We start from the raw sequence: 70,865 nt of genomic DNA on the forward strand, positions 1-70,865 counted from the left end.
CCGTGAAAGGAGGTCGACCCCCTGCGAAGCCGAGAGGTACTAAAGGTACACGTTGTATTCATGTTGGTATTTATGTTGTACTCATGTTGTATGCATATTGGTATTTATATACATTTTATTACTCATGTTGGTATTTATGGTGTACTAAAGGTACACGTGGCCGCAGGAGAGGTAGGGCGGTGGCTGCCACGCCTTCTGAGGTGGAGGCTACACGGTCTTCGCCACCACCCCAAGCTGATTCACCTGAGCACAGGACTTCTAGGGTGGATTCGTATGAGGTGGAGGCTACACGGTCTGCGGTTCACGAGCCTCGGGTCGACGAGCCTCAGGTCGACGAGCCTCGGCTCGACGAGCCTCAGGTCGACGAGCCTTCGACCCACAAGACTCGTGTCCTAGAGGCTTCGTTCCAGGCGACTACGGAGCAAAGCAGGGATGAGGGTATGTCCCTAGAGACCCAGTGGGATACCTAGGTTGAGCCAAGTGGCCATGATGTTAGCGACTAGGAGCTGGGTGAGGGGGCTACCGTCTACCAGCGTGGTAGTTCGGGGCTCCCTCTCGTGCCGGCGACCCGCGAGCAGAGGTGGTCGATTAAGACAAATGGGGACAAGTAAGTTAATTTACTCTTATTTAACCTTTTGCCTTCACGTTTTCTCAAGTATCTAATGTTTTGGCTTTAATTTGTCATACCGTAGGGGTTGGATTGTTGCCAAGGGTGTCCGCAAGCCCAACAACGTCCTTGGTGTGCTTTGCCGTCAAAACTTCCGAGGGTTTGTTACGTTGCCCGGTCGTGAGCGAGAGGTAGGAATGACCTCGGAGCACTACTTGGGTGCCCCAACCCCGCCGGAGGTGGAGATTGACGGTGTTTTGTGCCACACGAGGGTCGACATGGTGATCCGACAGTTTTGGGTAATTTCTCCTTCACACAATTATAGATCAACCATAGCTAGTTATTGTACTAATCGGTGTTGTCTCGTTTGAAGACCTACTATAGGTGTGAGGAGGGATACGAGGAGGACGCGACAAAGGTTATCGAAACCGAATGTCGCCGCCTACTTCAAAACTTTTGGAACGAGGCTCGGGTGCAGGCTGTTCGAGACTACTATGCCACGCGGCGTATTAGGAAGGACAAGGCGAAGTGCCATGATTCTAAGATGGAGAAGGATCATTACATGAAGGTAATCACATATTATTAAGGCTTTGTAGTTAGTTTCCTTGATTTGGTTCTTACGCGCTCAAATTTCTCTTTATTAACTTAGGTGCCCCCGAGATGGTGTGTGGATAAGATGGATTGTTGGGAGGCCTTGGTGGATTAGTGGTGCTCCGAAACGTGGAAGGCCAGCCACAACAACGCCAAGGAGAGGCGTGGCAAAATGGTTGGTGTGCCACACCATCAAGGGGGCGTCAACTTAATCCAATTTGGCGAGAACTGGGTATGTGGTTTGCTTCATGCCTCATGCAATTCATTCTTAATGCTATCTTGACCCCTTTACTAATACAATTTTCCACTCTCTCTCTCTCTCTCTTTTAGGCGCGTCACAATAAAAAGGAGGTGCCACAGATGTACGACCTATATGCGATGGCCCATACTGCCTCGTACAAGAAGGTCAAGGCATTCTGTGAGTCTGACCTCGAGCATCCAGAAAACTTCACCAACATCTCCTCCCACCACAAGCTCGTGAAGTACAGAGATCACGGGAAGGCGAGGAAAGGAGAGGACTTTAACCCGAGCGAGGGGCCTATTGATCCAGAGCTGGTGATGATAGCTGGCAACGGGAGGCCCCATGGCTCGATCGCCATTGGAGACGGCCTTATACGTTGTCCTAGCACTCCCCGGCAGATAAAGGCACGCCAACGAGCTCCTGTCCGGAGATAACACCTCATCCACGGCCAATCGAGCTCGCCATCGAGGTTAGTTTAATGGACTCAACCATCTTTCCGCATTGTGTTGTGCGTTGGAACCAATATGACTACAATGCTAACAATGAGTTGTGTTGCAGGCTGCTATTCTGAAAGAGAGAGAGGCAATGCAGGCGGTTATGGCGGAGAAGGATAAGGAGATGAGGGAGCTGGAGGAGAGGACGACTGCATTGGTGGAGGCGGAGAGGGCACGGAATGATGCGTCTAACAGGGCCATATACGAGCTCTTCATGGTAAGTTTCTTCTTCATATTATTTCAAATCTTGCATTTTAATGTCCGTTTCATTAATAACTAAAAAGTTTGACTTGTCGAAACCAAATGTACAGTCTATGTGCGAGAAGACCTGCCAAGTCCCTGCGGCGATGCCAGTCATTAACATGGCGGGGACGGTGAGTTTCATTTCAGTGCAGTGATCTTAAGAGTGTCCTCATGCTAACGACACATTGCAAACGATGTTTGGTGCAGAATATCTATCGAAACGCATCGCACGACCCTTCTATAGTGGAGCCTTCTCCAGGGCAGCCTTCTCCAGGTGAAACAAGCCACAACCACCGTGCTTCACCGTCGTGATGACGATAATGGTATGTTATTTCTAGTGTTTTAATAAAATTGACATATACTTAGCTAATTATCCTCGAAATGACATAATTAGCTCCAAAATGACATATACTTAGCTAATTATCCTCCAAAATGACATATTTAACCCAAGTTAGCTCCGAAACGACATATAGTTAGCTAGGCTTCCACCTAAATGACATAATTAGCTTAGTTAGCTCCAAAATGACCTATTTAATAAAAAATGATCTATACTTAGCTAAGTTCTCTCCTAAATGACATAATAAGGCTAACTTAGCTCCAAGATGACATATTCCCCCTAACTTAGGTATTAAATGGCCTATAATTAGCTTAGCTAGATCCAAAATGGCTTAATAAGCATAGTTTGCTCCGGAATGACATATTTTACCCAAGTTAGCTCCGAAATGACATATAGTTAGCAAGGCTTCCACCTAAATGACATAATTAGCTTAGTTAGCTCCAAAATGGTCTATTTAATAAAACATGACCTATCCTTAGCTAATTATCCTTGAAATAACATAATTAGCTCCAAAAAGGCATTCTTAGCTAATTATCCTCCAAAATGACATATTTAACCCAAGTTAGCTCCGTAACGACATATAGTTAGCTAGGCTTCCACCTAAATGACATAATTAGCTTAGTGAACTCAAAAATGACCTATTTAATACAAAATGACCTATACTTAGCTAAGTTCTCTCCTAAATGACATAATAAGGCTAACTTAGCTCCAAGATGACCTATTCCCCCTAACTTAGGTATTAAATGGCCTATAATTAGCTTAGCTAGATCCAAAATGGCTTAATAAGCATAGTTTGCTCCCGGAATGACATATTTTACCCAAGTTAGCTCCGAAATGACCTATAGTTAGTTAGGCTTCCACCTAAATGACATAATTAGCTTAGTTAGCTCCAAAATGGTCTATTTAATAAAACATGACCTATACTTAGCTAATTAACCTTGAAATGACATAATTAGCTAATTTAGCCCGAAGAAGGGGACAAGAGGAGAAGACAGAGGAAAAATGAAAAGAAGGAAGAAGAAGAAGAAGAGAAGAAGAAGAAGATAAAAAGGAGAAGGAGAAGGAGGAAGAAGAAGGAGAAGGAGGAGAGAAGCTCCTTCTCCTTCTTCTTCTCCTTCTTCTCCTTCTTCTTGTCCTTCTTCTTTTCTTCTTATTCTCCTCTTCCTTCTCCTTCTTCTCGTCCTTCTTGTCCTTCTTCTTGTCCTTCTTCTTTTCTTCTTCTTCTCCTCTTCCTTCTCCTTTTCCTTCTCATTCTCCTCCTCCTCCTCCTTCTTCTTTTACTTCTTCTTCTCTTCTTGCTTCTTCTCTTTCTCTTCTTCTACGTAGCTTAGACTCATCCAAGAGAGACTAAATTGGTTAATTATCCTACCAAATGATATAATTAGCTTAGTTAGGTGAAAACATCATAAGAACCTTGGTTAGCTCATTAAAATGACCAATTTAGCTAAAAAATGAAATAATAAGCTCAAAATGGCATAAGAACCTTGGTTAGCTCGTGAATATTATATACTTAGCTTGGCTTCCACCTAAATGATATAATTAGCCAATTTAGCTCCAATATGGCTTAATAAGCATAGTTAGCTCCTAAATGACATACTTAACCCAAGTTAGCTCCGAAACGACCTATAGTTAGCTAGGCTTCCACCTAAATGACATAATTAGCTTAGTTAGCTCCAAAATGACCTATTTAATAAAAAATGACCTATAGTTAGCTAAGTTCTCTCGTAAATGACATAATAAGGCTTATGTAGCTCCAAGATGACCTATTCCCCCTAACTTAGGTATTAAATGGCCTATAATTAGCTTAGCTAGATCCCAAATGGCTTAATAAGCATAGTTTGCTCCGGAATGACCTATTTTACCCAAGCTAGCTCCGAAATGACCTATAATTAGCTAAGCTTCCACCTAAATGACATAATTAGCTTAGTTAGCTCCAAAATGGTCTATTTAATAAAACATGACCTATACTTAGCTAATTATCCTCAAAATGACATAATTAGCTCCAAAAAGGCATAATTAGCTAATTTAGCCCGAAGAAGGGGACAAGAGGAGAAGAAAGAGGAAAAATAAAAAGAAGGAAGAACAAGAAGAAGAGAAGAAGAAGAAGAGAAGAAGAAGGAGAAGGAGAAGGAGTAAGAAGAAGGAGAAGAAGGACAAGGAGGAGAGAAGCTCCTTCTCCTTCTTCTCCTCCTTCTTCTCCTTCTTCTTGTCCTTCTTATTTTCTTCTTCTTCTCCTCTTCCTTCTCCTTCTCCTCCTTCTCCTCCTCCTCCTTCTTCTTTTACTTCTGCTTCTCTTCTTGATACTTCTCTTTCTCTTCTTCTACGTAGCTTAGACTCATCCAACAAAGACTAATTTGGCTAATTATCCTACAAAATGACATAATTAGCTTAGTTAGGTGAAAACATCATAAGAACCTTGGTTAGCTCATTAAAATGTCAAATTTAGCTAAAAAATAAATAATAAGCTCAAAATTGCATAAGAACCTTGGTTAGCTCATGAATATTATATACTTAGCTTGGCTTCCACCTAAATGATATAATTAGCCAATTTAGCTCCAATATGGCTTAATAAGCATAGTTAGCTCCTAAATGACATATTTAACCCAAGTTAGCTCCGAAACGGCCTATAGTTAGCTAGGCTTCCACCTAAATGGCATAATTAGCTTAGTTAGCTCCAAAATGACCTATTTAATAAATAATGACCTATAGTTAGCTAAGTTCTCTCGTAAATGACATAATAAGGCTTACGTAGCTCCAAGATGACCTATTCCCCTTAACTTAGGTATTAAATGGCCTATAATTAGCTTAGCTAGGTCCAAAATGGCTTAATAAGCATAGTTTGGTCCGGAATGATCTATTTTACCCAAGTTAGCTCCGAAATGACCTATAGTTAGCTAGGCTTCCACCTAAATGACATAATTAGCTTAGTTAGCTCCAAAATGGTCTATTTAATAAAACATGACCTATACTTAGCTAATTATCCTCAAAATGGCATAATTAGTTCCAAAAAGGCATAATTAGCTAATTTAGCCCGAAGAAGGGGACAAGAGTAGAAGAAAGAGGAAAAATGAAAAGAAGGAAGAAGAAGAAGAAGAAGAGAAGAAGAAGAAGAGAAGAAGAAGGAGAAGGAGAAGGAGGAAGTATAAGGAGAAGAAGGAGGAGGAGAGAAGCTCCTTCTCCTTCTTCTCCTCCTTCTTCTCCTTCTTATTGTCCTTCTTCTTTTCTTCTTCTTCTCCTCTTCCTTCTCCTTCTCCTCCTCCTCCTCCTTCTTCTTTTACTTCTTCTTCTCTTCTTGCTTCTTCTCTTTTTCTTCTTCTACGTAGCTTAGACTGATCCAACAAAGAGTAAATTGGCTAATTATCCTACAAAATGACATAATTAGCTTAGTTAGGTGAAAACATCATAAGAACCTTGGTTAGATCATTAAAATGACCAATTTAGCTAAAAATGAAATAATAAGCTCAAAATGGCATAAGAACCTTGGTTAGCTCATGAATATTATATACTTACCTTGGCTTCCACCTAAATGATATAATTAGCCAATTTAGCTCCAATATGGCTTAATAAGCATAGTTAGCTCCTAAATGACATATTTAACCCAGGTGAGCTCCGAAACGACCTATAGTTAGCTAGGCTCCCACCTAAATGACATATTTAGCTTAGTTAGCTCCAAAATGACCTATTTAATAAAAAATGACCTATAGTTAGCTAAGTTCTCTCGTAAATGACATAATAAGGCTTACGTAGCTCCAAGATGACTTATTCCCCCTAACTTAGGTATTAAATGGACTATAATTAGCTTAGCTAGATCCAAAATGGCTTAATAAGCATAGTTTGCTCCGGAATGACATATTTTACTCAAGTAGCTCCGAAATGACCTATAGTTAGCTAGGCTTCCACCTAAATGACATAATTAGCTTACTTAGCTCCAAAATGGTCTATTTAATAAAACATGACCTATACTTACCTAATTATCCTCAAAATGACATAATTAGCTCCAAAAAGGCATAATTAACTAATTTAGCCCGAAGAAGGGGAGAAGAGGAGAAGAAAGAGGAAAAATGAAAAGAAGGAAGAAGAAGAAGAATAGAAGAAGAAGGAGAAGGATAAGGAGAAGGAGGAGAAGAAGGAGAAGGAGTCCTTCTCCTGCTTCTCCTCCTTCTTCTTGTCCTTCTCCTTTTCTTCTTCTTCTCCTCTTCCTTCTCCTTCTCCTCCTCCTTATTCTTATTCTTCTTATTCTTCTCCTTCTTCTTCTCTTCTTGCTTCTTCTCTTCTTGCTTCTTCTCTTTATTCTTCTACGTAGGTTATTTTCCCCAACAAAGACATACTTAACTAATTATCCTCCAAAATGACATAATTAACATTGTTAGGTAAAAACATCATAAGAACCTTGGTTAGCTCATTAAAATGACTAATTTAGCTCCAAAATGACATAATAAGGTTAAAATGGATTAATAATCATAGTTGGCTCCAAAATGACATATTTTATCCAAATTAGCTCTAGAATGACCTATACTTAGCTAAGTTCTCTCCTAAATGACATAATAAGGCTATGTAGCTCCAAGATGACATATTCCACCTAACTTAGCTATTAAATGGCCTATACTTAGCTAAGTTCTCTCCGAAATAACCTATATATACTTCTTCATTTAGTATTCTTCTTCTAACTTTCTTATTTGTCATTTTATAGATTACATTCACTTCACGGGAAGCTTGGATTATATTGATGGAATGCTTGAATATGATTTCTTGTACCATGGCTTCACGGAAGCTTGTATTGAAACTATTGTAGTATATGGATATATATGAAACTTTGTATGCATGTGGATGAAACTTTGTATGCATGTGGATGAAACTGGTGTAATATATGGTTTGGTACGGATTCAACTTGCATAATATGTATGTACTATGGATGAAATTTATTTTAATATGCTTATGAGTACGAAAACAAATTTATTTTTGTCATATATATATATATATATATATATCCTGATTATTGTGAAAATTGCTGAATATAATAAGAAATAAAATAAAAAGGGGTTGTTTTCAGCCTTTGCCGTCTGCCCCCTCATGGCAAAGGGTGGAGAGCAGACGGCAAAGAGGGAAGAGAGAGGGGTTGGTTCCCCCTTTGCCGTCAGCCCCCCCCCCCATGGCAAAGGGGGAGGGCAGACGGCAAAAAGGGGAGAGAGAGGGGCTGGTTCCCCCCTTTGCCGTTAGCCCCTCATGGCAAAGGGAGGAGGGCAAACGACAAAGAGGGGAGAGGGAGGGGCTGGTTCCCTCCTTTGCCGTCAGCCCCCCCATGGCAAAGGGGGGAGGGCAGACGGCAAAGAGGGGAGAGAGAGAGAGGGGCTGGTTCCCCCCTTTGCCGTCATCCCCCTCATGGCAAAGGGGGGAGGGCAGACGGCAAAGAGGGGAGGCCTACCGTTAACACTTAACGGGACCGTTGGTGGATCTGACGTCCCATTTAATTTGCCGTGTGCCCCTCATGACAAAGTTTCTTTGTCGTCCGCTGGGCAAAAGCAGACGGCAAAGAACCTCTTCATCGGATTTTTTTGCCGTCTACTTTGTCGTCTGCTGATGGACGACAAAGCCTTTGCCATCCGTGGTTCCCCCCTTTGCCGTCAGCCATGGTAGATGACAAAATTATAAATTCCAGTAGTGATAGGCTATCATTCCAGCTTCATTGAAGCAAGACCTGAGCCTCGAAAGCCGGTCTAATGACGAGCCTCAAAAGCCGGCTTAAAAATATGCAACTTATTAAATTTTTGCTATATATATCTGTCTATCTATGCATATTCTTTGCATGTATATTTTTCTAATTTCCCAGGGTATAAATTCAGTCAGGTCACATATACTGCCAGGTCATTTAATTTAATTGATCGGGTCTTCGATTTTTTCAACTTGTGCTTTGTATTAAACTACAACACCTACATATTTCTCAAAACATATATTTGTCGGGTTGCATAGCAAACACGGCTAGGGATTTCAATCGACAACACCAAGTCTATATGACAGGGTTGATCAAATAGGAGTCGACTTTATCTTTTGGAAGGACGAGTCTCTTGACTAAATTTCTAAAGTTATAACAATTATAGCAACATGATTGGCCAAGTTGCATGACAACCAGGATTCATGGTTTTCTATTCCAAGCAAAACAAGCTTGTGAAGTCAATTGTCGGGTTGCACCGCAACCATGGGCAGAGATTTCATTTAAAGCACAAACGCATTATTCGAGGATATTTCATACAAAAGTTAAATTACCAGGTTGAATTGCAAAGCACGGTCAAGGATTCATTCAAGCAAGATTAATATCAATTCAAGAGAATTTTTGAAATGCATTATTGCACTGCCAATCCCAAGTCGCTGTAGGCATACGACCCGATACTTGGGGGCTACATCATATGTTTTTATTCTTTTCAAAGAAAAAGCACACATAAGTCCCGAGTCGCTGCAGGCTTACCACCCGACACATGGGGTCTACACTACTTAGTTGAAGATCTACAAATTTTCAGAAAAAGTCCCAAGTTGCAGCATGCAACTCGACACTTGGGAGTTACAGTGTTCAATTGTTTAAACAGATCATAAGGTCTAAATTGAAGACCCGACCCATCATATACTGATGTACCGGTCCTTGGGGGCTACAAATTGAAGATGAGCTCAACGAGAACATAAATCTTCTTTCCCTGCTGATTCCACCAAACCCGTTCCCTTGGTTGTGATTTCGCTGGATAGTAGACAGGGACCGTGGGAATCTCGTTAATCCATTCATGCGCATCACTAATTGGATGAGGAGGCATTTGGCTACCTTAAGAGAGTCATAGTTATCTCGTCGTTTACGCGCGCTTGATTGAATTTCTTCACTTTAACATTCAAAGCACTAGCGAGAAATCACATTGTGTCAGCATCCGTGAGAACTATCGCAATGCTTTGTTTCAATTAAACAATCATATTTCCCTTTTTCGTACCAGTTATGAGCCGATTGTTTATCACTTCCCCCGACGAGGCTACGGGACCCCACCTCCTCCTCCTCGCCACATAAGACGCGAATCCATCTGTGCCATCTTTTCAATTTATTTTTTTCTTTCTCTCTCTTCCGCTTTATCAATTACGTACAGGCGGCCGTACATATAAGGAAGAAAATGAAGAGTGGTTTGCACGAACGGATAAATAAGAAACACGTTCGATCACTGACCGTGCGCATCTACAGATGTTTAGGGGGTCATATTTACTATGGTTGTGCTCTAAGCGGGCCGTTTGAGGGTTGCCCTAACCACGGTCGACCTTGTTTATTCAAGTTGCACATCATTACCACTAAACACAACTTTCTATCCATCGTAATCAGACACACAAACCTGAGACTATCATGTTGCTCACCCGTTTCATCAAATGAACTCAATAGTGAAACACAATGCTCCTGTGAGGCCGATTTAAAAAAAAAATCAAAATTCATCAAAATTTGTATTTCTACATTTCAAACAATTCTGAAAACATTTATAGATATATTTGAGGTATAATGCACAACTGTGTAAATTTTCAGGACACCCGATGTCGTAGGTTCAAATCCTAGAGAGTGTGATTCCATCTATCTAATAAGTTGAAATAAAGGTTGTGCAAGAAAGACAAACCTAAGGCTTTTTAACACATGATACTGTTCATTCTCTTAGTCTATGAATTTGTCTTTTTTATTCATATCGCATTTTAAGTGATTTCAGCTTAAAATTTTACACACATGCACATAACATCCTTATTTACTTATATAATTTTTTTAGATTTTTTTAAGCTAAAACGCCTTATTCTTCTGTTTCGGTTTATAAGTCATTTTACATTGTGCACCGCGACTAAGGCATAGAGGAAAACGAGATAATTTAATATTCGTTTGCTAATTAATACAATTGAATGCAATGAACTACTCCCTCCGTCACTATTTAGAAGACGTGCTTGAAAGATCTCTAGACCCTAGATAGATATCGATTGACGGAGAGATGGGCCAAAAATAGCATCAATAATACTCATGCGCCTAATGAGCTAAGAAATTAACATGGGACATTCATGCAGGAGTAGTACTAACTACTTCCTCCGTTCCTAAATATAAGACCTTTTAAAGATTACACTATGAACTACACACGGATGTACATAAACATATTTAAGAGTGTAGATTCATTCATTTTGCTCCGTATGTAGTCTTTTAATGAAATCTCTAAAATGTCTTATATTTAGGAACGGAGGGAGTAATAATAATAATTGTGTTGACGTCTTAAACCTTGTCTATTGTGGAAACACACGTAAATTTAACTATACCTTCTAAATGTGACGAAGGGAGTAGCCACTTCATGTTATGCTAGATAGTCTTAAGTTCTTAAAATAATACACATCCCACGTCTTTTATTGGTTTACTGTTTTATTTATGTTAAAGTGTTTTGGGATTATTTAGGTCCTGTTTGGAGTCATAATAGATTATGATAATCTAGATTATGAACATAGATTATATAATCTGGTTTATAAAAATAATTCAGGTGGGCATGTTTGGAGGCCAGATTATATAAACTGTAAACCAGCTTTTAAATTGTACAATGACATGTTTGTCCTCTGTTTACAAGGAAAAATAGAAAAGTGGCGGTGGCACTGCATAATTCTCTTGAAGTTTACAAGGGTAACACGTCATTTGTAATCCATAATCTCATTTTAGCCGGGGTAGAGCAGATTATGAGATTATAATAATCTGGTCATCTAGTTTATAAAATCTACAATATAAACTGTCCTGTTTGGAAATACAATAGATTATAAAACCAGATTATATAATCTGGGTGGTTTCAAACAGGGCCTTAGTTTTCTACAAAAATGACTTATGCATCGGAACGGAGGGAGTACAAATAAATAAAGCTTATTAAACTAGATACTCTAATTACCAACTCATCTGCAGAAATTACCACCTCGTGTAATTACTACCTCGAGTTACTCATCTGCAGAAATGGACACTGGTTGACGGGCCCAAGAGCAACCAGTTTCCAACATTTGGCCCACCCAAACCAGACAGCACCACCGACCAAACCCTACAAATCTCTCCACCAGCGCCGCCACTCGTCGGTCACACACACCTCACTCCTCATTCCTCGCTCGCCTCTCCGCCCGAAACCCTAGCCGGGCTCCTCGTGCTCTGCACTCCTCATTCCTCGCTCGCCTCTCCGCCCGAAACCCTAGCCGGGCTCCTCGTGCTCCGCCTTCCTCCCGCCGACGCCGGCCATGGACGCGGAGCAGCACCTTCCGTACATCTACACCTGCCTCCCCGACCCGCCAGTCTACCACACCGCCCGCCTCGCCACCCGCCGTGCCGCCCCCAACCACGGCGTCGACCACATCAGCGGCCTCTCCGACGCGCTCCTCCACGACATCGTCTCCCGCCTCCCCTTCAAGGATGCCGCGCGCACCGCCGTGCTCGCCACACGCTGGCGTCGGGTCTGGCTCTCGGCCCCGCTCGTGGTCGTCGACAACCACCTCCTGGACCACTGGCCCCCGGCTCGCGCCGACACGCGGGCCGTCACCGCCGCGGTGTCGAGTGCCCTCGCGGCGCACCCTGGGCCCTTCCGCTGCGTCTACCTCGTCTCCAGCCACATGGACGGGTACCAGGCCCAGCTCAAGCGCTGGCTCCGTCTCCTCGCGGCCAAGGGCGTCCAGGAGCTGGTCCTCGTTAACCGCCCTTGCCCGCGCGAGGTGCCTCTCCCCAGCACGCTCTTCCGCATCGCCACCCTCACCCGCCTCTACGTCGGCGTCTGGAAGTTCCCAGACGCGGCCTGCCTCGGCGACGCCTCCTTCCCCAACCTCCGCGAGCTCGGCATCTTCAGCGTCGCCATGGAGAACGGGGACATCGAAGCCGTCGTCGCCAGGAGCCCCATTCTGGAGATCCTCAACATTCAAGGGGGCGTGAAGGGGTTGGGTCTCCACCTCATCAGCCAGAGCCTCCGGTGCGTGCAGGTCTGCGATTCCGTGATAGAGAACATTGTTGTGGTGGACACCCCGCGTCTCGAGCGGCTCATCCTGTACAAGGTCCGGGGATCTCTCAACCCTGCCAGTGTCCTGCGGACCGGGATCAAAATTGGCAATGCCCCCAAGCTGGATGTGTTCGGGTACCTGGAGCCAAGAAAGTACGTGCTTCAGGCCGGAGACGCCATCATCATGGTACATCAGCATCACCTACGTACCTAAATTTTCCCATTTGTTCTATCGGATAAGGCGTGTGGTAACGTGTAGTTCAGTGTCTGATCTTTCTTTGCTGAATTTGTTGCATTCCATTCTAGCCTGGGATGAAGCCAACCGCAAGCACTATGTTTACAAGCGTGACTATCCTGAGCCTGAATGTTCGTTTTGGAGCCCACGATGATGCCAATATGGTGGCCACCTTCCTGAAATGCTTTCCCAACGCATCGAGCCTGCATATCAGGGTACTGATCTTCATCACCACCTACTAGCATTATACATCTTTACACTTTTGTTGCTGCTACAATGCATAATCCATCAGTAGTTGAACTGTTCATTGATCTAACCAATTTGCAGTGTGAACAATGTGATGAACCCACTGGCAAGTTCGAACCTAAGTTCTGGGAGGAGGTTGGTCCCATCGTGAGTGTCATGTTGCGCATAGGGGTGATGACTATCCGTGAATTCAGAGGGGGGGATGGCGAGATGGCTTTTCTAAAGTACTTCTTCACGAACGCGATGACGCTGAAGTATGCGGCGATCATCTTCCCCAATCCAAGCGTCTCTTCAATTTCAAAGAACTATGCATGCTCCAAAATAAGCTATCTGACTTCTCTGAAGTGGGCCACTAAAGGCTGCGTATTCATGGTGTATGGGAGTTCAGATCCTGAAGGAGGCAGACCATGGTGCTTCAAGACCGGGGCAGAGTTTTCGCGTGATCCTTTCTCGTGGTAAAGTCAAAAAGCTCCAACATATCTGATCGTCCAAAGCTTAATGTATATGTGGGAGTGCGCGCTTGGTGTTAATCGTTTGCAACATGGTACAAGGTATCGTTTTGGTTCGTATTCATCATCAGCGAAGTGTTGAGGTTAGTATAGTTAGTAGTGGTGCTGGTGTGCTACTGTTGATGAGGAATCAGACAATCAGTACTCTCCCAATGCATGTGTTTTGTTCAAGTAGATGAATGCTGCTTTACCATCTGATGGGTTTATCTTGGTGGTGATGGTTGCCTGATAAGGCATGTAAGTGATGAATGGTGCAAACTAACCTCATTGCCTGATGTGCTGGATGTTGAACTCTTAGATCTGGCTGCTGGCGAGTTCTGGTCTTTCATATCAGAAATCTATATGGATTGGCGTAGTTGTCCTTGGATATCTAGATCAGATTGGTTCCGATCGCGTGCTATCGTATTTTCAGCCAACATGGCCTTAAGAGGACTCGACGCAAAGTTTTGCTTTTTTTATTGGTGTCATAAGACATGTCTACGTCAAGTTTCTCATGGCATTGATAGTGGCGGGGAAAGTCACTGGCTACGATTAGAGGTCTTGAAGCTTGAGTGAAAAGGAATATTGAATGTGATGAAGATTGTGTGCCAGATGTATGGTGCTCGGTTTTCAGCGACCTTTGGCAAGCGGAGGCGACAACACTGAAGGACTGCATTTTTGGTGGTGCTCCTCGAGTACTCGATTCTCAGGGTGAAAATCTAAGCTCTGGCCTTTATTGGTTGTACCTGACAATGACCTTGTTGAAGGCATTATTTTGGATGAATTAGGAGTTTCTGCGGGGTGAAAACCGAAGATCTTCAATCGAGCAACGACAGTGCTTGTGCATTGTTTTCTTATTGAAGATGTTGCTTTTGAAGAAACTTTTTTGTATTTAGGGTGTTGTCTTTGATGATGGTTAGAATGTTGTTGCTACTAGTTATTGTTCACCGTGACGGGGTTGTTTTTCTTTCTTTTCTTCTTTTTATTTTTCTTTTTGATTGTGTGTATTCTTAATGCTTTTAAACATTTTGTTGATATAGAGATCGGATGTAATTGATATGTTCGTGTATATTACCTTTGTAAAAAAAATCAAGTTTTTTGGCCAAATATGCTGTCATCAGGTGAATTAAACAGTCGATCCCGGAATAAATAAAGCTTTTATTTTAGGATCAGATTAAATAAGGCTAATTAAATACTACTAGTTGATGGGCCCAAGAGAACCCAGTTGCCAACATTTGGCCCGCCCGAAGCAGACAACACCACCGACCAAACCCTACATCTCCTCGCCACCGCCGCCAATCAGTCACACACACTTCGCTCCTCACTCGTCGCTCGCTCTCCGCCCGAAACCCTAGCCGGCGGCCATGGACGCGGAGCAGCACCTTCCGTACATCTACACCTGCCTCCCCGACCCGCCAGTCTCCGACATCGCCCGCCTCGCCGCCCGCCGTGCCGCCCCCGACCACGGCGTCGACCACATCAGCGGCCTCTCCGACGCCCTCCTCCACGACATCGTCTCCCGCCTCCCCTTCAAGGATGCCGCGCGCACCGCCGTGCTCGCCACACGCTGGCGTCGGGTCTGGCTCTCGGCGCCGCTCGTGGTCGTCGACAACCACCTCCTGGACCACTGCCCCCCGGCTCGCGCCGACGCGCCGGCCGTTACCGCCGCGGTGTCGCGTGTCCTCGCCGCGCATCCCGGCCCGTTCCGGTGCGTCCACCTCGTCTGCACACCCATGGACTCGGGCCGCGCCAAGCTCAAGCGCTGGCTCCGTCTCATGGCCGCCAAGGGCGTCCAGGAGCTCGTCCTCGTCAACCGCCCCTGCCCGCGCGAGGTGCATCTCCCTGGCACGCTCTTCCGCATCGCCACCCTCACCCGCCTCTACGTCGGCATCTGGAAGTTCCCTGATGTGGCCTCCCTCGGCGATGCCTCCTTCCCCAACCTCCGTGAGCTCGGCATCTTGAGCGTCGTCTTGGAGAACGGGGACGTCGAAGCCGTCGTCGCCCGGAGCCCCGTTCTGGAGATCCTCAACATTCAAGGCAGCATGAAGGGTCTGAGTCTCCGCCTCGACAGCCAGAGCCTCCGGTGCGTGCAGATCTGCGATTCCGTCATGGAGAGCGTCGTCATGGTGGACACCCCGCGCCTCAAGCGGCTCATCCTGTACAAGGTTCGGGGATCTCTCAACCCTGCGAGTGGCCTACGCACCGGGATCAACATTGCCAATGCCCCCAACCTGAAAGCGTTCGGGTACCTGGAGCCAGGAAAGCACGCCTTTGAGGCCGGCGGCACCATCATCATGGTAGATCACCTACCTAAATTTTCCATTTGTTCAGTTGGCAAGGATGTTCAATTCAATGTCTGATCTTTCTTTGTTGAATTGGACAAATTCCATTCCAGTATGGGGTTAAGCCAAGTGCAAGCACTATGTTCACTAGCGTGACTAAGCTGAGCCTGAATGTGCGTTTTGGAGTCCACGAGGATGCCAAGATGGTGCCCACTTTCCTGAAGTGCTTTCCTAATGTGTCGAGTCTGCATATCAGGGTACTCATCTTCATCACCACATACTATAGGCTCCTAGAATTATACTACACAATAAAAAAAACAGCGTGCCACTGCAAAATAGTGCCGTCCTTTAAATATGCTACTCCCTTTGTCCGGAATTACTTGTCACAAATATGCATAGAAATGAATGTATATACAACTAAAATACATCTAAATACATCCATTCCTAATTATCAGCTATAGCATGTTACTAGCAGCGCTACCATTTTTTCAGTTATTATGCATCATCTTTTTACTGTTGCTGCTACAATGCATAATCCATCAGGAGTTGAACTGTTCACTGACATAACCAATTTGCAGTGTGAAAGATGTGATGAACCCACTGGCAAGCTCGAGCTTAAGTTTTGGGATGAGGTTGGCCCTATCGTGAGCATTATGTTGCGCATCGAGATTATGACTATCCGTGAATTCAGAGGGGAGGAAGGTGAGATCGCTTTTGTCAAGTACTTCTTGCAGAACGCAAGGGTGCTGAGGCATGCGGTGTTCATCTTCCCCAATCCTGATTTATCTTCGATTTCAAGGGCGAAAGGGCGCTCCATAGCCGGGAATCTGACTTCTCTGACATGGGGCAGTACTCAAGGCTGTGGGATCATGGCGTATGGGAGTGCAGATCCTGAAGGAGGCAGACCATGGTGCTTCAAAACCGGAGCAGATTTTTCTCGTGACCCTTTTTGCTGGTGAAGTTTAAAGCACCAACATGTTTCATCATCCAAGCTTAATGTCCGTTGGATTGGTCAGTGTTCTTTTGCAACATCTCGTACAAGCGATCGTTTTGGGCAGTGTTCTTGGGTCTAGCATGATTAGCTTGAAGTGTTGAGGTCAGTGGTGCTACTGTTAATTGGTCTATCAGTACTCCCGATGCATGTCAGTATGTGTTCTTTCTAAATAGATGAATGATGCTTTAGCTTCTGCTGTCTTTATCTTGGTAGTGATGGTTGCTGACTATAAATCTGGATGTTGTTAATGAAACGGGAGATGGTGAAATGCCCTGATGTTCGTTAACACAACACATGCATGGGCCTGGTTGAAACTAATCTCTTTGGCTTAAGTAGTGGGAATAGTTTGATACTACTCCCTCCGTTCCAAAATATAAGACCTTTTAGAGATTTCATTAGGAGGCTACATACGGAGCAAAATGAGTGAATGTACACTCTAAAATATGTCTATATACATCCGTATGTAGTTTATAGAGCAATCTTTAAAAGGTCTTATATTTAGGAACGGAGGGAGTAGAACTGAACTAATCCATGCACGGCGGATCGAAACTTGCTGTCTACTGTTTAGGTTAGGTCCTGTACAATGCAATGCTTATTCGTCACCATGGATTACCATGGCCGCTATGTAGTTTTCATAGTTTCCTCTTGTAGCTATTCGAGTTTCTTGAATGTAAATTTGTAAGTGATTACTCGTTCCCAAAAGGTAGTGTTATCCAATTTCGAGTGGCTCTGGAGGCGGAAACCCTAGCCAAAATTGCCGCCACATCAAGTTGATGATCCAATTTCCATCTTCTTTACGAATGCGAATCGTTGTATACATAAAGTTGCTTCATATTGGCGAACATGGCTAACGATTATCGACGAAATTGCTGCAACGTCTTTGGCATTAAGCCTTCCTTGATTTATACCTCCTGGCGCAGCTCACAAAAGCCATCAGATTGAGGCAGCCCAGTCCGGCCATCATCCAGAAGAAGCCATCCAGGTGCCCCTCGTCCAGGTCGTCGGGGATCCACCCCGGCGCGTCGCCCACTGCACGGCCGTCAGCAGGAATGAGCTCAGGTACTCCCCGGCTGCTATCGAGAGGAGCCCGAGCGCGGTGCATACTGTCTTCATGCCGGGCGGCGCCTGGCTGTAGAAAAAGCTGAACTGCCCGATGGTGGTGAGCACCTGGCCAACGCCCTCCAGCGCGTACTGCGGTGCCTGCCACAGCACGCTTGTCGCCTTTGGCGCCAACGGCGATGCCTTTGCCGCGCGGAGGCGTGCCGTCTCTGCAGCCCCGAGATCCCGTTCTCCCTCCCGGTGAGCCGCCAGGCCGCCGGCACGAACGCCCGGTCGTAGAGCGGGATCAGGACGACGATGGTGAGCACGTTGAAGGTGGACATGGACGCGGGTGGGGAATTTTTGTCTAAAAAGACCACTAACCGAATGGTATTGTCAAAAAAAACCACATGTGATATGGAATGGTAGAAGAGACCCCCACCTCTCGTGGCGGCAGACGCACCAGGTGACACGTGACGCCTGCCGCCACGGGCCGAGGCGGCTGGGCCCTGCCGCCACCAGGCGAGGCGGCCGGCCGCGCAGGTGTGACCTGCCGCCACCACTCGAGGCGGCCAGCCACCTCACGCATGCTTGCCTGGGCTCATGCATGCTTGCTGGCACGACGCAGGGCCCAGCCGTCCCTGCCCGTGGCGGCAGGCGTCACGCGTCACCTGGCGCGCCTGCCGTCACGAGACGTGGGATCTCTTCTGCCATTCCATACCGTTGGTACACTTCAGCCTGAATATCCCATGAGCAGCCAACACAACTACATACGATGAAATAACACAGGTATGAGCCAACGTGAACCGAGTGCTCCGATAGCGGCGGAGCTATGTGCAATGTTGAGGGGGCCGCTGCCCCCCCCCCCCCCCCCCCCCAAGCTGCTCCATGTTTATTGCAGAAAAAAATTAGACCATAAATTAAAAAGATTGTTGTTATTTGGCCCCCCTTGAATTATTCCCTAGCTCCGGCACTGAGCTTCGACTAGTGTTTTGCCCCGACCTCCTTTTCCGTGCTCTTCGCATGTCTCTTTACCTATTGCTGGATGTAATTTACTATTTATGGTGTTTGTTTTGTTATCATGATTAAAAATGAATAGATAGAAAGTTTTAAGAAAACGGGTTTGCTAATACTTATGGTCTCATTCACATGCATTATCGTTGGATCAAAAGCAACGTAGCGATTCGTGTAGTGTCCAAGCCAAGTTGCCCTCAGCCCGTTTTTTTTCTTTTGTTATATTGTTGTTCGCCTGTTGCGGCCCATCACGTCCTCCTGTCAATGATGGAAGAAAGAAAAAGGTAGCGACGCTGTCTAGTTTTTTTTTCTTTGGGGTAGCGATGCTACCTTGTGTATGTGTATCGGGTCATATTGGCCTTTTGTCCTTTGTTTTTTTCTCAGTGTTTTGTATTGACTGTTGCCTTATTTTTTATATTTTTTGTTTTCTAATTTCAGCTTTTTAAATATTTTTTCTTCCTTGTTTTTCTTTAATATTATATTGTGTTTTTTTCCTTTTATGTTAATGAAATGAAATGCCAAGCCTTTTTTTCAGTTGAAATATTTTCTCTTACTGAGGATTGCAACTCAGGCAACGATATATTTTTAAACGGGACAAAAACTAAAAATTCAAATGGGATCGCAATTCCAAATATTTAGTGATGGTCGCAATTGCATGTGTTCAAATGCTTGTCGCAACGACACGTTTTCAAGGCAAGGCATAGCTACAATTTTTTTTTAAACAGGTCGCAACTATTTTTTCTAAATGGGGTCGCAGTTACAAGTTTTTAGTAAGGGTCGCAACTCAGATGCTTGTCGCCACTATACCTTTTGAAGCGGAGGCACAACTGCAAAATTTTCAAACAGGGTTGAAAGTAATTTTTTTAGTTAGGTCACAATTGCAAGTTTATAGCAATGGTCCATGTGTTTAAATGCTAGTCGTAACTTTATGTTTTCAAGGGGGGGGGGGGTCAGAACTGCAAGTTTTCCAAACGAGCTACATCTACAAGTTTGAAATGGGGTCCCAACTTCATGTTTTTGAAGGGAGGTTGCAATTGCACTTTTTCAAGGGGGGGCGCAACTACACTTTTTCAAGGGTAAAATGAAATCACAACAGAAAGTTTCTAAAACGGGATCAAAGCTGCTTGCTTTTTCAAGGGTTGTAATTATAAGTTTTTATAATGGATTCGCAACTGGAATTTTTCAAAAAGGAGTCACAAATGTATGTTTTTAAGGGGGTCGCAACCATAAGTTTTTCAAATAGGGACGCAACTACCAATCTTAAATGGGGCGCAACTGCAAGTTTATAAGAGAAGGTCGCAACTGCACCGTTTCAAAGAGAGGTTGTGACTAGACATTTTTAAGGAGGGTCGTTACTGCAAGATATTCAAATGGGGATGCACCTACCAGTTTCAAATGGGGTCACAACAATAATATTTTAAGGGAAGGTCCAACTGCACGCTTTTCAAGGGAAGACCACAACTATAATTTTTCAATGGGGTCACAACTACAAGTTTTTTAAATGTGGATGCAATTACGAGTTTCAAATAGGGTCGCGACTGCAAGTTTTAAGGAAAGGTCGCAATTGCATGTTATTAAAGAGAGGCCGCAAATGCATATTTTTCAAGTAAGGGTCGCAACTGCATGTTTTTAAAGGGAAGGCCGCAACTACACTTTTTCAATGGGGGTCACAACTGCAAGTTATTTAAATGGGGACGCAACTACGAGTTTCAACTAGGGTCGTAACTGCAAATTTTTAAGGAAAGGTCGCGGTTGCATGTTTTTAAAGGAAGGCCGCAATTGCATATTTTCAAATCAGGGTCGCAAGTGCATGTTTTTAAAGGGAAGGCCGCAACTACACTTTTTTAATGAGGGTCACGACTGCAAGTTATTTAAATGGGGACGCAACTATGAGTTTCAACTAGGGTCGCAACTGCAAATTTTTAAGGAAAGGTCGCGGTTGCATGTTTTTAAAGAAAGGCCGCAATTGCATATTTTCAAATTAGGGTCGCAAGTGCATGTTTTTAAAGGGAAGGCCGCAACTACACTTTTTTAATGAGGGTCACAACTGCAAGTTTTTTAAACGGGGACGCAACTACGAGTTTCAACTAGGGTCACGACTGAATTTTTTTTAAGATAAGGTCGCAGTTGCATGTTTTTAAAGGGAGGCCGCAACTGCATATTTTTCAAGTCAGGGTCGCAACTGCATGTTTTCAAAGGGAAGGCCGCAACTACACTTTTTTAATGAGGGTCACAACTGCAAGTTTTTTAAATGGGGACGCAACTACGAGTTTCAACTAGGGTCGCGACTGAAATTTTTTTAAGATAAGGTCTCAGTTGCATGTTTCTAAAGGGAGGCCGCAATTGCATATTTTTCAAGTCAGGGCGCAACTGCATGTTTTTAAAGGGAAGGCCGCAACTACACTTTTTCAATGGGGGTCACAACTGCAAGTTTTTTAAATGGGGACACAACTACGAGTTTCAACTAGGATCGCGATCGCTAATTTTTTAAGGGAAGGTCGCAATTGCATGTTTTTAAAGGGGGGCTGTAACTGCATGTTTTCAAAGGGAATGCCGCAACTACACTTTTTCAACGGGGGTCACAACTGCAAAAAATTTAAATGGGGACGCAACTACGAGTTTCAACTAGGGTTGCGACCGCAAATTTTTAAGGGAAGGTCGCAATTGAGTGTTTTTAAAGGGAGTCCGCAACTGCATATTTTTTAAGTCAGGGTCGCAACTGTATGTTTTTAAAGGGAAGGCCGCAACGGCATGTTTCCCAATCGGGGTCGCAACTGTACATTTTTGGTTAGGTTGTCGACCAGCTATATGTCCACCTCTAGACTTGCATTTGCAAGCTTTGTAACCCGAGTGCAACTACACGCCCCCAACACGATTGCAACTCGTGGGAGATGGGGGATTGTCGGGCGGTTGCATGTCTACTATTTAAAAGAAAATCATTGAACAAACACACCAAATGAGTTTTCTAAAAAATACATTCATTACACATAGTATGCGGCATAACAGAGGCATGTAGTTTTGCCTTTTCCCTTTTTCTTTGATAATATCTGTGTTTTTCTTAACTATGCAAGTATGGTATTTGTTATGTCTCATCTTAATAAATACAATAGTTCAAACCAAATCAATCTTTGTTAATGTTGTGTTTAGGAGTTAACTACGTTTTTTTTGAACTTTCCTCCTTTTTAAAGACACATACATTCAAAAACATATTGGTATATTCATCTATCTAGACATGAGATTCAACTGCTTACGGCTGACCCGTGCGTGGCTGTGTCACACAAACCCAGTAGAAAAGAATAAAAAAATACAAAGGAAAGGAAGCTAGAGCATTAGGCGTCTAGGCCACAACTGAAAAACCAAAGAAAAAAAAACAGACCGGCTTAGGGAAAACAGGTTTAATACGTGGTCTGATGTCAGGTGACTGAGACCTTACTATTTCTCAGCCACCTCAGTTCCAGAAAAACACGGGGGTCATCCGAGAAGAGGAGAAAGGGATTAACATGGACCGAACATGGTGCTCCGTCGCTACGAAAAGATAGGTAGGCACAGTCGCGGGATAATATTCTTCCATCATCGTTTCATTTGCGATTTGCGGCCCTGATGCTTCTCGTTGTCGCTTTGGCGGTTGCCCCGTCCGCATTTCACATGTTCGGTTCCTGTCGCCCTCAGAGTAACCAGAAAAATGCTTTCGAAGAGCAGCTGAATCACTGGCGCATAGGCTAAGGCGGCCTAGCTACTCCCACATCTGTGGCCCTCAGGATGTGTCCGTCAGACCAGCTACAAGATTACAGTAATCTCCACCCGCTGCACTACCGCCAAGTGAAGCTGAAGCATCGGACGAGCGAGAGGCGTGCGCTCCCAAGCTCTCGCCAATGGCCCCCGCCGGCGAGCACACGGTGCCCCTGCTCGCCGAGGTCTCATTCTCACCCCCCTCCGCAGCTCGTCGTAAATCCTTGTTTCTGTTGCTCAATTGCTTTCTCGATCCCATTCCCTGAATAGAATTGTTGTGAGTTGTGACCCATGACACGGATGACGTTCGCTGTTAATTTTGGTGGGGGTTTGCCGTCGCAGGCAGCGGAGGCGTACACCGCCGACGGGTCCCTTGATTTCGACGGCAACCGGGCGCTGAGGAGTCGCACGGGTGGATGGCGCGCATGCCGCGCGGTTCTTGGTAATTTGTTTCTTGTCACCTGTTCTTGGCAGCAATAATAAAATCCTTTGCGTGATGACTAATTCAGTTTTGATCTTGGAACGATGGTGTGCATGCAGGCACCGAGTTCTGCTACTGCCTGGCCTTCTACGGCATCTCCTACAACCTCGTCACCTACCTCACCGGCGTCCTGGGCCAGAGCAACGTCGCCGCGGCGAGGAACGTGTCCACCTGGCAGGCCACCTGCTTCCTCATGCCCCTCGGCGGCGCCGTCGTCGCCGACTCCTACTGCGGAAGGTACCGCACCATGGTCGTCTCCTGCTTCATCGGCGTCGCAGTACGTCTCCAACCACTCTGCACTGCAATTAATAATATCACTCCGTCTGCACCACAGTCTGCATCTATATGTCATGTCCCGGTGGTGCAGTTAAGAAATTTTCTTCCTGGTTCCTGGAGCACATCAATTAACTACCACTCAGCAGTCTACATTCTGCCTGCTCCTATTTGAGAAAATTCAGATGACATTCTGCAAGGTTATAATAGTTTGGTCTCTCCGTTTTTGTTTTGGGCAGGGCATGCTCATGACAGCGTTCTCGGCGTACCTGCCGCTGCTCGTCGAGAAGGGCGTGTCGTTCAGAGGCCTCACCTCCTCCAACATCGTGCCGGTCCAGGAGTTCATCTTGTTTCTCGGCCTCTACATGATTGCCGTCGGGTTGGGCGGACTCCGGCCGTGCCTCATGTCCTTCGGCGCCGACCAGTTCGACGACGGCGACCCGTCGGAGCGCGCCACCAAGGGCTCCTTCTTCAACTGGTACCTGTTCAACATGAGCTGCGCGTCGCTGATATCCGGCACCGCCATCGTGTGGGTGCAGGATCGTTACGGCTGGGCGCTGGGCCTCACCGTCCCGGCGGTCGTCCTGGCCGTCGGGCTTTCTTGCCTGGTCGCGGCGTCACGGACGTACAGGTTCCAACGAACTCGCGGCAGCCCGCTCACCAGAGTGTGCCAGGTCGTGGTTGCTGCCGTGAGGAAGTCCTGCGTCGAGCTGCCGGCCGATAGCTCTCTGCTCTACAACATGCCGGAAGACGACCTCGCCATGAAGGGTGCTCAGAGGATCGAACACACCTCTGATCTCCGGTCAGTTACTACAGTACAATTCCTCGTAGCTGCTTGCAGCTTGCTTGGTCCAATTCACCACCACTCAAGATGGATCTGTTGCTTGCTTGATCAGATTCTTCGACAAGGCCGCCATTGTCGTGGCTTCGGACAAGGAGGCGTCCGCGCCGGCGCGGAGCAGCCCGTGGAGACTCTGCGCCGTGACGCAGGTCGAGGAGCTCAAGATTCTCGTGCGGATGCTGCCGCTCTGGGCGACCGTCGTCTTCTTCTATGCCGTGTCGGTGCAGGTCTCGTCGACATTCGTGGAGCAAGGCAGGGCGATGGACGCCATCGTCGGCTCCGTGCGCGTCCCGCCCGCGTCCATGTCCACCTTCGATATAATCACCATCATCGTCCTGGTCCCTCTCTACGACCGGGTCTTCGTTCCGGCGGCAAGAAGGCTCACCGGGAGAGAGAAGGGCATCTCGGAGCTGCAGAGGATCGGTGCCGGCCTCGCCATGCCCGTGCTCGCCATGGCCGCCGCGGCGCTTCTAGAGACGGCGCGCCTCCGCGCGGCGAAGGCGGCGCCCCTGGCGCCAAACTCGACGAGCGTGCTGTGGCAGGCGCCGCAGTACGCGCTGGTGGGCGTGGGCCAGCTGCTCACCACCATTGGGCAGCTCGACTTCTTCTACAGCCAGGCGCCGGCCGCCATGAAGACCGTGTGCACGGCGCTCGGGCTCCTCGCGGTAGCGGCCGGTGGCTACCTGAGCTCCTTCCTACTGACGGCCGTGCAGTGGGCGACGGCGACCGGCGACAAACCGGGGTGGATCCCCGACGACCTGAACGAAGGTCATCTGGATCGCTTCTTCTGGATGATGGCCGGACTTGGTTGCCTAAATCTGATCGCGTACTGGAGCTGCGCCAGGAGGTACAAATACAGGAAGGGTTGCTGATTTTTTATTTTTTTCAAATGCTCACCGTGGCAGAGATTTTTTTTTCAGCGGACGGTGCATGAATTGCCCAAGACAATGCACAGCAAAAGAGAAATGCCTGGAAAAAAGATCAGCAATAGTGAACCTTTTGAAGAAATGCCTCAAAAAATCAGCAATAGATAACATTTCTAGTAATTCCCCAAAAATGATCAGAAAGAGTAAACGATTTCAAGAGAATGAAATTTATTAACAATAACAATATTTATAGAATATTTCAAGATATAAATAAAACTGTACAAAAATATAAAAGAAAAAACAAACGAAACAGAAGTACGTAAGAGCAACTTTAGCTGACCCCGCAAAAATTCGACCCGCAAAACGCGTTTGCGGTTTCGCGAAGATCACGTTTGCGGGTCGAAAACATGCGCGGCCGAACAGAACCCGTATCAAAACCTGCATAATTTGAAAAAACACTTTCGCGGAAGAAATTGCACAAACATAGTTCATCACATGATCAACAAACTACAAGCATAGTTATACTACATACTACGTTAAACTAGTAATAGAGGGGTCGGATCTAACGACGGCGAGTTCGCGGCAAATGGACGACGTCGTGGAAGAGCCGGATGCTCAATCCTCCTCGCCGGAGCTGCACAGTTCGACGTACTTCGCCGCCTGCTACGCGCGGATGCGGCGCCACTCCTCAGCCTTCTCGTTGGCGGCGACCGTCTGCTGCCACTGGAGGGCTTCGAGTTCCTCGGCGTGGCGCCGGCGCTCCGCCTCCTCGCGCACGTTCTGCTCGGCGATGGCGGCAGCAACGACGTCGAAGTCCGCGACGTAGTCCTCGGACCCGACCACTCCGCGGCGGCCGAGCGGAGCAGACTCCTCGGGCTCCTCCTTCACCGGGACGAATGCGAACTCCTCCGGCTCCTCCGACCACTCCCTCTTCACGGGGAGAAAGCCCGCGCCGGAGGACGAGGAGGATCCGGCGTAGGAAGATCTCGTGGAGGAGAAGGATGCGCTATGGCGGTCGTACTCCTCCGTCTCGCGGCGGTTGAAGCTCGCGGGCGGCGATATCCCGCGGTTGGTCCACCTCCGGGCGCCGCGCTTCCTCGCGCCGTCCGCCCGGACGCGTCGCTCGCGCTCCGGGTCCCTCTCACGGCCGGATCTGCTGCCGGAGCCACGTCCGGAGCTTCACATTCGGCCCCACATGGCGGCTGGAGGCGGGACGGGTGGTCGCCAGCGGCGAGAAATGTGGAGAGGGGGAAGAGGAATCGGGTGGCTCGCGACGGCGGAGGGATAGGGTTTGGACCTGCAAAATGGTCGCGGAACCGCAATTTATACTGCTCAAGGCGTGCGGTTTGCGGGCTGCGGTAGAAAAAAATTATGGATCGAACGAGTATGCAGGCTCTGTTCTGACTGAAAAATTAGGTCGAACCCGCATACTCACCAAAAATTTTACGGGGTGTAATAAAGTTGCTCTAAGAAACAGAGAGACTGTTGCAATTCTGCCGCGAGACAGACTACTAAAGATTCCTCGAGGCGGCGTTACTGCGAGTGCCCTATCCAGGCAGCCTGCAGACGGAGCCTGCAGAAGAGAGAAAGCCGGCTCATAATAAAGACGGCTCATAATAAAGACGGAGCCTGCAGAAGAGAGAAAGCCTGCAGACGGACCCTACGAAAAATGAAATATAGAAATCTGAAACTGAAAGTATGGTTCTGCTTTCTTCACATATTTTGTAAAAGCATAACTGTTTTTTATTCTTTTTCAGAAGACACAAGCAGTCTTTTTTTCTTCAATAAATACGATTCTGCTTCTACAAGAAGCATAAAAGCATAATTATGCCTTTTCCATTTCAAGAAACTCAACAACTCTTTTTGTGCTTCTCACATATGAAGAGGTATGTTTTTCATTTTTTCTGAAAGCACAAGTTGCTTCACGTGAGAAAGAATATATCTCTCCGTCTCTCCCTAAGGCCTTATTTGATACTAGTGTATTTTAGGAAATTTGTGGGGATTATCCCGGTCAAACCCCTCAATCCCTACACATCTCATAACACCATTTGGTTCTAGTGTATTTGACATGTTTCATTCCCACATTTTCTCTCAAATCTCCAAATTATAGTGCATTTTTCTCAATACCCAATACACTACCCCTACCTAGTGTATTGGGGATAAATGAGGATTTGAAGGGTTTGGGTGAAGGTTGGGGTTTCACCCAATCCCTTGGGGGATTATCCCCACCAGTCTCCTCAAAAACACTAGTACCAAACAAGGCCTAATAGTAAAGCAAATACAGTTTCTGATCATCCGTCGTGGTAGTTTTGCAAAAACGCATCCCTATTCTTTCTAATCAACCCGCGGTCCTCCATTAAGTGAAAAAAACGTTTCGTTTTTTCAAAAAAGCCCCTGTCCTCCACCTGTCCAGGGATGGGGTGGATCCGATGGGCGCCGAGTAGGAGGCCGGTACGTCGCCGATGGCGCTGGCGCCGCCGAGCGTCGCGACGCATATGTGGACGGGCTCCCCGTACTCCTTCGGCGTCCTCGAGCGCCTCTTCCAGAAGCACTTCTCCGCCCCTCGCCGGCTCCTCCAGGTCCATGCCCTCCTCCTCACCTCCGGCGCGCTCTCCACCTCCGACGCCGCCGCCACCTTCCCCTACAACTGCCTCATCCATGCCCACCTCCGCCTCCCCGCTTCCACAATCACCCCGCTATGCGCCCCGCTCCGCCTTTTCTCGGCCATGCTCGCCCCCAGGGCGCGCCCCAACGGCCACACATTCCCTTCCCTCCTCAGGTCCGCCTCCGCCTCCGGACCAGCCACCAGGTCCCTCCATGCGCAGTGCCTCCGCCACGGGCTTACGGCTGATCGCTTCGTTGCATGCTCGCTGGTCAGCTCCTATGGCCGAGCTGGCCGTCTCGGGTGTGACGCATCTAAGGTGTTTGACGAAATGGCCAGCCCGGATCTGGCCTCCTCTATTGCTATGCTTGATGTGTTGTGCCTCCGTAAGGTGTTTTGTTGTTCACATCTACAATAAACATAGCAAAAGATTACAAAGAAGTTAAACATTAGACAACTACAGTACAAGGGTATCTGGCATTACACTTTTCATCCGAGAACTCACAAATAAAGTACGCGGAGGGGAGAGAAGCCGAAATGAACTAGACTGCAGTTTCTCAGGGTCTTTTTTCCATCACTGAATCTGTGGGGTAGCTAAGCTTAAGCCGTTTCTGAAGAAGCTCCAACGTAAAGAACTGTGCCCTAATTTTCTTTTTCCTTCTCTTGTGTGCAGTTTATTTACGATACTTATTTCCCACCTCAGTTAAATGGGACAAGGGGAGAAAGATTCAGCTGATAATTTGGTCGCTCCATCTGATGATAGGAACGAGCTGCAGGTGGAAGGTATGTGCGTCGAATTTGTAAGATAGAGCAAAAGAATAATTGGATGCATGCTTATTCTCATCCAAAATAGAACAAAAGAAAGCAGTAAATTGGAAATCCAGATCGTCAATGGAAAAATCTATTTATTTTGCAGACTTTATATCTCCATAGTACACAGAAGTTCGTGAGTCTAATAATAAAATATATTTTTTGTCTGTCTGACATCAACTATGGCATTCTACCTTATTAGCTGATTAACATTTTGTTTTTCCCATGTTATAGTTTTGCTCTCCTGTTATCTTGCAAACATAATGCCAGACCTTGCACCTTGCACCTTTGTATAGCTTTTCTACCAATGGGACTTGGGACCCCTTTCTATCCTACTGCATATTTAATTCCATCCATAAATCGACTTTCCCTCCTATGCTCTGAGTTCCAGTATCGATAAGAATTTGAGTTCTTATTATTCTTATGTTATACCATACCAATTCGTTATGTATGGATGATGGATGAAATTCCATGGGTAGAGAGCTAGATCAAATAGACTTATGGAACGTTCCCATTGGTGTGCATCCAGCAGGATTTGAATCCGCAAATTTACCAATTATGAGTGGGGCACTTTAACTATTCAGTCATGGATGCTTAACAGGGATCATCGTACATCGTAAATAACCAATTTCCATATATAAAGACAAGTCATAGAAAAATGAAATCGAAAATATTCTCAGATGGCAAATATTCGGAGATGACTATAAAACACCTCTCTGGACCCTCGAATTGAAAGATAATTGAGAGGGATCAAGAATCTTAATTCTCACTCTTTGGAATGGATCCAATTTTGTTGAGTTTGACTCATAGTGATCATTTCTCTTTAGCAAAAAATAACCTTAGTTGGAGTTCAGTTTTAGTATTTGGATACATTTTCATGAATTTAATAACTCCAGGAGTGAGTAAAAATACCTAAAACTACGTGTCAATGTTTTGCAAAATTTCCTGTTTGCCGTGCATCCGAACTATTCCAGTTGAGCTAGCACGCTGGAATTTCTTTATTAAAAGAAATTTTTATCTTTTAAAATAGTACCACCTCAACTACTTGCATGTAATAACAACAATTTAAATACCTTCAAAACTTGCACATATCCAGAAGTTGGCTCATGATTTCTAGGTATATGATAAAAGAATGGATGCAGCAAAGTCTCCACGAGAGATACGGTGTTACGCCGGGACAATGCAAGACTTGGCCGATTAAAAATACCCAGGCAAGAGCCGATTGTCCACACATGTGGAAGCATGTACACGAATGATCAAGGAACCGACCTCGATGTCTACAAGAACAACATGAAAAAATTGTCGGGAGGATCATGTACACGAATGATCAGGAGCCGACCTCGATATCGACAAGAACAACACGGAAAAAGTGGTGGGAGCGGCCAGCTATCGACGGGAACCAGCCAATTTGATTCGCCGGCTGCGGACGAATGTACTCAAATGATCAAGGAGCCAACCTTGATGTTAATAGAGGAGGACCGTGCAAGCCGACGAGCCTGTGGCATGGAGCATCCATAGGTGACGACGGAAAAAGGCGATGTTATCATGTGTGTCCGCGGCTGCGAGAAGACAGCTCAGGTGCGTATAAGCGGTGCCTGCTACGTATGTACACATGGCAAGATAATGTTGAGACAACGTCAATTCTACCGTGTTTGTATGTTTCTATTGAATAAATAGTTTAATTAAAACTTTGCCTATTTCCGTGTGCAGTTACAATGCTGAAGATATGCATTGAAAATATGTATAAGTGTCAGGAGTTGTCTAGATGCTCACATGAATGTCTTTTGTAGGGTTTCCTACATTTAAAGGTACATTTATACTTTTTTATGTTTTCTTACCTTTAATATGATCATATTTGGATAATTTATTAGATAAAGTGCTCAACATGTCAATCTTATCAGCAAGGAAACATGAAAAATAAGGTGATGCCTAGACAGGGACCACAAACACATCGAGCGAAATAGGAGAGGGAGATGATATTGTAAACCTTGAGGTCCGGTCCATAAGGTTTTCCAACATCGCCGCCAGCATGAGCAGTTTCCTCAAACATTCATGATCGGCGTCGGAAAGCTCGACAGTTTATCACAACTATTTCATTACCTCTTAGAATAGCTCATCATGTGTTTTAGCTAACGTGTAATTAAATCTACTTTTGATATGATAACGGCTAAGTTGCAATTTAGCTGATGTCAGCATATGGATTATTTCTAGACCAATATTCTCTTCAACAACCATAATCTCATGCAACCCACCTTAGCAAACTTGATGGATAATTGTAGTGTTATTTATAGATATCCCTTATGATGTGTGTACATCTATATATAAATAATAAATGGAATTATGAAAACAAGTGTTTTTTCTTTTTTTATGGTGCCGTAATGAAGGACTCCATGAGACATGAGCTAAGGATGTGAAAAGTTTTTTCTCCCGTTGCAACGCACGGGCATGTGTCCTAGTAATAATAAAGCAAATTCGGTTTCTGGTCGTCCGTCATTAAAATTACCCTTAAAGGTGATAAAAATTACCCACCAATGCCACCCGTAAGTATAAAAACAATTCGCTTTTCGGATTTCAAAAAACGACGCCCTGTGTTGTGTTTATAAAGTACTGATATATAGATATACCAGTAACACAGGACTAGCGCGATGGTCAGAGGTGCGATCCTTCAACCCAGAGACCTGGGTTCGATCCCTGGCGCACCACTTTTTCCCATTTTTTTCATGGACCGGCCCATGTGCAGCTCAGGGCATCCTGTTTAGTAATTTTTTTTTACTTTTTATTCATGTTTTAGTTTTTTCTTCTCTAAATTAATTCCATATTTGAAAAGAACAAAAAAAATTAAAAGTTGTCAGTTTGAAAAATTAGAAAAACGATAAATTGTTTGTGTATTTACAAAATATTCAACAAGTCATAAAACGTTCATGAGTTCAAAAATTGCTCACATATTATACAACAAATCATGATTTCATATAAATTGTCATGAAGTAAAAAATGTTCATGATTTTTTAAAATGATCCGATATTCAAAGCATATTCAGGAATTTAGAAAACATGTCTATCAACTTTTAGAAAATGTTTGTAAAAATTAAAACACATATGTTAATAATGAACAAAACTAACTGTCGCTTACATAAAGGTTTTATTAGGAAACCTCTAGAGGTCGTTTTATGATTTTATTTAGTCCCTCGCGTCGGATAAAAAAAGGTTTCCGTGTTTTGTAGTTTGCTCAGCTAAAAAATATTTTTTTTGTGACGCCTCAACAAATCAAGCCGCGATGAGCATCATATTTTTAGTTCTTAAAATTACATTTTAAAAGTGCCTTATCTCATTATGACATCACTCAGATATACTTTGTGAAGTAACATTTTAAAAATTCTTATGCCATTATTGCATTGAATTCAGACTTTTTATATCTGTCACACCTGCATAACCTAATAGTTTTTCTTTCGTTACAACGCACGGTTATTTTTGATAGTAAATCTAAAAAGACAAATAGGACAAACCGAGCATAATAAAATAGAAATACGTGTAGAAAAGAGAAAAAGACGTACTCACCATGACCTTCGTGGCATGTCCCAAGACGGTGCGCCTGTCCGCAGCAAAAGCCTTGCCGCTGGCTTCTCAAGAAAAACGTAGAGCAAGCCGATTATATTCTGAAACACGTGGCGGCAGCTGGTCCACCAAGTAGCACACGGCCGATCATACCAGCTGCCATGTGTCCTGTCGGCACTGTCAGCGTCGGCATACAATTCCAGACTTTAAAAAATAACATCACAGTTTATACTCGTGCATTCGCTAGCTGGCCGGCACACATGTCAACACATAAAAAGGATGTGCCTTCAGTTCGATCACGTCATCACGGTCCCCCGTGGTCATGTCAGCACACTCGTCGGCATTCAAAAAAGATGGCGCTCGTCGTCGAATTTGGACATGTCGGCCTGCATCTTCTCGAACCACGACCTCTTCCTTGGCGACACGGTGTTGAGATACACCTTCATGATCTCCCCCCGGTCATCATGCTCGCGAGAGCCACTTCTTTGGCCTTGCTCTTGGCGTTGGCGGCCTCGATCTCTAGCATTTTGAATTGCTTCTCTGCCTCCATGTCAAGCATCCGTGCTTGCTTCTCCGCCTCCATGTCAAGCCTCCTCCTTTGGATCTCCAAGAAGGCGTTCATTTTTCTCTTCTCTTTCTTGTCGGCGCTTCTCCTCCCTTGAGTCCTTCGCTTCCCTCGTTGCCGCCGCGACGCGGACGTTGGTGACCTGCTGCTGCGCGGCGGCGGGTGTTGGGTAACGTAGCATAAATTCAAAAAAAATCCTACGCATATTCAGATCTTCCTATGGAGAGACCAGCAACGAGAGAGGGGTGAGTGCATCTTCATACCTTTGAAGATCGCTACGCGGAAGCGTTCCTAGAACGCGGTTGATGGAGTCGTACTCACGGCGATTCAGATCGCGGTGTGTTTCCGATCTAGTGCCGAACTACGGCACCTCCGCGTTCAACACACGTGCAGCCCGGTGACGTCTCCCGCACCTTGATCCAACAAGGAGGAGGGAGAGGTTGGGGAAGATCTCCAGCAGCACGACGGCGTGGTGTCGATGGAGAGACGAGGTCTCCCGGCAGGGCTTCGCCAAGCACCGGTAGAGAGGAGGAGAAAGAAGAGCAGGGTTGCGCCGAGGGAGAGGGAAAACTGTGTCTCCAAAAGCCCAAAAGTGCCCACTATATATAGGAGGAGGGGACGGGGGTGCCACCCCTAGGGTTCCCACCCTAGGTGGTGCGGTAGCCCCCCCCCCCCCCAGATGGGAGGTGCGGCGGCCAGGGCAAGGGGGAGGGGTGGCGCACCCCTAGGTGGGCCTTAGGCCCACCAGCGCCTAGGGTTCCCCCCTCTCCACCTCCTACGCCTTGGGCTGAGTGTGGGGGGCGCACCAGCCCACCTAGGGGCTGGTTCCCTCCCGCACTTGGCCCATCTAGCCTCCCGGGGTCGTTGCCCCCTTCCGATGGACCCTCGAGGCCACCTCCGGTGGTCCCGGTACGTTACCGGTGTCCGAAAATATCCGTCCTATATATCAATCTTTACCTCCGGAGCTCCTCGTGACGTCCGGGATATCATCCGGGACTCCGATCAACTTTCGATAACCTCGTATAACAATTCCCTATAACCCTAGCGTCATCGAAACTAAGTGTGTAGACCCTACGGGTTCGGGAGACAGGTAGACATGATCGAGACACCTCTCTGGCTAATAACCATCAGCGGGGTCTGGATACCCATGGTGGCTCCCACTTGCTCCACGATGATATCATCGGATGAACCACGATGTCAAGGATTCAATCAATCCCGTATACAATTCCCTTTGTCTGTCGGTATAGAACTTGCCCGAGATTCGATCGTCGGTATACCTATACCTTGTTCAATCTTGTTACCGGTATGTCTCTTTACTCGTTCCGTAGCATGTCATCGTGTAACTAACTCCTTTAGTCACATTGAGCTCATGATGATGTTCTACCGAGTGGGCCCAGAGATACCTCTCCGTCACACGGAGTGACAAATCCCGATCTTGATTCGTACCAACCCAACAGACACTTTCAGAGGTAACCATAGTGCACCTTTATAGTTACCCAGTTACGTTGTGACATTTGATACACCCAAAGAACTTCTACGGTATCCGGGAGTTGCACAATCTCATGGTCGAAGGAAAAGACACTTGACATTAGAAAAGCTTTAGCATACGAACAATACGATCTAGTGCTACGCTTAGGATTGGGTCTTGTCCATCACATCATTCTCCCAATGATGTGATACCGTTATCAATGACATCTAATGCCCATGACGAGGAAACCATGATCATCTATTGACTAACGAGCTAGCCAACTAGAGGCTTGCTAGGGACACATTGTGATCTATTTATTCACACATGTATTACTGTTTCCTGTTAACACAATTATAGCATGAACAATAGACGATTATCATGAACACGGAAATATGATAATAACCATTTTATTATTGCCTCTAGGGCATATTTCCAACAGTCTCCCACTTGCACTAGAGTCAATAATCTAGTTACATTGTGATGTATCGAACACCCATAGCATTATGGTGTTGATCATGTTTTGCTCGTGGAAGAGGTTTAGTCAACGGGTCTGCAACATTCAAATCCGCGTGTACTTTACAAATCTCTATTACTCCACTCTGGATATGGTCCTGGATGGAGTTGTAGCGGCGTTTGATGTGCTTCGTCTTCCGGTGAAACCTAGGCTCCTTGGCTATGGCAATGGCCCTAGTGTTATCACAGAAGAGTGTCATTGGACCCGACGCGCTTGGAACCACTCCAAGGTCGGTGATGACTCCTTCATCCAAATTCCTTCATGAGCCGCTTCTGAAGCAGCTATGTACTCCGCTTCACATGTAGATGCTACCACGACTTCTTGTTTGCTGCTGCACCAGCTCACTGCTCCACCATTCAAAACATATATGTATCCGGTCTGTGACTTAGAGTCATCCGGATCTGTGTCAAAGCTAGCGTCGACTTAACCCTTTACGACGAGCTCTTCGTCACCTCCATAAACAAGAAACATTTCCTTAGTCCTTTTCAAGTACTTAAGGATATTCTTGACCGATGTCCAGTGTTCCATACCGGGATCACTTTGGTACCTCCCTACTGAAAGGACGTGGATGTCGCCTAGAGGGGGGTGAATAAGCGCTTTAAAATAATTAAGGTTTAGGCTTGAACAAATGCGGAATAAAACTAACGTTTAATATGTCAAGCACAAAACCTCAAACAACTAGGCTCACCTATGTGCACCAACAACTTATGCTAAGCAAGATAAACAACTAAGTGATGGCAAGATATATTACAATAAACAATATGTCTATCACAAAGTAAAGTGCATGAGTAAAGGATTCGGGTAAGAGATAACCGAGGCACGGGGAGACGATGATGTATCCCGAAGTTCACACCCTTGCAGATGCTAATCTCCGTTGGAGCGGTGTGGAGGCACAATGCTCCCCAAGATGCCACTAAGGCCACCATAATCTCCTCACGCCCTCGCACAATGCAAGATGCCGTGATTCCACTATGGGACCCTTGAGGGCGGTCACCGAACCCGTAAAAATGGCAAACCTTGGGGGCGGTCACCGAACCCGTACACGTGGCAACCCTTGGGGGCAGTTACCGGTACCCGTACAAATTGCTCGGGGCAATCTCCACAACCTAATTGGAGACCCCGACGCTTGCCCGGAGCTTCATACCACAATGATTGAGCTCCGAGACACCACCAAGCTTCTAGGACGCCAAAGCATCCATGAAGAACAATATCTAGGGTACTAAGTACCAACGGTAATAAGCTTCTCAAACTTCACTTCCACGTATCACCATGGAGAACTCAAACCGATGCAACCAATGCAATGGCAAGAACACACGAAGTGGTCAAGTCCCTCACACTCAAATCCCTCCACAACAACGAAAGCTATGGAGAAATATGAGAGGAAGAACAAGGAGCTCACAAAGAACTCCAAGATCTAGATCCAAGGGGTTCCCCTCACATAGAGGAGAAAGTGATTGGTGGAGATGTGGATCTAGATCTCCTCTCTCTTTTCCCTCAAGAACAAGCAAGAATCATTGGAGGGATTGAGAGTAAGCAAGCTCTAAGAATGTCAACAATGGAGGTAGAACAAGAGCTCAACGGATAGATCAGGCCAAGGGGGAAGAAGACCCCCTTTATATAGTGGGGGAAGGAATCAGACCGTTACCCCCACTTACAGCCCGAGCCCAGCGGTACTACCGCTGACCCTCCGGCGGTACTACCGCTGGCTGCAGCGGTACTACCGCTGACCCTCCGGCGGTACTACCGCTGGCTGCAGCGGTACTACCGCTAAGCCCATGGTAGCTCAAAGATACTACCGGGCCAACCACCGCCAAGAAAGTCTTCGCAAAAATGTCCGACGCAGTACAACCGCAAAGATGACGGTACTAAAAACTTGGAGTGGTACTACCGCTGGCTAGGGGCGGTACTACCGCTGGGACAGCGGTACTACCGCCAGCACTAGTGGTACTACCGCTAGGTCCAGCGGTACTACCGCTAGGTCGAGCGGTACTACCGCTCGCTGATGAAACAACCATAACTTTCGCATACGAGCTCCGAATCGAGCAAACCCAAGCTTGTTGGATTCAGGACGACAAGAGCTATCCAACCCAAGCTTGTTGGCAATCTTAAGACCATGCGGATATGAAAATGTCAATGATATAGAGATGTGAGTCCTCTATGAATGAAGAACCGGCAAAAACTCCAATGTCGAAAACATCATAGTAGATGCATATGGACTCCGTTTTCGATGAACTCGAGCTTGTCACGAAGATGACCATAAGCTCTAAAACTCACAAAGAGAAACACCAAACAAGAACCAAGAAGTATGATGCAAGGATTCAAATGGTTTGAGCTCTGAACAAACGATACGATCAAGCTACTCACTTGAGAGCCCCCCTTGATAGTACAACAATCTATCCTAAACAGAAAACCTATCAAGGGCAAACCTATACCTTGCACCTCGTCCTCTTGAGCTAGATGATGATGATCTTGGCTTCCTCAAGATGGACCACCTTTCTTGATTGCGTTGGCTTGATGAAGACTAGTTGATTGCTCCCCCATACTCACTATGGGTGAGCCACTCTTCAGCATATCTTCACAAGTCCATTGCCACCACAATGGATGGCAAGCTTCAAGCATGATATCTTCATGCTGATCCACTTGAACTTGCACATCGCAATCTTGATGACGATCACAACTTGACGTCATACTTCATGGGTTGTATGAGATCTTTCCTTTGACGCAAGCCCATGGAAACACACCTAACCCCCACATAGAACTCTCACGAAGACCATGGGTTAGTACACAAACACGTAATGGACAATGCTTACCATACCATGGGATCACTTGATCCCTCTCCGTACATCTTGTACGCTTTGTGTGTTGATCATCTTGATTTACTCTTTGTCTGAGATCTTGATCAACCATGTGTCTCTATGACCATTCTTTGGATAATACCTTGAATACCATCTTGGTCATCATATAAACTCCTTGAACCCAACAGATGGACTTCAAGAAGTGTCTATGGACAAATCCTATAAATGTAACTTAAGGCAACCATTAGTCCATAGGAATTGTCATCAATTACCAAAACCACATATGGAGATATATGCTCTAACACCTACCAAACTTATGGCAAGGTTTATATCAGGTCTGATACACAGCATGGCATACATAAGAGAGCCTACGGCTGAAGCGTACGGGACATAACTCATCTTCTCTTTATCTGCTGCTGTGGTCGGCGATTGAGTCTTACTCAATCTCATACCTTGCAAAACTGGCAAGAACCCTTTCTTTGAGTTTTCCATATTGAACTTCTTCAATATCTTGTCAAGGTATGTACTTTGCGAAAGACCTATGAGGCGTCTCGATCTATCTCTATAGATCTTGATGCCTAATATGTATGTAGCTTCTCCAAGGTCCTTCATTGAAAAACTCTTGTTCAAATAGGCCTTTATACTCTCCAACATCTCTATATTATTCCCCATCAATAATATGTCATCCACATACAGTATGAGGAAAGCTACAGAGCTCCCACTCACTTTCTTGTACAGACAGGCTTCTTCATAAACCTGTATGAACCCAAACGCTTTAATCACCTCATTAAATCGAATGTTCCAACTCCGAGATGCTTGCACCAGCCCATAGATGGAGCGCTGGAGCTTGCACACTTTGTTAGCACCCTTAGGGTCGACAAAACCTTCTGGTTGCATCATATACAACTCTTCCTTAAGGTTCCCGTTAAGGAACACTGTTTTGACGTTCATTTGCCAAATTTCATAATCATAAAAGGCAGCAATTGCTAACATGATTCGGACTGATTTCAGCTTCGCTACGGGAGAGAAAGTCTCTTCGTAGTCAATCCCTTGAATTTGTCGAAAACCCTTTGCGACTAGTCGAGCTTTATAAACGGTTACATTACCGTTTGCATCAGTCTTCTTCTTGAAGATTCATTTATTTTCTATGGCTCGCCGGTCATCGGGCAAGTCCACCAAAGTCCATACTTTGTTCTCATACATGGATCCTATCTCGGATTTCATAGCTTCAAGCCATTTGTTGGAATCCGTGCCCGCCATCGCTTCTTCATAGTTCGAAGGTTCACCCTTGTCTAACAACATGATTTCCATTACAGGGTTGCCGTACCACTCTGGTGCGGAGCGTACCCTTGTGGACCTTCGAGGTTCAGTAGTAACTTGATCCGAAACTTCATGATCATTATCATTAACTTCCTCTTCAGTTGGTGTAGGCGCCACAGGAACAACTTCCCGCGCTGCGCTACTATCCTGTTCGAGAGGGGGTGTAATTACCTCATCAAGTTGTACCTCCTCCCACTTACTTCTTTCGAGAGAAACTCTTTCTCTAGACAGATCTGTTCTTGGCAACAAAGGTTTTACCTTCGGATCTAAGATAGAAGGTATACCCAATAGTTTCCTTAGAGTATCCTATGAATACGCATTTCTCCGATTTGGGTTCGAGCTTTTCTGGTTGAAGTTTCTTCACATAGGCATCGCAGCCCCAAACTTTAAGAAACGACAACTTAGGTTTCTTGCCAAACCATAGTTCATACGGTGTCATCTCAACGGATTTAGACGGTGCCCTATTTAAAGTGAATGATGCAGTTTCTAATGCGTATCCCCAAAATGACAGCGGTAAATCGGTAAGAGACATCATAGATCGTACCATATCTAATTAAGTGCGATTACGATGTTCAGACACTCCGTTGCGTTGCGGTGTGCCAGGGGGCGTCAGTTGTGAAACGATTCCACACTTCCTTAGGTGCGTGCCAAACTCGTGACTCAAATATTCTCCTCCACAATCAGATCGTAGACACTTAATTTTTCTATCACGTTGATTCTCGACCTCACTCTGAAATTCCTTGAACTTTTCAAACGTCTCAGATTTGTGCTTCATCAAGTAGATATACCCATACCTACTCAAATCATCGGTCAGAGTAAGAACATAACGATAGCCACCGTGAGCTTCAACGTTCATTGGACCACACACATCAGTATGTATTATTTCTAATAAGTCGGTTGCTCTCTCCATTATTCCTGAGAATGGAGTCTTAGTCATCTTGCCCATGAGGCACGGTTCGCATGTGTCAAATGATTCAAAGTCAAGAGACTCTAATAGTCCATCAGTATGGAGCTTCTTCATGTGCTTAACACCAATATGACCAAGGCGGTAGTGCCACAAGTATGTGGGACTATCATTATCAACTTTACATCTTTTGGTACTCACACTATGAATATGTGTAACATCACGATTGAGATTCATCAAGAATAAACCATTCACCGGCGGAGCATGACCATAAAACATATCACTCATATAAATAGAACAACCATTATTCTCTGACTTAAATGAGTAGCCGTCTCGCATTAAGCAAGACCCTGATATAATATTCATGCTCAAAGCTGGTACTAAATAACAATTATTAAGGTTTAAAACTTATCCCGACGGTAGATGTAGAGGTAGCGTGTCGACGACGATCACATTGACCTTGGAGCCATTCCCGACGCGCATCATCACCTCGTCCTTGGCCAGTCTCCGCTTATTCCGCAGGTCCTGCTTTGAGTTGCAAACGTGAGCAACAACACCGGTATCAAATACCCAGGAGCTACTACGAGCGCTGGTAAGGTACACATCAATAACATGTATATCACATATACCTTTAACGTTGCCGGCCTTCTTGTCCGCTAGGTATTTGGGGCAGTTCCGCTTCCAGTGACCCTTTCCCTTGCAATAGAAGCACTCAGTCTCAGGCTTGGGTCCATTCTTTTTCTTCTTCCCGACATCTGGCTTACCGGGCACGGCAACGGCTTTGCCGTCTTTCTTGAAGTTCTTCTTATCCTTGCCCTTCTTGAAACTAGTGGTCTTGTTGACCATCAACACTTGATGCTCTTTCTTGATTTCTACTTCTGCGGACTTGAGCATCGAGTACAACTCGGGAATGGTCTTCTCCACCCCTTGCATGTTGTAGTTCAGCACAAAACCTTTGTAGGTTGGTGGGAGAGATTGGAGGATTCTGTCAATTATAGCATCATCCGGAAGTTTGACTCCAAGTGAAGTCAGACGACCGTGTAACCCAGACATTTTGAGTATGTGTTCACTGAGAGAACTGTTCTCCTCCATTTTACAGCTAAAGAACTTGTCGGAGACTTCATATCTCTCGACACAGGCATGAGCTTGAAAAACTAGCTTCAGCTCTTGGAACATCTCATATGCACCATGTTGCTCAAAACGCCTTTGGAGCCCCGTTTCCAAACTGTATAACATGCCACACCTAACCAGAGAGTAGTCATCACTCCGCGTTTGCCAAATGTACAGAATGTCCTGGGCTGCTGTGGGAGCGGGAGGGTCACCTAGCGGCGCATCAAGGACACAAGCCTTTTTAGCTGCTTCAAGGATGAGCTTCAAGTTGCGAACCCAGTCCGCATAGTTGCTACCATCATCTTTCAGCTTGTTTTTCTCTAGGAATGCGTTGAAATTGTGGTTGACGTTGGCCATCTACAATATTTATAAAGACAACTTTTAGACTAAGTTCATAACAATTAAGTTCATTTAATCAAATTAAGTATGAACTCCCACTTAAATCGACATCCCTCTAGTCATCTAAGTGATACATGATCCATGTTGACTAACCCGTGTCCGATCATCACGTGAGATGGACTAGTCACCATGGTGAGTAACTTCATGCTGATCGTATTAAACCATACGACTCATGTTCGACCTTTCGGTCTCTTGTATTCGAGGTCATGTCTGTACATGCTAAGCTCGTCGAGTCAACCTAGGTGTTTCGCGTGTGTAAATCTGGCTTACACCCGTTGTATGCGAACGTTAGAATCTATCACACCCGATCATCACGTGGTGCTTCGAGACAACGATCCTTCGCAACGGTGCACACTTAGGGGAATATGTTCTCGAAATTTTAAGAGGGATCATCTTATTATGCTACCGTCGTTCTAAGCAATAAGATGAAAAACATGATAAACATCACAATGCAATCATATAGTGACATGATATGGCCATTATCATCTTTGCTCTTTTGATCTCCATCTTCAGGCATCGCATGATCATCATCGTCACCGGCGTGACACCATGATCTCCATCAACGTGTCTCCGTGAAGTCGTCAGGCCAACTACTACTATCACTACTACTATAGCTAACCGTTAGCAATGAAGTAAAAGTAGTAAGCACATGGCGTTGCATCTCATACAATAAATTAAGACAACTCCTATGGCTCCTGCCGGTTGTCATACTCATCGACATGCAAGTCGTGAAACCTATTACAATAACATGGTCATCTCATACATCATACATGCAACATCACAACTTTGGCCATATCACATCACATGTCAAACCCTGCAAAAACAAGTTAGACGTCCTCTAATTGTTGTTGCAAGTTTTAAGTGGCTGATTTGGGTTTCTAGCAAGAACGCCTTCTTACCTACGTGACAGCCACAACGATGATATGCCAAAGCTATTTACCCTTCATAAGGACCCTTTTCATCAAATCCAATCCGACTAGAGTAGGAGAGACAGACACCCGCTAGCCACCTTTATGCACGGTGTGCATGTCTGTCGGTGGAACCAGTCTCACGTAAGCGTACGTGTAAAGTCGGTCCGGGCCGCTTCATCCCACAATACCGCCGGAAAAGAATAAGAATAGTAGCGGCAAGCAATTGACAAATCATCGCCCACAACCTTTTGTGTTCTACTCGTGCATAGAATCTACGCATAGAAAACCTGGCTCGGATGCCACTGTTGGGTAACGTAGCATAAATTCAAAAAATTTCCTACGCATATTCAGATCTTCCTATGGAGAGACCAGCAACGAGAGAGGGGTGAGTGCATCTTCATACCTTTGAAGATCGCTAAGCGGAAGCGTTACTAGAACGCGGTTGATGGAGTCGTACACGCGGCGATTCAGATCGCGGTGCGATTCCGATCTAGTGCCGAACTACGGCACCTCCACGTTCAACACACGTGCAGCCCGGTGACGTCTCCCGCACCTTGATCCAGCAAGGAGGAGGGAGAGGTTGGGGAAGATCTCCAGCAGCACGACGGCATGGTGTCGATGGAGAGACGAGGTCTCCCGGCAGGGCTTCGCCAAGCACCGGCACAGAGGAGGAGAAAGAAGAGCAGGGTTGCGCCGAGGGAGAGGGAAAACTGTGTCTCCAAAAGCCCAAAAGTGCCCACTATATAGAGGTGGAGGGGAGGGGGTGCCACCCCTAGGGTTCCCACCCTAGGTGGTGCGGTAGCCCCCCCAGATGGGAGGTGCGGCGGCCAGGGCAAGGGGGAGGGGTGGCGCACCCCTAGGTGGGCCTTAGGCCCACCAACGCCTAGGGTTCCCCCCCCTCTCCACCTCCTGCGCCTTGGGCTGAGTGTGGGGGGCGCAACAGCCCACCTAGGGGCTGGTTCCCTCCCGCATTTGGCCCATCTAGCCTCCCGGGGTCGTTGCCCCCTTTCGGTGGACCCCCGGGGCCACCTCCGGTGGTCCCGATACGTTACCGGTGACGCCCGAAACACTTCCGGTGTCCGAAACCATCCGTCCTATATATCAATCTTTACCTCCGGACCATTTCGGAGCTCCTCGTGACGTCCGAGATCTCATCCAGGACTCTGAACAACTTTCGATAACCTCGTATAACAATTCCCTATAACCCTAGCGTCATCGAACCTTAAGTGTGTAGACCCTACGGGTTCGGGAGACGGGTAGACATGACCGAGACACCTCTCTGGCCAATAACCATCAGCGGGGTCTGGATACCCATGGTGGCTCCCACTTGCTCCACGATGATCTCATCGGATGAACCACGATGTCAAGGATTGAATCAATCCCGTATACAATTCCCTTTGTCTGTTGGTATAGAACTTGCCCGAGATTCGATCGTCGGTATATCTATACCTTGTTCAATCTCATTACCGGTAAGTCTCTTTACTCGTTCCGTAGCACGTCATCGTGTGACTAACTCCTTTAGTCACATTGAGCTCATGATGATGTTCTATCGAGTGGGCCCAGAGATACCTCTCCGTCACACGGAGTGACAAATCCCGATCTCGATTCGTACCAACCCAACAGACACTTTCAGAGGTACCCGTAGTGCACCTTTATAGTCACCCAGTTACGTTGTGACGTTTGATACATCCAAAGCACTCCTACGGTATCCGGGAGTTGCACAATCTCACGGTCGAAGGAAAAGACACTTGACATTAGAAAAACTTTAGCATACAAACAATATGATCTAGTGCTACGCTTAGGATTGGGTCTTGTCCATCACCTCATTCTCTCAATGATGTGATCCCGTTATCAATGACATTTAATGCCCATGACCAGGAAACCATGATCATCTATTGACTAACGAGCTAGCCAACTAGAGGCTTGCTAGGGACACATTGTGATCTATTTATTCACACATGTATTACTGTTTCCTGTTAACACAATTATAACATGAACAATAGACGATTATCATGAACAAGGAAATATGATAATAACCATTTTATTATTGCCTCTAGGGCATATTTCCAACACCGGGGGCCACCGCCGCCGCGATGGCTTCATCCCCCGCGTCCACCGCGTGCCTCCAGTCCTTCCTCTTGGCCGACTCATTTGCCCTCTGTTCGGGCGTCAGCGCCTTCTTCGGCTTCGGCGTGGCGGCCTTTCGGGGCGCGCGAGGCTTGCCTTTGCCGGACGAGGCGAGGGAGGCGAGGCCGGCAACAGCGTCGAGGTCGAGGACGTCGTCCATGGCAGGCGTGGGGCGGGAGCGCGCACAGACGGGAGGTTTTTTGGGGGAAATCGTGGTGGATGCCACCGACTGGCGAGCCCGGGAAGAGGAGTAGGCACGCGCGCGTCCGTGTCGTATCCACGCCGACGCAAATTCGGCTCAAAATTGGGCCGGAAATGGATCGCCAGGCTGACGCCAAGCGGACGTGCGTTCGTTTGGATCGACGCGTCGGGCCGACTTTTGTGTTAGTACCGATCCAAACGGACGGCGGAGGATGAAATGGATCACCCAATTGAAGTTGCTCTTAAAATGTATTCCTTTCATTTTTAAATATAAAACATTTTAGATATTTTAATATAACAACATACAGATGTATAAAGACATATTTTAAAGTGTAGATTTATTTATTTTGCTTTGTACGTAGTTTTTTAATAAAATCTTTAAAAGGTATATTTAAGAATAAATGGAATATGTTGGATCCTCTTCCAAAGAAGTATTCTTTAATTAGTCGTTCTCAAAAACGCACGAGCCTGCGGACACCACCATACGGGTGTGTCTTTGTCTCTCCTGTAACAAGATGGAAGAAAGTCTTAGCTCAGGGCTTGTTCGGCTAATCCCTTTTATGAGGGGATTGAAAGGAATTGAGGTGAAATTTGATTTATAATGGATTTAATCTGTCATAATCCCCTTTAAACTCCTTTGAATCTGAATGAATCGACCAAGGCCTCAGGAAGCTCACAGCGAGCCGGGCTAGTCAGGAGAGGCTGCATTGCTCCATTCGTTTGTTTCTGTTTATAGTTTTTTCATATTCCAAGTATGTTATATCATATTATCTTCGTTTGAAAATACTTGTCATAAAAATGAATGTATCTAGATTCATTTTAATTTTTGATTTATTCATTTTTATCAATTTATGCAACAAGTAATTTTGAACGGAAGAAGCATGTAAATAAAATAAAATATTACATTACTTAATAATTAAATTCATTGTTGGATAGGATGATACACTCGAGTGACGGCCGCGAGCAGAGGAGGTGAAGGAAGCAGCGGCGACGCGCGGGGATGAGCGAAGGAAGCGTCGACGGGTCATCAGGGCAAATGGAGAAGTATCCGGGTGACGGTGTCAATGCGTGGTGGTCAGATTTGGCGGGTGAAGAAAATCACGTGCGGGTCGTCACTGCTAAGCGCACGGAATGGGCAAAGCAAATACAGCACGCGTGCTGCCATTTTCATCAACGCGATGTAGAAGGTATAGCGTGCACGATGTTTACGCGATAGTTGGAGCATCTAACTCGGATCAACGCGCGCTAAAAACTAGTTTTTCGGAATTGCTCTTAGAGCATCTGTAGCAAACCCTGTAAAACTCAAACTGTAAAATTAGAATACGGATCGAAAAATGCATTTTAAGGATCTATTTAACTATGCCCGAATAGAAAGAGTAAAATAAATTATAAAATTCTGGTAAAGAGCTCCTTGCTCCGTCCCTTCCTTCAGCCGGCTTTGCCAGCCACGCCGCCCGTGTCCAACCCCGTCGGCCGCGACCCGTCCCCGTCGGTCACGCCCCATCACCATGCCGGCCACGCCTTGTCGCCCGCCGGCCATGCCTCGGCGCCTTCGTCGTTAGCGACTTGCTGTGTTGTCAGCCGCGTCGGGCGAGCCGTGCCCTTTTGCCTGCCACGCTGGGAGGATTTCGGCGGCCAGGCTGAGGTCATGGGAGGCCATGATGAGGTTGCGTTCGTCCAATTCAAACCGGCAGCGACCGATTGCGACGTTCAACGATCCTTTGCGGTGTGCGGTGATGAATTTCGATAAGTTTAACACAGATTCCGACAATCCGCAACGATGTTTGCTCCGACGAGGTTTGACCGATATACGGCTCCCTAGAATCGGTCTTTCAATCTTTAAAAATAAAGATTTTGAGCGTAGCTTTACCGTACCCTCAAAATTATGAGACGCACTTTTTTTACGAACTTAATCACGTATATGGAATCCACTAGAAATGCTCTTTAAGACGTTGGGCAGACCAGCCATTGGATTGGAGCAGAGTAGTCTTCAGCCACCGAATGCACCACGTGCGGGCCATGGCCACCGGCAGCGAGCAGCGAGAGCAAACGGTTGCCCTGCTCGACGGTCACCCTCCCGCCGAGGTCTCGTTTCATCTCCCTCTCGCCTCTGTATCCATGGTCACGATTGTCTTCCCTGCGATCTCGGAGTGCGTGCGATGTGGGTCTTGTGCACATGTCCAATTTTGATGTCAGGTTGTCATAAATGACGTGGCGTGTAGCACCGCTTGGGCTTGCTGCATCTGGATCTCTCCTCCGCCGCCAGGAGCAGATAATATTCCAAAGCAGGAGGAGCATCTAGCTTCGCGGCAAAATGAAAATTTTCGATCCAAAAGAACAACTAATTCACAAAATAAACATCTCCGTTTTTTTTTATTTGTATGACTTTTTTTAGCATCTTTGACTTAAACGTCATACTATATTGTGTGACGTTCGATACAATGTTGTATGGTGTTCGACGTCTAAGCCATAAACGACACACTGCATTGTGTAGCGCCTAAAGCAAAGACAGCACACATTGCGGCGTGACATTTGATTATCAGAAGCCACACAAAAAAGCAGTTGAATATTTTTTTTCCAAACACGGTTCTATTTGTGAAATATTTTCGTCTATTGGTTAAATTCAACAATTTTGCCTAGCTTCGCTTTTGACACGAGTGACTTGTACTTCTACAATTTCTATAACTCACAATCAATATGGTGATGCGTCAGATAATCTTGGTATTAAAGGACCAGATGACCTGCTAAAGGTAATTTACAGTATATCATAGAGTACTCAATAAGGCATGTTTTGGATTGGGTGTAAAATTCTACATTCGAATTAAATCTATAAGTCTATGTTACCGGCTGCTGCATTATATTGGTGAATGAAAACGGCAAATGAAGATCTCTATTTATTATGGATGTATTTAGAAGCAAACTCACAATCCAAGCACGGGGTAAGAACATTTCTAGCCGCGCTTTCAACATGCCCCTTCCAAGCGATTTTTTATCATCGTTGAAAAAAATGCCCTAGCCATGCCCTTATGAGCCATTTTTCGTCGGTTAAGGCTGAATCAAACACGTGGGAGGACGTCCCAAAGCATAGACATTATTATTTGCATGCACCATGCCAATTATCCGCCTACCACTCCGTCTTTCCTCTCTTTCTTAGATGCAATAGACGAGGGACGGATTGGGGGGGGGGGGACCCCTAACAATCGTGTCGCACCGTAATAGCGATTAGTTGATCACTAATTTTTTGTGGTTACGAAACTGTCCGTGGCTTGCTCCCCCCCCCCCCCCCCCCCCTTCTCAAGGCCCATGTGCTTTTGTACAAGTGATTGCAGTCTACAGGCCCAAATCCTAGGGCAAAAGGAAATAGGAAATGTAGCCCCAGTATGAAAGCTAAGGGGCACGAAGCAGTTCCGATCTCCTCTAATCCCTTCGTTTCAAAACTGCTGACAAAAAACTGCTCCCGTGATCGAGCCGCTGGCCGCCGTCGGCCGCATGCTAGATCTTCTACCAAATCTCTCCATCGAGAAGTGAAGACACGGAAATGTTTCGTTGTGTCGATATCCAACGAACGCACTCTGGCCGTCCGGTCGCACAGGCGAGCTACCAAACGAGAAAGTAAGGTTAACTTTTTTTATATTTTCAGCATTAGATTAGGTTGTGTCTTTTAAACCATATACGAGTTATGATTATAGAATTGGAGACATTTAAAACTAGTCACATGATTTGATCCCGAATTCTCATTATTGTGGCCGGCCGGACACTTGTTGCCATCATTGTTGTTCGTGATCGTTGTATCTTTTATCTCTGTTTAGTTGTATTTCTCTACACACACAATTTTTTAGGAAGAATAGTACTCCTTTCGTTCCAACATTCCTGTTTTAAATTTGTCTAGATATAAATTAATCTAGTCATATTTTAGTATTTTGATACATCTATTTTTAAACAAACCTAAGACAAGAATTTTGAGGCGGATAATTTGCTTCAAGTTCAAACTCTGCACTTAAAATCTGAATTTAACTTGTGAATCTTATGATCACATAAGTAATTATAGAGCTAAATTTACACCTAAAGTTGCCAAACAGGTGTTATTTTTTCATACATAAATTATCACTCTCCGTGCCGAATTACTCGTTGCGGAAATGAATATAACTATTGCATAATATACTGCGATTCTATATGAGACTTGATATACATATTATTTTTGTGATTGTAATCTCTTTCACCCTCCTATGTTCAAATCGTGGCTCCGTCCCTCTAATAGACCCACCTATGTGTATGCATCTCGTTCATTTTTTTTATTTCTATTGTCTTCCAATGTTGAATGAGGACATGGCTGGAAAATTTCTTCGCCCGTATCAAAATTTTCGCCGGTATAAACCCAACCGACCTTAAAAGTGACTATGGAGGGCCAACGAGTGAAGATGCTATCTACACCGGCCGGCTCGTGGATACAGGAAGCCAAATACAGTTTTTTTGAACTGGGAACATTTCATTCCATTAATCACCGCGCGAGCCAGAATCGGCGGCAACAAGACCTTGGGCAAAGGTAGGAGCAAGGCCCGCCCATACGGCTTGGGGCATAAGCACCATCTTCGACCCATGCATCGCAAGAGCGTCTGCAACCTTATTACAGGCCCGTGGGCAATGAACAATGTCGAAAGAAATAAAGTTTAGAGAAGAAAAAGCTTTGATCTCTTGGAACAGAGTGTCATTTGGAGCAAGATCATGGCTTGATGTCTTAATCGCCGAGACCAATATAGTAGCATCTGTTTCACCACCACGTTGCCAATGCCCAATTCATGTGCCTTGTATATAGCTTGGATGCAAGCTTCAGCTTCAGCTTGTAGTGCGTCGTTGACATGATCTAAACGTCCCGCAGCAGACACCACAACATCCCCCTCATGATCCCTGATGATATAGCCCCAACCCCCTGTCAAAGTGTCTTTATTGAAACTGCCATCGGTGTTTATTTGAAGTATGCCATCTTCAGGTTTTGTCCATCCTCTGATAGCCTTGTCCTGTGTGTGTTTCACCCCACCGAAGAACTCCCTGTACTCCTCTGCTGTGCGTTTTGTCTGCCATACTAGCGCTTGGACATTGATTTGTGTCCTCTCCACTCTGTATTTGTTTCGCACATTCCACTAGGTCCATAGCAGCGCAATGATAGCAGTCGTTTTTTCAAGGGATCCTGCGAGCAGCACCTGCATCACTTCCTTTGGATCATGTATTATCATGCATACCCGCCACACTTCTTCTAAACCGAGGATCCGCCAAAGATGTTTAGCTCCCTTGCATTGGAAGAATAAGTGACTCCCATCTTCATCTCGGCGCTGGCAGACTGGGCATAGGGTATCTACCTCGATGCCTCTTCTTTGGAGATTTTTCCTCACCGGTAGGCTGTTAGTAGTAATTCTCCATAGGAACTGTTGTATTTTCAGAGGGCACGGTGCTCTCCATATCGCTGCCCAGTTGAAACCCTCGCCCTCATCAGCAGCGCTTCCCATCTCTCCTGCATCCACATCCTGCATCTTCTTACAGAATTTGTAGGCCGACTTTACCGAGAAAGCGCCTCGATGGTCAGGGTGCCAAGCCCAACAGTCCTGCATCTCCTCCTTAATAGGGATCGTCATGATAAGTTGCGCATCAGGGGCCCAGAAAATGGAAGAGACAAGCTGCTTATCCCAGGACGACGTATAAGGATCCATCAGCTCTGTCGCTGTTGATATGATAGTATGCCCCCTTGGGGTGAACGGGCGTCTATCCCAGTTACGTGGAATCCATGGGTCCTCCCATATCTTGACCGTAGTGCCGTCGCCAACCCGTTTGATGATTCCCTTCTTAAGCACCGCCACACCTTGCAGTATGCTGCGACATGCATATGATATCCCGTCCTTGGCTTTGGTGTTGAGGATGTCCGTAGTTGGGTAGTATCTCGCTTTCAAGACACGTGCACAGAGCGACTGAGGGTTGTCCAGAAGGCGCCAAGCTTGCTTGGGTAGCATTGCTAGGTCAAAAGTGTGCAGGTCTTTGAAACCCAAGCCTCCCTCGTTCTTTGATCTAGTTAGTTTCTCCGCAGATAGCCAATGGATCTTCTGGTCATCCTCCTACTGTGCCCAAAAGAACCGGCATATCATTGCCGTCATCTGCTCGCATAAACCCTTTGTGAGATCAAAAACCGACATTGCAAAGACTGGGATGGCTTGGGCGCAAGCTTTAATGAGGATCTCCTTCCCTGCTTTTGTCAATAGTTTTTCCAGCCAACCCTGAATACATTGCCACATTCTGTCTTTCAGATATGCGAAAACTTTGGTCTTGGACTGGTCAACAAACACAGGCAACCCCAAGTATCTCTCATTCCAAGTCTCTCTTGTTAACCCCAACAGATCCAACAGCTTTCTCCGAGTAGCACTATGGGTATTCTTACTAAACATGATGGCAGATTTGTCAACATTTATGGTTTGTCCCGAGCATTCTTCATACAATTTTAGGATATCTTGCAAATGAAGTATAGTATCTTCTGTAGCTTTCAGAAGAATCAACGAGTCATCTGCAAACAGTAGATGATTAAAGCTCGGAGCATTTCGACATATTTTAACTCCCTCTAGGATCCCTTCTTGTTTGGCACTGTTGAGTAGGGATGAAAAGGCTTCCGCACAGAACAAAAACAGGTATGGTGATATTGGGTCCCCCTGGCGTAGCCCCCTTCCCGGCACAAGCTTCTCCGTGACAGTATCATTGAATCTGAATCTGTAATGTACCGTGGTGCAACACTTCATAATCAGCTGTACCCATGCATCCACAAAGCCCATTTTGTTCATCATCGCCTGAAGGAACTTCCATTCAACTCTATCATATGCTTTGCTCATATCGAGTTTTAGAGCCGCATACCCCACTTCCCCAGATCTTTTATTCTGCATAAAATGGGTGACTTCATAGGCAAGCAAGATGTTATCCGTGATCAAACGTCCTGGGATAAAGGCACTTTGATTTGGAGAAATTACCTCCGGCAGGATCTGTTTTAGTCTGTTTGCAATAACCTTCGAGATTAGCTTGTAGATCACGTTACATAAACTGATAGGGCGTAAGTCCTTCAGCCGTTCTGGGTTGGAGACTTTTGGGATCAACACCACACAGGTATCATTCCATGCTTCACGCATCGCTCCCCCATGCAGTACGCTAAGAACCTCCTCTACTAGCTTTTCAGCAATCATCTCCCAATACCTCTTATAAAAGATCGCCGTCATACCATCCAAACTAGGAGCCTTGAGATCTCCGATGCTCTGTAGTGCAGCCTGGACTTCCTCAGCAGTATAGTTTTTTGTAAGCATTTCGTTCATAGTCGGTGTGATTCTTGGGGTCACATGCACTAGCAATTCCTCCATCCTGGTAGTGGTCGTCGGGGTAAACAACTTTCCGAAGTACTCCGTGATCACCGCTTCCTTCTCTCCCTCCTCTTCCACACAGCCGCCATCATCTTTCATCAACTTTTTGATTATGTTTTTCTTTCTTCTGGCCGAAGAAAACCTCTGAAAGTATGCCGTGTTGCGATCTCCTTGCTGCAGCCAGGTAACATGTGCTCGCTGCTTATAATACATCTCCCTCTAGCCTTCGAGACGCTCAAGCTTGTATCTCAGGATCCTTTCCCTAGTCACAGTGTCCTGTGTGAGAGCGGGTTGCCGACATATCTCCACCTCTTTCTTTATTTTTGCGATCCTTCGCTCCATGTCTCCAAGAGATGTGCGGCTCCAATGCTGGAGATCACCTGCCACACCTTGTAATGCTTGTACCACTGTGCCCCCTCTGGCTAACGTTTCTCTCTTCCAATCATTTTCTATAACAGCACCACAAGCCTCCTCCGTCATCCAACTCGCTTCGAATTTAAAGCTTCCCCCTTCCCTGTGTTTCCTTGTCCTTTGCCTGAAGGACTCATGATCTAGGTGCACTATAACCGGCCGGTGATCGGAGTGTCTAGGGTTGCCGTGCACTACACGATACTCTAGGAATCGCCTACACCATTCAGGCGTCGCCACCGCTCGGTCCAGTCTCTCGCGAATGTACTGTTGTGCATCATGGTTGTTGTTTCTCCAGGTATATGGGTCCCCAACAAACCCCAAGTCATGGAGCTGACAGTCCTCTAGGGCTTGTTTGAAACGATCCATATATATCTGAGGCCTAGTCACACCGCCTTCCTTTTCGCCCTGCGTTAGCACCTCATTGAAATCACCCACACATATCCATGGTTTGTCACTGTGATGTTTTATATTACGCAGCCGCCGCCATGTTGTTTCCCTTGCTTCCATTTTGGGTTCCCCATAGACTCCTGTGAATCGCCACACGAATCTGTCATCCTCTGTGATCTCAGTATCAATATGGTACCGTGATTTCATGCCCGGGCTAATCTTCAGAGAACTCTTCCAGAACATAGCTAAACCCCCTCCTTTGCCTTCACAATCCTTCACCACCAGACCAGTCATTCCCAACTTCCACTTCCACCATTCTATCCTCCTAGTGTCCAACTTCGTCTCTGACAAGAACATCATGTCAGGGTCCTCCTTCCTCTGGATACCCAGAAGACCACGAATTGCCGAGCCGTTCCCCAACCCCCGGCAATTCCAAGCGATCAACTTCATTGGGGATTGCAGGACTCCTCCGGCAGCCCCGCGTTCATTTGGTTGTTGTGGTTCATCGCCTCTACCTCTGCAACATCCACCACTCTCCCCTTCTTCTGGTCCTGTTGCGTCCCCATCTCCATCTTCTCTCTAGCCCGCTTCCCTATCACTATGCCGATATGTTCCTGGCGTTCCTTGCTCGGCTCACGCACTTTCTGTTTGAACTTCCTTCCATTCTTCCCTACAGAAGCGACTTCTTTCTTCGTAGTCTCCTTTTTCCTCCTTTCCTGTCCCATGGGAAGTGATTGGTAGTCCAGCGAGGCCTTGTGCTCTACACTAGAAATCATTGTTACGTTCGCTCCTTCGTTCTCCTTCCTGCTTTCCCCCTACTCTTTAACTTCAAAGCTTAATTGTTTCGATGTTCCTCTGGATCCGTTACCATCATCCTTGGTTGCAGCTTTGAGTGGGCTAGTCACCTCCCTCTCCTCCTCCTGGCCGTTTCGACCACTGCTACATGAAGTTGTACCATCTTTACGCCACGATAGGGCTGCACTGCCTCTGCCCACACCTTCATGACCCAGCTGGTATAGACGACGGTCCGAACCACTCTGTCTGTAGCCCACCGTCCCCATGCTTTCTTCACTCGATCTACTGCCCATCCCTTTCCCCCTAACTCCCTCAGCATATTTCTTGTTTTCCTCCTCAGCTCTCATCCATGGGCCAAATTTCGGTGCTTCATTCTTTGCCGGCTTCATTTTACACTCCTTATGCCTGTGTCCAATTATCCCGCAGGTATAGCAGAAGTCCGGCAAGTGTTCGTACTCAAAGCGACACCATCTCAGTTTTCTGTTTTTCGTGTGCTCCTGCTGATTCTCCTCATCAATCATTTGCTCATTGTCGCTCTCCCGCTCCAACACAAATCCCCTCATCAGAGGAACATTGATATTCAGCCTCACCTTGATTCGAAGGAACTTCCCTATGGCTTTGCCGTCATATCCCACATCCACATCCAGTGTTTCTGTGAAGTCTTTGACGATCTTCTCCCCCATGGCTCTGTTCATTGATCCCAGTGGGAGACCATAAACCCTGATCCACATTGGGATGATACTAAATTCATATTCGTCCACCGTTTTGTCGGGGTCAAACGCCTCCATCACGAGCAACTCCTTGTCAAACCACCATGGGCCATCCTCCAGTGCACGTCGCCATCCCGAAGCTTGTTTGAACGTAAACAGGAATATGTTCTCTTCAAGTTCGCTGCATCGGAGTCCCTTGATTGGACACCAGATCCTCCCCATGGTATGCTCAATGACGCCTGCATGAACCAGTTTCTCGGAGAACAACTTCCCCACTGCTTGCGGATCATCCTGCTCCCACCTCGCGGCTTTCCCCTTCTCCTCCTCCCCTACCTTCAGGCCTTTCTTCTCCGCCGCCGTCAGCTTCAACCCCCTGAGCATCCCTTCGACATCCTCCATGATCCTCGCCAGAGAAGGTTAGATAAAAACTAGGGTTTAAGATGTATTACGACCGTGTGCCCTAGAACCGCACGGAAGGCTTATGTAGAAGAAACGGAATGATTGGGGAAGGACTACAGTCGTGGCTGAAGAGGGCTCTCTGGACAAGGACGGACTGAGATCAGTCGGCGGTCGTCGTGGCTCCGGCCGGTAAGACAGCACCAGATCGGATCGCCTCGGGAATCGCCCCGACAATCACGCTAACCGTCACTTACGGACGGACATTCAATCCACCGCACTTTGTTAGTTCCACAGTGTCGCCATTGGCGACAGCATAGCGTGTAACCTCATAGCGAAGCCAAATACAGTTAAGCAGTGAACAGCGGCGTACTCCCCGCAAAAAAAGAAAAAAAAGTGAACAGCGGCGTACGTGTTATAGAATGCAGATACAGTTAAGCAACGACCATACCGGGTGCGATATTGGAGAGAGAACGTGACGTACTACTTCTAATTGGAAATTGGAAATGGTTTCTTCCTTCTGCATCTCCATGCCGCTTATGGGACGCTGAGCCTATAAATCCGAGAGTTGGACGACCTGCCGATTTCGTTGCCACAGTGGTGAGATGGACGCCGGTGTACACGTTCTCGTGTTCCCTTGGCCACGGCAGGGACACATAAACCCCATGCTCCATTTCGCCACCGCCCTCGTCCAAGCCGGCGTCCAAGTCACCTTCCTCCATACAGAGCACAACCTCCGCCGTATTGCCCAGGCGCCTCCGCCGGGCCTACGCTTGCTTTCCCTCCCCGACGGCCTTCCCGATGACCACCCCCGCAGCTTCTTGCAGCTGATGGAGTCCATGTGCGAGACTGGCAGCGCCGCGTACCGCGCCCTGCTCATGTCGCTTCTTTCCGAAGCCAGTGCGCCGGTGACATGCGTTGTCGCTGACGGCAACATGCCGTTCGCCATCAACATCGCCGAGGACCTCGGCGTCCCGGCGCTCGCCTTCGCCGGGAACAGCGCGTGCAGCTACCTGGCGCTCTTGTCTGTGCCCAAACTCGTCGAGCTCGGCGAGATCGCCTTCCCCGCGGACGACCCGGTGTGTGGCGTTCCGGGGATGGAGGGCTTCCTCCGGCGACGAGATCTTCCTCGTGGGCTCCACTGCGCTGAACAAGGCGATGGAGACCCCATGGTGCTCAAGCTTGCCGAGGTCACCGCCCGTAGCTGCAACGCCGCACGTGCGCTCATTATCAACACCGCCGCGTCCATGGAGCGGCAAGCGCTCGCCCACATCGCGTCGCGCACAAGCGACGTCTTCGCCGTAGGTCCACTGCACGCCAGGTCGAGGTTTGCCGCAAGCGCGAGCCTGTGGCGGGAGGACGATGGGTGCATGGCATGGCTGGACGGCCATGAGGACCGGTCCGTCGTGTACGTGAGCCTGGGGAGCGTCGCCGTGATCACGCACCAGCAGTTCACCGAGTTCCTCTCCGGCCTAGCAGCCACGGGGTACGCCTTCCTCTGGGTGCTCCGGCCGGACATGGTCCAGACGACCAGCTCCGCGCTCCTCCGAGAAGCCGTCGCGGCAGCAAAAGGAGGCAAGGGCCGCGTCGTCGAGTGGGCTCCCCAGCGGGACGTGTTGCGTCACCGGGCGGTCGGCTGCTTCCTAACACACGCCGGATGGAACTCGACGCTGGAGTGCGCCGTCGAGGGCGTGCCGATGGTGTGCTGGCCCTTCTTCCTCGACCAGCTGATCAACAGCCGCTTCGTGGGCGCCGTGTGGAGGACGGGGCTGGACATGAAGGACGTCTGTGATAGAGGTGTCGTGGAAAGGACGGTGAGAGAGGTCATGGAGTCTGACGAGATCAGGGGGATGGCACAAGCCATGTCGCAGCAGCTGAGGCTGGATGTGATGGAGTTAGGGACGTCGTCGTCCGAGCTGGAGCGGCTTGTCCGTTTCATCACCGAGCTTAGAGCATCTCTAGCACAGTCCGTAAAAACCGACTGAGACCCGTAAATAAAGAGTAATGCTAGACTTACATAAAGATTTACATATGTTTACTTGCTGGACTGATTTGGCTATGTTTGATTGGATTAGGTAAAAGATTAGGCCTACCCATCTTAAAATTCAGGGGTTAATATTAAATTAAGAAAAAGGAAGAGTTAGTACGTAAGATTTTGTAGACTTTTACGTAAGTCTAGCATTATTGGTAAACAAAAGAGGAGTGATCTGGGCCGGCGCACCGGCTGAAACTTTTGGCCGGCCGCGCGCGGGCCGCATGATCCATCAACCCCGCGCGTCCGCACCGTTAGATCTCCATGCAATATTTTTTTTTCGATGCAACAAAATTCGTCGCGATGCAGCAATTTTCTCAATGGTTGCAACAAAAACAAAATTTGTAGCAAAAAAAATATCTACGTGATCGTACCAAAAAAACGAATCTGATGGTGCGTGGTAGCAAAAGTCAAACGCCGGTTGTAACAAATATCTACATGAACGTGTATGCAACTTTTTTAGTGAACGGTTGCATCAAAACATGATGCCGGTTGTAGCAAAAATTAACACGGTTGTAGCAAAGTAAAAAACATCGATTGTAACGAAAAATCCGACAAACTGGAGTTGCAACCAAACGTATATGCAGCTTTTTTACTGAGACAAATATAGTAAAAAAACGCTTGCAGCAAATATGACGCTGGTTGCAACAAATTTAGACGAAAAATGTTGCATCCACGGACCAGCGAAGCGCGCGCGTGCGAAAAATGTTGCTTGGGCCCGCGCGTGCTAGGGGGCGACGGGTGCGTCGGTTCGGCCGCGCGCCGTATGGAAACGATTCCCTAAATAAAATTGTATCTTATTATAGCTTTTTTTTTGTCAGTGCTCTGCGCCGGCGCGCCGGTCGACCTTTCGGCCGGCCGCACGTGCGCCGCACGATCCACCAACCCCCGCGCGTCCGCACCGTTAGATCTCCATGCAACATTTTTTCCTTCGATGCAGCAAATTTCGGCGCGATGCAGCAATTTTTTCAACGGTTGCAATAAAAAACAAAATTTGTAGCAAAAAAAATATCTACGTGATCGTAGCAAAAAAACAAAGCTGATGGTGCGTGTTAGCAAAAGTCAAACGCCGGTTGTAGCAAATATCTACGTGACGTGGATGCAACTTTTTTAGTGAACGGTTGCAGCAAAAAATGATGCCGGTTGTAGCAAAATTTAACACGGTTGTAGCAAAAGTAAAAAAACACCGATTGTAACAAAAATCCGACAAACTGGAGTTGCAACCAATCGTGGATGCATCTTTTTAGCGGACTGATGTAGCAAAACAAAATGTTTGTAGGAAATATGACGCTGGTTGCAACAATTTTAGACGAAAAAAGTTGCATGTCAAGTCAACGGACGCCCGCGCGGTCGCGTGCGGCCGGCCGAACGGTTCGGCCGGCGCACCGGCCACAAGCGTTTCCGTTTTTTTCGCTTGTTTTTTTTCTTTTTTCCTTCCTTCCCGGCGAGCCGTCTTCAGCCCTGGCGCCCCGGCTCGCCCTCGCCTCGTCCTGGCGCCACCCGTTCCACGTCACGCATGTACTGGAAGAGCCCTACGCCACCTGCCCCCGATTGAGCTCCGCACTGCCTGTCCCCGGTTGAGCTCGACACTGTCTGTCGCCGCGAGTACGTTCCCCGTTGTGGCCGCACGAGCTACCCCATCCTGCCCCGCTCTTCTTCGGTGCCGCCTCACCCTGATTTAGGCCGCCGATGGTCTTCTCCATCCTGCCCGTGGACGGCCTCGTCTCGGCAGTAGAGGTCGAGCTGGCTGCAATTCGTACCGGCGGCGAGAAATTTCCGTGTGCGGCGGCTTCTTCCGACATGCGGTGATGGATTCCGGTGAGTTTCACGTATATTCCGGCCAGTTCCACGACGACGCGTTTGCTCCGACAATGTTTGACTAGTTTACTGGTTGAACTGTATACTGCCTCCAAAACCGCATATGTAAGGTTTTCGTAGATGGATTTATCATGCCCCTCAAAAAGTTTAGGGGTCGAACAAATTTTATGGATCTGCTCCGTATCGTTTTTCCGATTGAAACTGTAAATACCTCGCTTTTTATAAATTTAACCAGTTTACGGGGTCTGTTAGAGATGGTGTTAGCATCAGCAGTGACGGACCTAGAAAGTATTTTAACTGAGGGCAAAGTATTCGAATGGGGGCATATTCGTTTAAAATTTAAAGAATTTTAGCATATTTTTCAAAAAGCACAAACAAATATTACTAGAGATTCAAATTTTGAGTGGGGGCCTAGGCCCCCAGTCACCTCAATGTAGGTCCGCCCCTGAGCATCAGCCCCGAAATCCAGAATCAATGAAGAAGCAACTCCAGCCGACACGCAACGGCATGGCGCGCTATAAATTTTTACAGCATCGAAATAAACTTTGCGACATGACACCAGCTCTAGCAGACGTTAAAAAAACACAGTGATGCAGTTTCACCAGATGCGTTAAATTTACAGCGTCATGTCTAGTAAAACAATATTTATCACCACAATAAAATCAAGAAAATCAAAAAGAGAAGAAATAAATTAATAATAAATAGTTTAGTTATTTATTACAATTCAAATAAATAATTTATTTTTCAATACAACAAATAGTTCAACAATACAACATCAAACATACAACATCAAACTAATTTTGACAGTCATGCCATGCCCACCACTCCTCGATTAGATCTTTTTGAAGCACAACATACGTTTTGACACGTCGAATATCATGATATGAGGCAATAAATCAGACTACCCTTGCAACCTTACTCCGCACTGGTACGGGATGTCCCCACAATTCTTATTGCGAATAGTCTAAATCTTGCCAACACTCATTCTCGATGATCATGCTAGGCATTGACCACGCAAGCGTTCATGATGTATCAAAGGATCTTTTGATCCCAAAATCTAGTAAGTCATCTCACAATAGCAAATTAGGCTTGCAAGATCTCAAAAGCTTTCTCCACATCTTTCCTAGGGCTGACTTAGCATTGTGGAAATCAAAAAAATTCTTACCTTGCGGTGCCGTCAACGGCTTCACAAATATTTGCCACCTTGGGTAGACGCCATCCGTAAGATAGTAACCATAGTTGTATATATGACCATTTGCTACAAACTTCATTGGTGTAGTCTCATTATTTGCTATCTTATTCATGAGTGGTGACCGATTAAAATCGTTGATGCCATTCAAAGATCAAGGCATTCTAAAAAAGTGTGCCAAATCCAAGTCTCCTGATCGGCCACTGCTTCAAGGATTATAGTGGAACCTTTTTTTGGCCGTGGAATTAACCATGCCATGCCTTAGGACTGTTCTTACAACTCCAATGCATGCAATCCATTGAGCCAAGCATACCTGGGAACGTGCAAGCTTTGTTCATCTCCAAAATCCTTGCGGTGTCTTCAGCATTGGGAGCTCTCAAATATTTTGAACCAAACACTTGCAAAATTCGATTGCGAAGTGCTTGACACACATGATGACTTGACTCTCACCCATGGCCAAGTGGTCGTCAACGAGATCCGTCGGAATATCGTATGCCAACATACGCAAAGCGACAGTCACCTTTTGTAATGTGCTATGCCCGAGTTCTCCGACGACATTCCTCCTTTGCTAAAAAACGATCATGGCATGCCAGTTTATGTGCAATGCGTTTGAACAACTCGATGTCATCTAGAAACGGCGTCAAAAGTAGGGCTTGGGGTATGTGGCATCCTCCGCAAAACAGTTCCTCATCAATCTGTTGTGGGCATCGATCTTATCCCTCCATAATTTATGATGACTTATAACCGAACCTCCGTACCTCAGTTTTTTATTGACGTGCATATAGCTACGATTATTGCGAGGTCCTCCTCCTCTTGCATATAAAATTCTTCACTGGAAGAATCATAGGACGAACTCATCTACAATATTGTATTTAAACTAGTTTAGAACTACGAACAATATGCATCAAATTCATCTACAAAATATAAAGTTGAAGTATGCATACCTTACAAGTGTTTTGTCAAACACCTTGTGGGTGCCGAGCTCCAAATGGCCGTCGGGGGTTGTTTGGCGGAAGGATGGTGCACTTGAGGGGTGGTGGCGAGTGGGGAGGTGGAGGAAGCAGCGGCGACATGCGAGGATAGGCGGAGGAAGCACCGACAGGTCGCCGGAGCAAAGTAGGAAATATCCCGACGACGGTGCAAGCGCTTGGAGGTGAGATGTGGCGGTTAGGGAAGTGACTCCCCGCTGATTGCGTTGGTTTTCCTCCAAGCTTAAAGGGTGATGTAGCACAGCGATATCAAGTATTTTTCTCAGCTATGAAACCAAGGTATCAATCCAGTAGGAAGATCCATAAGACTATCTAAGCAGCACCTGCGCACAGATAGAAAATCCTCGCAACCTAACGTGTGAGGGGTTGTCAATCCCTCGTGGGTAAAGTAAGGATATATTGATGGATGCAAATAAGAGTGATAGTAAATAGAACGCAACAAGGTATTTTCGAGTTTTTTGATAATATAGATCTGAAAACAAAAGAGAAAATAAAATAGAAACGCGAATAACAAAGTAGAGATTGCAAATAGATGATGTGAAGTAGATCCGCGGGCCGTAGGTTTCACTATTGGCTTCTCTCGAGAAAATAGCAACCGGTCAATAGACAAGTTATTGTTGGGCAATTGATAGAAGAGAAAATGATTATGGTGATATTCAAAACAATGATCATGTATATAGGAATTCACTATTGGGAATTGATGGAATTACTATTGAACTGTAAAATGAATATGTGACAAATCTCCACACCGAGATGGATTTATTGCTGAATTTTATCAGCACTTTCGGGAATTGATGAAAAATAACTTAAAATCCCTCTTTGATGATTTTCACAAAGGGGATCTTGATATTAGGAGATTAAATCATAAAATTATATATCTTGATATTAGGGGATCCGATCGCCCCAGAGTCCTACCCATCGGAGTCCGGCCAGCTCGGCGCCCCTCGCCGACCCTGGCAGCCATCCAGTCCAAGACCTGATGGCTTCCACTTCGGACGCCGACTCTGCTATGAGTGGCGGTTGCGAACCCCGATCTGGGGAACTTCTTCGATCAACTGGACCTCAATGACAAGCAGTTCAATGATGTGGAGATTGACGAAGAGGATCTAGGTATCAAGGAAAGTGTGAGGTGGCTAACGCTAGCTGGGGTTCACACTGTAAAAACTTCTCTCAAGCTGCTTTCTACAAGGATATGAGGGCGGCATGGAACCCTGCACAAGGGGTGAGATTGCGACCTGTCGGCCCCAATAGATTCGTCATCCAGGCATCTTGCTTGGGTGATTGGGAACGCATTATGAGGCAAGGCCCATGGTTGTTCCGCAACTTGTTGGTGCTGCTGTGCCCGTATGATGGTTTTAGCAGAGCAGAGGATGTCATGTTCGATCATATGCCTATCTGGCTCTCGATACACAAGCTACCAGACCCTTATTGCAAGAAGGAAATTGTTGAGAAACTCCTGAAAGGTGCCGGCGAAATTCTGGAGATGCGTCTAAATGATAACATTCGTGGTGACTATGTAAGGGTGAGGGTGAATCATGACATCCAATAGCCCCTTACCAAGTTTGTGAGTATAGTTCGTGCTAAAGAAAGATAGGTTTATCTTATTCATTATGAAAATCTAGCTCGGTTCTGTAAGTTTTGTGGCCTAATTGGTCATGAGCATAAGGAGTGTGGCTTGGGAATTCATGATGAAAAGAAGCTGAACTTTGGGGACTGGTTGTATGCCGATGGCCCTAATAGATGACAAACTGAACCAACCCCTAGCAGGGAAAACGACCCTCGTCAGACAGAGAAGAATGGGGATCCCGTTGCTCCGACGGATCCAGGGCTGAGGAATAGGGAGCCTAGAACTTTGGATACGACAACAAGCCCATTGAAGAATCCCGGGGTTGGGATGGAGGTGGACAGAGATGCAAGGAAGATGCTAAGTACGGACAACACTGGGGATGCAACTTTGGACACCCCTAATAACCCAAAAGCTTTACTGGCCATCACCGATGGTAATGGGAAGGATCTGAGGGAGACAGACTCACCGACGAGCAGCTCTTCAAGAAACAAGCGAGTAAAACTCTCAAAAGGAAGTGACCATAATGAGATATCGATGGCCTCCCTTGGGGAGGACCGCCCGATGCAATGAATATCCTATCTTCGAACTGCAGGGGTGGGGAGGGGGGAACCACCGACTAGTTCGTGAGGTTTTGTCCCTCTGAAAAGCCAATAACCCCAAACTAGTCTTTTTGTGTGAGATTAGGCAAGTATCTACGAAATTTGAGAAGTTGCGATGGTGACTTGTCTGAAAGGCTTCCATGTCGTTAGCAGTGATGGTAGAAGCGACGACTTAGCACTCTTTTGGGATGAGTCATTGTTTGTGACAGATCAAGAATCATTCACTAATTTATTGATGTCAGAATGGTGGATGGTGGTTCAGGTATGTCTGGGAGAGGCACCTTTGTCTACGAGGAGCCTTGTGTGGAGAACAAGCACCGCATGTGGGAGAACTTATGCAGGCTACAGGCTAACTCACGTGAGCCTTAGTTGGTTTGTGGCGACTACAATGAGGCAGTGTGGCAGCACGAGCACCTGTCAAGGACCGTGCTGTCGGATGTTCAGATGACGACATCCAGGGACTGCTTGGAGGTTTGCGAGCTAGAGGATCTCGGCTTTTGTGGTATTCCATTCACATACAATAATGGATAGGCAGATGACCGCAATGTCTAGGTGCGCTTGGATCGAGCGTGTGCGGATGAGGCATGGCGGGACGCTTTCCCGTTGGCAAGAGTCCTTCACCTTGCCACCTCATATTCTGACCATTGTCCCCTCTTGATTACACTGGAGGGCTCTCAGGACCGAAGGCGTCGAGCATCTTTCCCATGTTACGAAATAATGTGGGAGCTTGACTGTAACGCCCAAGATGCGGTCCTATCCTTATTTTGGCGCGAGGGCCTTGATAGGGATAGAAATGCATCTCGTCGTTTGGTAAGAATGGATATCGTTACAAGTACATGTATTGAAAAGATGAGTATAAGAGTTGGCTTACATTCGCCACAAGCTACATCAGAGTCACACCAACACAATTCATACAATCATCATGAAGAAGAGTAGGGTTCGTCTACGGATGAAAACAAACGATAAAATAATTGTTGGAATTATGCCCTAGATGCAATAATAAATATAGTTATTATTATAATTCCTGTATCAAGATAATCGTTTATTATCCATGCTATAATTGTATTGAATGAAGACTCATTTACATGTGTGGATACATAGACAAAACACTGTCCCTAGCAAGCCTCTAGTTGGCTAGCCAGTTGATCAAAGATAGTCAGTGTCTTCTGATTATGAACAAGGTGTTGTTGCTTGATGACTGGATCACGTCATTAGGAGAATCACGTGATGGACTAGACCCAAACTAATAGACGTAGCATGTTGATCGTGTCATTTTGTTGCTACTGTTTTCTGCGTGTCAAGTATTTGTTCCTATGACCATGAGATCATATAACTCACTGACACCGGAGGAATACTTTGTGTGTATCAAACGTCGCAACGTAACTGGGTGACTATAAAGATGCTCTACAGGTATCTCCGAAGGTGTTAGTTGAGTTAGTATGGATCAAGACTGGGATTTGTCACTCCGTGTGACGGAGAGGTATCTCAGGGCCCACTCGCTAATACAACATCACACACAAGCCTTGCAAGCAATGTAACTTAGTGTAAGTTGCGGGATCTTGTATTACGGAACGAGTAAAGAGACTTGCCGGTAAACGAGATTGAAATAGGTATGCGGATACCGACGATCGAATCTCGGGCAAGTAACATACCGAAGGACAAAGGGAATGACATACGGGATTATATGAATCCTTGACACTGAGGTTCAAACGATAAGTTCTTCGTAGAATATTTATGATCCAATATGGGCATCTAGGTCCCGCTATTGGATATTGACCGAGGAGTCTCTCGGGTCATGTCTACATAGTTCTCGAACCCGCAGGGTCTGCACACTTAAGGTTCGACGTTGTTTTATGCGTATTTGAGTTATATGGTTGGTTACCGAATGTTGTTCGGAGTCCCGGATGAGATCACGGACGTCACAAGGGTTTCCGGAATGGTCCGGAAACGAAGATTGATATATAGTATGACCTCATTTGATTACCGGAAGGTTTTCGGAGTTACCGGGAATGACGAATGGGTTCCGGGAGTTCACCGGGGGGGGGGGGCAACCCACCCCGGGGAAGCCCATAGGCCTTGAGGGTGGCGCACCAGCCCTTAGTGGGCTGGTGGGACAGCCCAAAAGGGCCCTATGCGCATTGGAAGAAAAATCAAAGAGAGAGAAAAAAAAGGAGGAGGTGGGAAGGGAAGGAAGGACTCCCACCCACCAAACCAAGTCCAACTCGGTTTGGGGGGGGGAGACCTTCCCCCCTTGGCTCGGCCGACCCCCTTGGGGCTCCTTGAGCCCCAAGGCAAGGTCCCCTCTCTCCCACCTATATATACGGAGGTTTTAGGGCTGATTTGATACGACTTTTCCACGGCAGCCCGACCACATACCTCCACGGTTTTTCCTCTAGATCGCGTTTCTGCGGAGCTCGGGTGGAGCCCTGCTGAGATGAGATCATCACCAACCTCCGGAGCGCCGTCATGCTGCTAGAGAACTCTTCTACCTCTCCTTCTCCCTTGCTGGATCAAGAAGGCCGAGATCATCGTCGAGCTGTACGTGTGCTGAACGCGGAGGTGCCGTCCGTTCGGTACTAGATCGTGGGACTGATCGCGGGATTGTTCGCGGGGCGGATCGAGGGACGTGAGGACGTTCCACTACATCAACCGCGTTCTCTAACGCTTCTGCTGTACAGTCTACAAGGGTACGTAGATCACTCATCCCCTCTCGTAGATGGACATCACCATGATAGGTCTTCGTGCGCGTAGGAAATTTTTTCTTTCCCATGCGACGTTCCCCAACAGTGGCATCATGAGCTAGGTTCCTGCGTAGATGTCTTCTCGAGTAGAACACAAAAGTTTTTGTGGGCGGTGATGTGCGTTTTTCTGCCCTCCTTAGTCTTTTCTTGATTCCGCGGTATTGTTGGATTGAAGCGGCTTGGACCGACATTACTCGTACGCTTACGAGAGACTGGTTTCATCGCTACGAGTAACCCCGTTGCTCAAAGATGACTGGCAAGTGTCGGTTTCTCCAACTTTAGTTGAATCGGATTTGACTGAGGAGGTCCTTGGATGAGGTTAAATAGCAACTCATATATCTCCATTGTGGTGTTTGCGTAAGTAAGATGCGATCCTACTAGATACCCATGGTCACCACGTAAAACATGCAACAACAAAATTAGAGGACGTCTAACTTGTTTTTACAGGGTATGCTTGTGATGTGATATGGCCAACGATGTGATGTGATATATTGGATGTATGAGATGATCATGTTGTAATAGATAATATCGACTTGCACGTCGATGGTACGGCAACCGGCAGGAGCCATAGGGTTGTCTTTATACTAATGTTTGTGCTTGCAGATGCGTTTACTATTTTGCTAGGATGTAGCTTTAGTAGTAATAGCATGAGTAGCACGACAACCCCGATGGCGACACGTTGATGGAGATCATGGTGTAGCGCCGGTGACAAGAAGATCGTGCCGGTGTTTTGGTGATGGAGATCAAGAAGCACGTGATGATGGCCATATCATGTCACTTATGAATTGCATGTGATGTTAATCCTTTTATGCACCTTATTTTGCTTAGAACGACGGTAGCATTATGAGGTGATCTCTCACTAAAATTTCAAGACGAAATTGTGTTCTCCCCGACTGTGCACCGTTGCTACAGTTCGTCGTTTCGAGACACCACGTGATGATCGGGTATGATAGACTCAACGTTCACATACAACGGGTGCAAAACAGTTGCGCATGCGGAACACTCGGGTTAAGCTTGACGAGCCTAGCATGTGCAGACATGGCCTCGGAACACATGAGACCGAAAGGTCGATCATGAATCATATAGATGATATGATTAGCATAGGGATGCTTACCACTGAAACTATACTCAACTCACGTGATGATCGGACTTGAGCTAGTGTAAGTGGATCATGAACCACTCAAATGACTAGAGAGATGTATTTTTTGAGTGGGAGTTTAGCGAATAATTTGATTAAGTTAAACTCTAATTATCTTGAACATAGTCTAAGTCCACTTTGAATATATTTGTGTTGTAGATCATGGCTCACACGACAGTCACCCTGAATTTTAATACGTTCCTAGAGAAAGCTAAGTTGAAAGATGATGGAAGCAACTTTGTAGACTGGGCTCGTAATCTTAAGCTAATCTTACAAGCTGGGAAGAAGGATTATGTCCTTAATGCTGCGCTAGGAGATGAACCACCCGCTACGGCTGATCAGGATGTTAAGAACGCTTAGTTAGCACGTAAGGAGGACTACTCAGTAGTTCAATGTGCAGTCTTGTATGGCTTAGAACCGGGACTTCAACGTCGCTTTGAGCGTCATGGAGCATTTGAGATGTTCCGGGAGTTGAAGTTTATCTTTCAGAAGAACGCCCGGATCGAGAGGTATGAGACCTCCGATAAATTCTATGCTTGCAAGATGGAGGAAAACTCGTGTGTCAGTGAACATGTGCTCAAAATGTCTGGGTACTCAAACCGTCTAGCTGAGCTGGGGATTGAACTCCCGCAAGAGGCTATCACTGATAGAATCCTTCAATCACTGCCGCCAAGCTATAAAGGCTTTGTGTTGAACTACAACATGCAAGGGATGAACAAGTCACCCGGCGAGTTGTTTGCGATGCTGAAAGTCGCAGAGTCTGAACTCCGTAAAGAGCATCAAGTGTTGATGGTGAATAAGACCACTAGTTTCAAGAGAAACGGCAAAGGCAAGAAGGGTAATTCAAAGAAGAGCGGCAAGCCTGTTGCCAATCCGACGAAGAAACCCAAAGCTGGACCTAAGCCTGAAACAGAGTGTTACTATTGCGAGGGTATGGGTCACTGGAAGCGCAATTGCCCCAAGTATCTGGCAGATACGAAGGCGGCCAAAGAAAAATCAGGTATATTTGATATACAAGTTATTGATGTGTACTTAACCGGCTCTCGTAGTAGTGCCTGGGTATTCAATACCGGTTATGTTGCTCATATTTGCAACTCGAAACAGGAACTGCGGAATAAACGAAGGCTGGCGAAAGATGAAGTGACGATGCGCGTAGGAAATGGTTCCAAGGTTGATGCAATCGCCGTCGGCACAGTTTCACTTCAGTTACCATCAGGATTAGTTATGAACTTAAATCATTGTTATTTAGTGCCTGCGTTGAGCATGAACATTATATCAGGATCTTGTTTATTGCGAGATGGTTACTCTTTTAAGTCAGAGAATAATGGTTGTTCTATTTCTATGAGTAACATCTTTTATGGTCATGCACCCAATGTGAGAGGATTGTTCATATTGAATCTTGATAGCGATACACACATACATAACATTGAGACCAAAAGAGTTAGAGTTAACAATGATAGCGCCATATTTTTGTGGCACTGCCGCTTAGGTCATATTGGTGTAAAGCGCATGAAGAAACTCCATGCCGATGGACTTTTGGAGTCACTTGACTTTGATTCACTTGACACGTGCGAACCATGCCTCATGGGCAAGATGACTAAAACTCCGTTCTCCGGAACAATGGAGCGTGCAAGTGACTTGTTGGAAATCATACATACCGATGTGTGTGGTCCGATGAGCGTGGAGGCACGCGGCGGATATCGTTATTTTCTCACCTTCACTAACGATTTGAGTAGATATGGTTATGTCTACTTGATGAAACACAAGTCTGAAACATTTGAAAAGTTCAAGCAATTTCAGAGTGAAGTTGAAAATCATCGTAACAAGAAGATCAAGTTCCTACGGTCTGATCGTGGGGGTGAATATCTGAGTTTCGAGTTTGGTGCTCACTTAAGACAATGTGGAATTGTTTCACAGTTAACACCGCCTGGAACACCACAGCGTAATGGTGTGTCCGAACGTCGTAATCGTACTTTATTAGAGATGGTGCGATCTATGATGTCTCTTACCGATTTGCCGTTATCGTTTTGGGGTTATGCATTAGAAACAGCTGCATTCACTTTAAATAGGGCACCATCAAAATCCGTTGAGACGACGCCATATGAACTATGGTATGGCAAAAGGCCAAAGTTGTCGTTTCTTAAAGTTTGGGGATGTGATGCTTATGTCAAAAGCTTCAGCCTGAAAAGCTGGAACCCAAAGCGGAAAAGTGCGTCTTCATAGGTAAGCCAAAGGAGACAGTTGGGTACACCTTCTATCTCAAATCCGAGGGCAAAGTGTTTGTTGCTAAAAATAGAGCTTTTCTCGTGAAGGAGTTTCTCTCGAGAGAATTGAGTGGGAGGAAGATAGAACTTGACGAGGTTGTCAAACCTCTCATCCCTCTGGATGGTGGCGCAGGGCAAGGGGAAACCTCTGTAGTTGCGACGCCGGATGAGGAGGAAGTTAATGATGATGATCATGAAACTCCGGTTCAAGTTTCTGTCGAACCACGCAGGTCGACGAGACCACGTGCTGCTCCAGAGTGGTACGACAATCCCGTCTTATCAATCATGTTGTTGCACAACAATGAACCTGCAAATTATGAAGAAGCAATGGTGGGCCCAGATTCCAACAAATGGCTAGAAGCCATGAAGTCCGAGATAGGATCCATGTATGAGAACAAAGTGTGGACTTTGGAGGTACTGCCTGAGGGCCGCAAGGCTATTCAGAACAAATGGATCTTTAAGAGGAAGACGGACGCTGACGGCAATGTGACCGTTTATAAAGCTCGACTTGTGGCAAAGGGTTTTTCACAAGTTCAAGGAGTTGACTACGATGAGACATTCTCACCCGTAGCGATGCTTAAGTCCGTCAGAATCATGTTAGCAATAGCTGCATTTTTCGATTATGAAATCTGGCAGATGGATGTCAAAACAGCGTTCCTTAACGGTTTCCTTAAGGAAGAATTGTATATGATGCAACCCGAAGGTTTTGTCGATCCTACGAATGCTAACAAGGTGTGCAAGCTCCAGCGATCCATTTATGGACTGGTGCAAGCATCTCGGAGTTGGAACACACGCTTTGATGAGGTGGTCAAAGCATTTGGGTTTATACAAGTGGTTGGAGAATCTTGTATTTACAAGAAAGTGAGTGGGAGCTCTGTGGCGTTTCTAATATTATATGTGGATGACATATTGCTGATTGGAAACAACGTAGAGTTTTTGGAGAGCATAAAGGATTACTTGAATAAAAGTTTCTCTATGAAGGACCTAGGAGAAGCTGCTTACATTCTAGGCATTAAGATCTATAGGGATAGATCAAAACGCCTGATAGGACTTTCACAAAGCACATACCTTGATAAAGTTTTGAAGAGGTTCAAAATGGAACAGTCCAAGAAGGGGTTCTTGCCAGTTTTACAAGGTACGAGATTGAGTAAGACTCAGTGCCCAGCAACTGATGAGGGTAGAGAGCATATGCGCTCCGTCCCCTGTGCTTCAGCCATAGGCTCTATCATGTATGCAATGCTGTGCACTAGACCGGACGTTATCCTGGCCATAAGTATGGCAGGTAGGTTCCAGAGTAATCCAGGAGTGGATCACTGGACATCGGTCAAGAATATCCGGAAGTACCTGAAAAGGACTAAGGAGATGTTTCTCATGTATGGAGGTGACGAAGAGCTCGCCGTAAAAGGTTACGTCGAGCTTTGACACAGATCCGGACGACTCTAAGTCACAAACCGGATACATATTTATTCTTAATGGGGGTGCGGTAAGCTGGTGCAGTTCCAAGCAAAGCGTCGTAGCAGATTCTACATGTGAAGCGGAGTACATGGCTGCCTCGGAGGCGGCTAAGGAGGGTGTCTGGATGAAGCAGTTCATGACGGATCTTGGAGTAGTGCCAAGTGCACTGAATCCAATAACCATGTTCTGTGACAACACGGGTGCCATTGCCTTAGCAAAGGAACCACGGTTTCACAAGAAGTCCAGACACATCAAACGACGCTTCAACCTCATCCGCGACTACGTCGAAGGGGAGGACGTAAATATATGTCGCTGACTAAACCTCTTCCACGGCCAAAGCATGATCAACACCAGAACTCTATGGGTGTTAGATTTATTACAATGTAATTCGCATGATGATGTCAGGGCTTGATTATTGACTCTAGTGCAAGTGGGAGACTGTTGGAATTATGCCCTAGAGGCAATAATAAATATAGTTATTATTATAATTCCTGTATCAAGATAATCGTTTATTATCCATGCTATAATTGTATTGAATGAAGACTCATTTACATGTGTGGATACATAGACAAAACACTGTCCCTAGCAAGCCTCTAGTTGGCTAGCCAGTTGATCAAAGATAGTCAGTGTCTTCTGATTATGAACAAGGTGTTGTTGCTTGATGACTGGATCACGTCATTAGGAGAATCACGTGATGGACTAGACCCAAACTAATAGACGTAGCATGTTGAT

The 70,865-nt window shown here is 46.2% G+C and overlaps 5 protein-coding genes across 10 annotated transcripts; all 5 read left to right on the forward strand.

Moving 5' to 3' along the window:
* The first annotated feature begins 11,596 nt into the window (after nt 1-11,596).
* On the forward strand, nt 11,597-14,527 carry LOC123408779 (F-box/FBD/LRR-repeat protein At1g13570-like). The gene is made up of 3 exons (XM_045101823.1): nt 11,597-12,686; nt 12,806-12,949; nt 13,062-14,527. Exons 1-3 carry the CDS (start codon nt 11,754-11,756, stop codon nt 13,437-13,439), a joined length of 1,455 nt encoding a protein of 484 aa, XP_044957758.1. The 5' UTR covers nt 11,597-11,753; the 3' UTR covers nt 13,440-14,527.
* A 238-nt stretch (nt 14,528-14,765) lies between these two features.
* Nucleotides 14,766-17,062, forward strand: LOC123407506 (putative FBD-associated F-box protein At5g22720). Its single transcript, XM_045100651.1, has 3 exons — nt 14,766-15,765; nt 15,864-16,007; nt 16,329-17,062. Exons 1-3 carry the CDS (start codon nt 14,833-14,835, stop codon nt 16,707-16,709), a joined length of 1,458 nt encoding a protein of 485 aa, XP_044956586.1. The 5' UTR covers nt 14,766-14,832; the 3' UTR covers nt 16,710-17,062.
* Nucleotides 17,063-22,412: 5,350 nt separating this feature from the next.
* Nucleotides 22,413-25,166, forward strand: LOC123412192 (protein NRT1/ PTR FAMILY 8.3-like). Of its 6 annotated transcripts, none has more exons than XM_045105130.1 (5): nt 22,413-22,741; nt 22,868-22,967; nt 23,066-23,283; nt 23,519-24,081; nt 24,176-25,166. In XM_045105130.1, the coding sequence occupies exons 1-5, from the start codon at nt 22,556-22,558 to the stop codon at nt 24,990-24,992; spliced, it is 1,884 nt and encodes a 627-aa protein (XP_044961065.1). In that variant the 5' UTR covers nt 22,413-22,555; the 3' UTR covers nt 24,993-25,166. The 6 variants fall into 6 exon arrangements, with proteins under 6 accessions (XP_044961065.1, XP_044961066.1, XP_044961068.1 ...); XM_045105131.1 differs by having other exon boundaries at nt 22,553-22,710; XM_045105133.1 differs by having other exon boundaries at nt 22,618-22,710; nt 23,066-23,243.
* Nucleotides 25,167-27,416: 2,250 nt separating this feature from the next.
* Nucleotides 27,417-29,334, forward strand: LOC123412193 (putative pentatricopeptide repeat-containing protein At1g10330). Its single transcript, XM_045105137.1, has 2 exons — nt 27,417-27,859; nt 28,292-29,334. The coding sequence occupies exons 1-2, from the start codon at nt 27,449-27,451 to the stop codon at nt 28,322-28,324; spliced, it is 444 nt and encodes a 147-aa protein (XP_044961072.1). The 5' UTR covers nt 27,417-27,448; the 3' UTR covers nt 28,325-29,334.
* Nucleotides 29,335-54,946: 25,612 nt separating this feature from the next.
* LOC123409304 (myricetin 3-O-rhamnoside 1,2-glucosyltransferase UGT709G2-like) lies at nt 54,947-56,357 on the forward strand. The gene has a single exon (XM_045102242.1). It carries the CDS (start codon nt 54,947-54,949, stop codon nt 56,324-56,326), a length of 1,380 nt encoding a protein of 459 aa, XP_044958177.1. The 3' UTR covers nt 56,327-56,357.
* Nucleotides 56,358-70,865: the final 14,508 nt, after the last annotated feature.

This window comes from Hordeum vulgare, chromosome 7H (assembly GCF_904849725.1).
Source record: "Hordeum vulgare subsp. vulgare chromosome 7H, MorexV3_pseudomolecules_assembly, whole genome shotgun sequence".
NCBI lineage: Eukaryota > Viridiplantae > Streptophyta > Magnoliopsida > Poales > Poaceae > Hordeum > Hordeum vulgare.

Excerpts from the sequence above, each read along its gene's own strand:
- LOC123409304 (XM_045102242.1), top strand. The coding sequence starts at position 54,947 with ATGGACGCCGGTGTACACGTTCTCGTGTTCCCTTGGCCACGGCAGGGA.
- LOC123407506 (XM_045100651.1), top strand. The coding sequence starts at position 14,833 with ATGGACGCGGAGCAGCACCTTCCGTACATCTACACCTGCCTCCCCGAC. Across the intron at positions 15,766-15,863 it reads CCGGCGGCACCATCATCATG|TATGGGGTTAAGCCAAGTGC; the intron begins GTAGATCACCTA and ends ATTCCATTCCAG. Across the intron at positions 16,008-16,328 it reads TGTCGAGTCTGCATATCAGG|TGTGAAAGATGTGATGAACC; the intron begins GTACTCATCTTC and ends ACCAATTTGCAG.
- LOC123412192 (XM_045105130.1), top strand. The coding sequence starts at position 22,556 with ATGTGTCCGTCAGACCAGCTACAAGATTACAGTAATCTCCACCCGCTG. Across the intron at positions 22,968-23,065 it reads CGCATGCCGCGCGGTTCTTG|GCACCGAGTTCTGCTACTGC; the intron begins GTAATTTGTTTC and ends GTGTGCATGCAG. Across the intron at positions 23,284-23,518 it reads CCTGCTTCATCGGCGTCGCA|GGCATGCTCATGACAGCGTT; the intron begins GTACGTCTCCAA and ends TGTTTTGGGCAG.
- LOC123408779 (XM_045101823.1), top strand. The coding sequence starts at position 11,754 with ATGGACGCGGAGCAGCACCTTCCGTACATCTACACCTGCCTCCCCGAC. Across the intron at positions 12,687-12,805 it reads CCGGAGACGCCATCATCATG|CCTGGGATGAAGCCAACCGC; the intron begins GTACATCAGCAT and ends ATTCCATTCTAG. Across the intron at positions 12,950-13,061 it reads CATCGAGCCTGCATATCAGG|TGTGAACAATGTGATGAACC; the intron begins GTACTGATCTTC and ends ACCAATTTGCAG.
- LOC123412193 (XM_045105137.1), top strand. The coding sequence starts at position 27,449 with ATGGCGCTGGCGCCGCCGAGCGTCGCGACGCATATGTGGACGGGCTCC. Across the intron at positions 27,860-28,291 it reads GCTTCGTTGCATGCTCGCTG|TTAAATGGGACAAGGGGAGA; the intron begins GTCAGCTCCTAT and ends TTCCCACCTCAG.